The sequence below is a fragment of the Herpailurus yagouaroundi genome, unplaced genomic scaffold, assembly GCF_014898765.1.
Source record: "Herpailurus yagouaroundi ecotype Mexico unplaced genomic scaffold, PumYag 77, whole genome shotgun sequence".
In the NCBI taxonomy this organism is placed as follows: Eukaryota; Metazoa; Chordata; class Mammalia; order Carnivora; family Felidae; genus Herpailurus; species Herpailurus yagouaroundi.
In genome coordinates this window covers 43938373-44003766 of record NW_024412388.1, presented here as the reverse complement: position 1 = coordinate 44003766, position 65394 = coordinate 43938373, and the positions used below count along the sequence as shown (strand labels likewise).

The 65394-nt window shown below is 52.5% G+C and overlaps 3 protein-coding genes across 6 annotated transcripts in view; 2 read left to right on the top strand and 1 right to left on the bottom strand.

The window, feature by feature from the left end:
• Nucleotides 1-4794: 4794 nt before the first annotated feature.
• On the bottom strand, nt 4795-19274 carry MRPL37 (mitochondrial ribosomal protein L37). The gene is made up of 7 exons (XM_040470337.1): nt 18866-19274; nt 16014-16197; nt 15803-15918; nt 12674-12859; nt 9996-10153; nt 6808-7011; nt 4795-5019 (listed from the first exon to the last, which is right to left on the bottom strand). The coding sequence occupies exons 1-7, from the start codon at nt 19209-19211 to the stop codon at nt 4942-4944; spliced, it is 1272 nt and encodes a 423-aa protein (XP_040326271.1). The 5' UTR covers nt 19212-19274; the 3' UTR covers nt 4795-4941.
• A 110-nt stretch (nt 19275-19384) lies between these two features.
• On the top strand, nt 19385-42169 carry CYB5RL (cytochrome b5 reductase like). Of its 4 annotated transcripts, none has more exons than XM_040470338.1 (8): nt 19385-19475; nt 22379-22679; nt 23593-23741; nt 26381-26468; nt 30159-30263; nt 34015-34218; nt 37743-37897; nt 40990-42169. In XM_040470338.1, exons 2-8 carry the CDS (start codon nt 22479-22481, stop codon nt 41114-41116), a joined length of 1029 nt encoding a protein of 342 aa, XP_040326272.1. In that variant the 5' UTR covers nt 19385-19475; nt 22379-22478; the 3' UTR covers nt 41117-42169. The 4 variants fall into 4 exon arrangements, with proteins under 4 accessions (XP_040326272.1, XP_040326275.1, XP_040326273.1 ...); XM_040470339.1 differs by having other exon boundaries at nt 19430-19545; XM_040470340.1 differs by lacking the exon at nt 19385-19475 and adding an exon at nt 21245-21584.
• Nucleotides 42170-46520: 4351 nt separating this feature from the next.
• The window catches only part of CDCP2 (CUB domain containing protein 2), a 24077-nt gene continuing 5203 nt past the window's right edge, over nt 46521-65394 (top strand). The window contains exons 1-6 of the mRNA XM_040470348.1: nt 46521-46548; nt 47791-53770; nt 56701-57048; nt 60049-60384; nt 61270-61623; nt 64546-64724. Of these exons, the coding sequence (XP_040326282.1) occupies nt 53692-53770; nt 56701-57048; nt 60049-60384; nt 61270-61623; nt 64546-64724 (1296 nt within the window). The 5' untranslated portion in view covers nt 46521-46548; nt 47791-53691. The remainder of the gene's footprint in view (nt 46549-47790; nt 53771-56700; nt 57049-60048; nt 60385-61269; nt 61624-64545; nt 64725-65394) is intronic.

Sequence of the window (65394 nt, the reverse complement as noted above, 5' to 3'; positions counted from 1 at the left end):
AAAAAAAAAAAAAAAAAAGCCCTGCTGTCTGTCTGTACCCAAGCCCTTCCACCAGGAAAGCTAGTCTAGGTGTGAGATCTCACGCTGTCTTTGTAGCCATCTAAAAATAATAATAATAATAATAAACTGGGCAGTTTACAATCGGTGGTTTCTTTCAAAAGGCCTTTTTTGGAAAGAGACAAGAAAGTCCCCTTTCTCCACTTGGGGTTTTCGGTTTGTGCGGATGGGCAAGCAAGGGGTGGGAACCTGTTTTGTTTTCGCTTGGTTTCTCCCGGCGAGGTGGCCTCAGCAGCTGCACAACTGGGACCCCAGAACCACCCCCTCCCGTATGTGGCCCGAGGGGCCAGACCACCTGACCGCTTTCAGGACTCCGCCACAGCGGAGACTCGCTGTGACCCGGTGGCATGCACTGTGTTCCCAGGACTGCTTCCTCCTCTCTCTCTTCTGGACCTTCCCCTGCCCGGCCTCCCTGCCGCTCCAGCCCTCTTCTCAGCCCCCACCCCAGTCTTCCCAGTGAGAATCCTGCCAGCTGGGTGGTGGCCTGGACGGAGCACAGTGGGGGAGGCCGCCCCCAACAGGATGGCTATGACCTGGGACATGGCAACCGTGACCCCCGCGTTCTCGCCCCGTGGCCCTGGCTCGCATCGTCCTCGTCGTGTGTGCTCGTGTGTGCGGGCACTGTAGGGCTGGAGTTTGGGTTTCCTTTTGTTTTGGGTTTGTTTTATTTGTTTTTTTTTTTTTTTCTCTTGATTCTTGCTTCCTTTTCAAAGATGGGAATTGACCAGAATTGCTCTGTATACGCTTGGAACTGGATGGAAAGACTTTGGAATAGCTGTTGGGGGGGCGGGGGACACCAACAACCAAACAGACGTGCTGTTTCCGGTCCTGTTTTTATTTTCAAAAACCGACAAATGCGACAGTGGAGCCTGTCCCCTCCCAGGAGGGGTGACTCATGGCCTCCCTCACCTCACTACCCCCATCGAACCTCTGTGTCTTGCCCTGAAGACACCCGAATTCTTTGTACATTTACAGCCCCTCCTCCCTGCTCCCCTGTAGCTGCTGTTTGTTTTCCTCCCTCCCCTTCCTGATCCATGTATATCATACTATGTGAGATACCATCTGCCTGAAAAAAGACCTTGTGCGGATTATTGGGAACATTGTAGCTGTTTCTGTGTTTTTTCTTACCTTGTAGTCTGGTTCTGAATTAAGAGAGGAAAAAAAAAGTAATTATGATACATTGTAGTTTGTGTACGATATATGTTGATAACGTTTTATTAAAGGGACATCTTTTTTCCGCAGCCCTTCCTGACATGTTTGGGGGCAAACGTGGGTGGGAGTTTATTCTACTGATTACAAAATGCGAGGTGGACTGCTTGGGCACAGTTTCTGTTCCTGGTGCATGACGAGATTTTGTTTTGTGTTCAGGTTGTCCTCCCTGTTTTCCTGGGCATGTGAATGCTGCATTTTCTGTGCAGAGTTGCAGTGGCCTTTGGGGAAGGTGGGTTGGGAAGGGAGACATCAGTGTCACGTCAAATATTTGGGGGCACTGCCAGAATGTATTTTTCAGGGAGTAGAAAAGTTTCCTGGTGTTTTCCAAGGAGAATCAGCACTGGCCAGTGCCAGTTGTGGCCCTGAGGGTGGCAGCCACACCTGGCTTTCCCACTCAGGTGGAGTGATTCACTGGTCCTAGGCTGGGGACCCCACGGAGCTTCAGTCTTGTGTTTTCGTTGTTTTCCCTCCAAGGCAAGGGGGAGCCCTTGGAGGATTTTCACAATAGCCTTTCCCAAATGCTGCATCCTGGAAGGTGGTTGGGTGGGGCAAGGTAAGCAGCGGGACGGGCATTTGAACATTTGGAAAGTAGGACTTTCTGCTTCCCTTGAGCTCTGGGGACCTTGCTCCAGGCCCGCAGAAGGGGAGGGAAAGTGTCGTAGGCTCAGTACATCTCTACATGGTCTGACCCTTCCAGACACACATTGCCAATTTCCGATCCTGTCTTTACCGCTACTTACTGTGACCATGGGCGAGTTAGTTTCTACCTGTGCCCTGCTTACCTCATTTATAAACAGGGATAATGGTTTACCTACCTCATGGGGTTGTTGGGAGGATGAGGTGGCTCTTGTGAAGGGTTTAGACCATGCCTTGCACGTAGTACGAACAGCAGTGTTAGCTATTAGTGGTACTGTTCCTCCTATGGGGCAGGTGCAGAGTCCAAATGGGTGTGATGGGAGGATCTAGAAGCTTGCATTTTGCCCTTCCCTCAGCTTGGAATCAGGTTTCTAGGCTCTTCCTCAGCAGACACCTTTGAACAACTGGGCAGCCCTCACCGTTGGAAGAGGATACTCAGGCTGGGACTGACCTGCACTCAGACCTCTGAAGAAGTTTCTGTTCCACCAGCAGGGAGCCTCTGCCACGTGCCAACCCAGTGCTGGGCAAAGGAGGTGGTGATGAGCAAGCAGCCACCTGTTACCCTTGCCGTCACCTGGCATTCCCAGGCAGGACTCGGGCAGGTGGGAGCCACGGTATGGGGGTGCCAAGCTGGAAGCGAACCCAGGTCATGGGTGCCCCGGTAGGGAGGAAAGGGCCCAGCCTGCAGTGGGATCCTGCTTTGCACCTCCCTGCACACCTCTGCTTATAGGGTAAGAACACCAAGCACCTTCCCACACCACCCCTCAGCCTGTGGCCCCCAGCAGCTAGGCTCCTCAAAGCTGGAGCCAATATCCAAGTGTTCCGTGTCCCCAGAATCGCCAAGCAGGCACTCAGTTTCTCATGGAGTAACCGGATGTTTGTTGAGTAGTCACCCCTGCACCTTCCCCTGCATGCTGTCACCTATGGGCCCAGGTGGGTGGCCTTCACAACTTCCTCTTTCTGTGGATCCAGAGGCCAACTGCTGTCAGTGTCTGCCAGCAAACTGGGAGCTCCTGGAGAACAGAGACCAGGGCTCATTCTGTGTCTCTGGTTCCCAGCACGAGGCCAGGCACACAGCAGGTATTTATAAAATGGGCTGGACTGCCCCCGGAAGAGTTCTGTAGTGGGGAACCTTAGGGCTCAGTCCCCAGTCCTGACCTAGTCTTCCATGGTGGCCCGGCTGGGGATGAGGAAACCCATGGACGCACACGTGTGTTTCGGGGGGAGGGTGACAGCTAGAAGGGGCTGCGCTGCTGTTGACAGGCTGGCTCTTAACTCTGGGCAGCAAGCCCACCCTGGATGCAGGTGGTGAGGCCGAGGGAAGCAGGCATTTGAGATTTGGAGAAGTGGATACATCTCTGTGGAAAGGATAGCTGTCCTCACATAGGAGCTTTCCAGCTCCTCACACTATACATACTCTGAGCCTCAGTTTCCCCATTTGTAGAGGGAGGATAAAACCCACCAAGTCCCGCCTGCCTTACCTTGCACATGAGGTGCGTGGGACTTGAGAGCGCAGTGGGCGCCCAGGACTTAGCTCTGAGCTCCACGGGGGACACCAAGGCCAGCCGCTAGGACTGCTCACTCAAGGTGGGTTGTGAGGAGGGCCCGCCACCCAGCCCGGCCTGCAGCACCGGCTTCTCCCAGGGCAGTCCTTGAGCTGCAAGGTCATCTACTGGCAGCCTCGCCTCTGCTGACTCGCAGCCTCCTTCCCACGCCCGAGTTGGCTGGCTTTGCCCCCACCCCCGCCTCCCACCGGACTCCAGGGGCTTCGGCCCACCCAGCCTGGCTTCAAAGCAGTCGCCACCATCCCACCAAGCCGAGAAGGCAAGTTGCGAAGCAGACAGAGTACGAGCCTGGGGGCTAGACACACAGGGCTGGCGTCCCGCTTTGCCATTTACCAGCTCTGGTGGCGGTGACGCTGCTCCAGCTCGCTCCCCAGAGGCCCTCTGGCAGGCAGCAGGGAAGGCCCACCTGCTTCCGTGGCGAACGGCTCTCAGCCCAGTCCCTCTGGGAACTGCACTCTGCCCAAAGAGGCTACCCAACCCGTCTCTCCCACGCAGGGGAGCGGTGTATAGCCAGCCAACGATGGCGACAGACTGGTGGCGTCTGAAGAAAGGCTCACCTCCTTGCCACCCACGGAACTGGGAGCCGGCCGAGACCTCAGGTGCAGTCACCGGGCTCAGACCCCTCTGCACGGCGATGCCGCCACCACTCCCCAAAGGTGCTAGTCCTTGAGGCCCTCCCCAAACTCACCTGCAGATTGTCTCGATGAGTTTCCCGGTGACCTACACCACCAGCTGTGTGACCTAGGTGACCTTATACTATCTGAGGTCCCTTATTTTGAGGGCCCAGAACACTGCCCAGCACACGGTAGGCACCCAGCGTCTTTCGTGAATACAGAAACACTGACCTTGCAAGAGCTGTGTGAGGAGTAAATAGGATGCGGTGTGTAAGGTGCCGGGCCCAGAGCAGGACCTGGATGCTATGTGAATAGAGGCCAGCTGAACCACAGATGTATTCCATTAACCCGGATGCTAAGGAGAAACCTACAATGAATACTCTCTTCAGATTTCCCGCAGTCATTATGGAATGAGCCCACAATTCAAGGAGTCCCGTAAGATCGCCCAAGTGTCAGAGAGCACCTGTTACGTGGCAGATGCTAGGTGCACACCCTCTACGGTCTTCAGAAGAACAAGGAGGTCACGTTATCCTCAAGTTTCAGGTGAAGAAGGTGAAACTCAAAGAGACAAAGGCTCTTCTCTAAAGTCAAAATGGACCACGGCAGAGCTGAGCTTAAGGCCAGGCAGTCAGGCTGCCAGGACAGCACCTGCTCAGGACGCCACCTACACGCAGCCACAGGCGACCCTTCTGACAGCACCCCACACCGGGCACAGGCTCCAGTGCCTCTCAAGGGCTCTTTATTGGCATCCAGACCAGGGGACAAGGGAGCACTCAGGCTCCGGGCAGTCACTGCCCTGGATGCAGGATCTTCCACGGGAGGGGCAAGGGGGCTTCAGACTCAGAGCGGTCCTTGGCTCACACGGCACCATGCAAATACAGAGCTAAAAACTTCCTGAATGTCTCTGGCTGGAAACCAGTTGGCCCAACAGGTTCCTGAAAAAAACACAGCCCGTTAGGATCCTGCTACTAGGTTTAATGAAAACAAAGGTAGGTTTTATGTAAACCCTCAGACCTGGATAATCCCAGTCTCTTCCTCTCGTGGACCAAGAAGCGGCACCAGGGAGCTGGTACAGAGAGGACGGAGGGGCTGGGTTGGTGGACGTGATGCGCTCATAGTGCTTTCAGCCAGTTCGTCAGTGGGCACCGCCCTCACGCCTCATCCCTCTCACCTCAACCACGGTGAACAAATGGTCTGCTGACCCTTTCCGTTCTGGGGGACGATAATCCCTCACTAATCCACACACACAGATCAGGCCCCTTCTCCTGTACTGGGCCTATGCCAAGTGTTAGAAACCCAACGGAGGCTTGAATCTGGCTCTGCCCTCAAGGAGCTTGCGGCTGGGTGTTCGAACAGGGACAATAAACGGTGACAGGCCTCACAGCAGTAGGGAAATGATGCGCAGGAAGCAGGGGAGATGACTCACTGACTCCCATACATGGAAGAGACCAGGTATGAATGAGTATTAAAGGGCAAGGAGAGTGGGCCAGGAAGGCAGAACAAAAGGCAGGCGGCGTCACAGAGAGTACATGTGCCAGTGCAGAGGAGGGAAGAGAAGGGTGAGGCTGGAGCCCAGGGTCTGTGCTAGGGGGCGGGATTGGGTTAGGAGCTGAACTAGACAGGCACCGAGGAGCCATCTGAGCAACCAGGATGTGTCTGGCACTAAGTCAGTGTTCTAGAAGGGAGGACCCAGAGATGAGAAGGAGAGCAGGGTTAAGGGCAGAGAGTGCAAGGGTAGCGGGTGTGGCTGCAGGTGACAGATAACGGTGTCTGGGGCCGAAGAGAAGGGCCCGGACGGGGGAGGGGTTTACAGGGCAGAAGCAGCACCGACAGGTACAAGAGACGGACGTAACTATGCGGCTGCCGCACCGATGCTATTCGAGGGGCCGATACCAGCTCCGCACAGCACGTCTGCTCAGGCCCACGCGGGACCCCCCAGCCGCAGACCCAGCAGCACCCCTATACTCTGCTCTCTCGCAGCCCCCGATGCGCTCTTGTCTCTTCAGAGTGCTTATCACTGCCTGACATTACAGCATTAATTTTAGACACCGCCGCCGCCCACTGCACAGGAAGCAGGCCTACACTCTGCCAGTGGAGCACTGAGGTGCGGTAGTGATGAGCCACCGGAAGAATCCCGTGTCCTTGGAATGAAATGAAGGAATGAATGCCTCGTCCACAGGCCCTGCCTCCGAAGAGCTTAGAGCTCAGTTTGATGGAGGAGAAAAACCTACAAACAGCTGACTGCAGAACAGCAGCAGGACTGTGCTATGATGGGGGAAACACGGGGGCTATGGGACCCACACGAGACACTTAAGTGAGGCTGGCAGTGGGGTGCTGGGTCCTTATGCTAAACCTGGAAGGACAAGGAGGGGATGGCCAGATGAAAGAAATGGGGGCAGAGGGAGAAGCCTCCTTTACAAAAGCAGCAGCTCCTACTAAGACCCCAGGCTAGCAGCTGGGCACGCAGGGTGCCGTGAGGAGCCGGGTGTGGAGGGGGGCAGGGGGAAGCGGGAGGGGAGAGCCAGGGAGGGCCCAGGGTGGAAGGTGCCATTTTAGGTGACAGGCAGGGCTAAAGTAGCCCTCCAGGTAGAGATCCTGGGCAGGAAGTTCCTAAAGCCAGGGTCCCACTCGCAAGCATCCCTTCAACTCTACCCCTGGCTCACTCTGGGGAAACTGAGTCACAGCCCCGATCCAATCACAAGACTGGAGATGGCTGGACTTACCACCACCACCTTCTTTTTGATCACTGGGCGACACCAAAAATGCTGATAGAGGAGCTGGTCTGAGTCCACCCAGACCAGATTCTTGACGCCCTCGTTAGAGGCCAGGTCTGTGGTGTTCAGCTGTAACACCAGGAACTGGAAGACACGTCCATCGGTGCCCACGCTCTGCACAACTACCGGCTGCTCCAAAACTTTAGTGTCACTCTGAGAGGAAAAGGGGACAAGTAAATCAAACCAGAAACGCTGGGGTGTGAAGAACAGCACAGAACAGGCGGCTTCTAGTTCTGGCCTTTACAACAAACGTCTGCTCCCATTTAAGGGTTCCACCACGGGGCCATGAAAACAGAGTAAGTTGAGGGCACCATCCAGAACGAGGCCAGCCCTCCCTCCCCCAGCCTGGCTCTGCTGACGTGGCATCTCATGGTTAAGCACACGGAATAATCCCTGCCGCTGGGAGGTGATGACTGGGCAAGCGGCAAGAGTACAGGAAGGTGAGCTGGGAAGTTAACAAGAAATCCCTCAAACCCATGGTGTTATGTGATGGTAACGGCAGTGACATCAGTTCCATCGAACGTTAACCTGGAGGGTCAGTGAACATCTATAATAACCTCACTCAGTTCTCACTCTACTTGACAGATGAGGAAACCGAGACTCAGCAAGGCAAGTGACTTATCTGAAGTCACACAGACGTGTGGCGCCGAACGCAGACTGGCCCACGCTCCGGCATGCTCACTTTCCACTTCTGCCTTGCTCCTGAGGGCCTGGCACCCTGGAATGCTCTAAGCCTGCAGTTAGTTGCCTTACTTGGGCTTCGTGCTCCCGACGCAACTCCAGAACGTGTCAGATTCCTGGAGTGTCCACAGCACTGTGTCGGAACCAGGTTTTCCCCAGTCAACACATTTGCTAATGCTCCTCAATTAGTGCCCCTTGGTAATAATAAGAACAGCAGCAACCAGTTACTGAAAGCCTCTCGCGTGCCTGGCATTATATCAGTTTTACATAGAGTCACCTGTAATCTCATGATTCTAGCAGTCTATTCCCAGTTCACAGATGAGGGTCAGAGAGGTGGTATAATCTGTTCCAGGTTACCCACGAGACGTGAGCCAGGATCAGACCCCAAGCTACGAAATCACTTAAAACCCCATTGTGACTGACACCTAGCGCCCCACTGTATCTGACACTAGTACCTCTCTGCACCCCTGGTAGCGTCCCAGCATGGATGACAAATTCTATGTTCACACCACTGAGACTTTGCGCAGAGTCCAGTTTGGTGACGACTACCCATGGGACAGAGATCCAACGGGCAAGCCCCATGAAGCAGAGCATCCTGGATTCAAAAATGCTGCCTACGTTCACCCCTCCGGGCTGAATGCGACATTAGGAATAGCTAATGTCAGACCTCAGTGTGGGCCACACCGGGACTGCTGGCCTTAGAAATACCTGTTCTTCGCTGCACGAGAAATAAATAAAAAGAAAAGTACCTCTAAGTGTTAGCTGAGAATTCTGTATTGACTCTTATCTCCCTCTACAGATCAATAAAACTGCAGGTAGTACATAAATTTCTCAGCAATTTTACCCTTTACATGGAGGCTCTTCCCATAATTGCTCAACTTCACATCCCCAGGAATAATTTGTACCTGGAGGGGGTGGGGAGGTCCCCTCTCCTACCCAACTGGGTGGCAATTAGCATCAGCCTTGCTACCCGGGCTCTGCTGGCAACAGCTGGCACAGACGCTATGACGAGCTTGCAGACCTGGTACCTGGCATGTGACTGTCTGCTTCCTTCCCCGGCCCCAGAGTCGAGAGGCAGCATGTCCTTTGAAGCTGGAGGGATCAGGGCTCCAATGCCAGCTTCCTCACTCGACAGCTGTGGGATCTTGGGCAAGTCACCTAACCGTCCAGAGCCTTCATGAGTATGCAGTCAGAGAATGGGAATAAAGACAACAACCCTCAAGGATTGGAAAGTCACATGAAGATGTGACAGTGGCTAATCTCTTAGCTGTGTGACACTGGCAAAGTTACCTAGCCTCCCTGAGCTTCAGTTTCTTCATCTGTAACATGAAGCTGACGGCATCTGCTCAGGGGGTTGCTACAGGGATCTGACAATGCAGTGGTTTTCAACCTTGAGCTTAAACCAGCATCACCCAGAGGGCTTCTCACAGCACTGGTTACTTGGGTTCCATCCCCAGTTTCTGATGCAGTTTTGCATTTCCACCAAGTTCCCAGATGATGCTCATGCAGCTAATCCACGACCACACTTTGAGAAACACTGACACAAAGAATCCTAACTAAACATCTGGCACGTGGCAAATGTTCAATCTAGGCAAGGTCCATTCCACTCCCTATCTCATTTGGCTAACCACACCTCCACAAACCCACCTAGTTCCTAGACCAAGAAGGATGGGAAACAGAACACTGTGAGTTTCACTCCTCCGGGGGGGGCCTCAGACCTGGGAGCTGGCAGCAACTCTCAGCACTCCTCCTAATACGACTCCTCCCCGACTCCCCAGGATCCAGTGTCCTGGGCCTGCTCAGGGAATCCCCTACTGCCATTCCCTACTCCCTCCCGGGAGGCCTTTGCTCCCAGCCAGGCTCTCACCAATGTGGGGGCTAGCTCTGTGGGACAACTACTCAGCCTGCACGCTACACCATCCAGGTCTGAGACACTCTCTCAGAATCAAGGGGCTATCACCAAATGGCATCTGGGTCCCCAGAACCCACCCTCACTTGGCAGGCAGGTCTGCACCACCTCTACTGCTCTCCTTCCTCCTGCCCAAAGGAGCCTTGTGCTCCAGGTCTGGTATCAGAGAACCGAGGCGGCGTCCCAGAGCACAAGTAACTGAAGCTGTAGGCGCTGGGTGCACCTAGTTCTGGTCCTCTCTCCCCCACTCACTGTGTGTAATGCTGGACAAGCTGTATTTGGTGGCATCACTTGGGAAACGGGGATGACGAAGAAACCTCGTGGGCTATTTTGATCAACAAATGAGGTATCTTATGTAAAAACACAGGCACACCGTAGGCCCCCGACAGATGTCAGTTTATCCCTGTGGGGTGAGTGGAAGTGCCTCTCCCTGAAACTCCTCAGTCAAGCAAGGAATCCCCCCTGTGCCTCCCTTCTTTCCGTGAGCAGCGTAAGCAGGAGGCCAACAACACGTCAAGTACCTTGGAGGTCTTCTCCACATACATACCCCATAGAGGCGCCGGGCCTGAGCCAGGGCATTGCCAAAGGCAAACAGGATCATCTTGGCCCGCAGGTGATCTGGTTGAAGGCGGTGTGGTCGTAAACTGGCGGTCTCCAGGAAATATAAGGTGTGGGGATAGGGGTAAGGATAGCCCTCCTGGAATCCTGCAAGGTACATAATCATGTGGAGGGGTGGAAAGGATGATCAGCCTGTCCCAAAGCCTGAGGAATGTCACCCGATCTTAGCTCCATGCCAGGCACTACAGACTCAGTAAAGGCAGATGTTATCCCTACAGCTCGGGGGATGACAAACTACAGCCTGCCAGCCACATCTGGCCCCTCCCATTTGTGAAAATAAAGTTTATACTGGGACGTAGCCATGTCCAGTCATTTATACAGTGTCTACGGAGTAGCTGTCACAGAGACCATCTGTGGCCTGCTAAACCTGAACTATTTACTATCTCTTTACTGAAAATGTTGCCAACCTGTGCCAGGTGATTCCTGCATGCTAGCTCTAACAACACCCCTTTCTCGCTCATTCAAGCACATAGGTGACAATGATGTCAGTAGAAGGAAACCTGAAATCTACGCTAATTATATACATATATTTTTTCAACGTTTATTTATTTTTGGGACAGAGAGACACAGAGCATGAACGGGGGAGGGGCAGAGAGAGAGGGAGACACAGAATCGGAAACAGGCTCCAGGCTCCGAGCCATCAGCCCAGAGCCTGACGCGGGACTCGAACTCACAGACCGCGAGATCGTGACCTGGCTGAAGTCGGACGCTTAACCGACTGCGCCACCCAGGCGCCCCGCTAATTATATTTTTAAAAGCAAATCGTTTACGAAATTCCACACTTCATTATTAGCAATGAATAACTCACTTCACACCTCACAAGTGAGCTGCAAACACTGGCACTGAGAATCAAGGCTTAGCCCTTGTTATCCCAGCCATACAACCCTGCCAGGCCATCATTCTCATCCCCTGCACTGCTAGGAGTAAACCCTGGGTAGGCTGGCAGCTTCCGGAACAAGTAATCTGGCTCAGTGAAAGCAGGTGTGAAAAGGAGCAAGAAAGAGGCCGGGAAGACACTGGCTATGAAAATCCCAGAGGTGGGCGCCTGGGTGGCTCAGTAGGTTAAGCATCTTACTTTGGCTCATAGGTCATGATCTCAGGGTTCATAAGTTCGAGTCCTGCATCAGGTGAGCACAAGTCCTGCTTCGGGTGAGCCCTACTTCTCTCTCTCACCGTCCCCTCTTGCTCTCTGCCCCTCCTAGGATTCTCTCTCTGCCCCTTGCTCCCTTGTGCCCTCTCTGAAAAGAAAAGAAAAGAAAAAAGAAAGAAAGAAAGAAAGAAAGAAAGAAAGAAAGAAAGAAAGAAAAAGAAAGAAAGAAAGAAAAAAGAAAATCCCAGAGGCAAGCGCTGCTTCAGACAGACAAGACTTCCCGTGGGCACTTTGGTGGGCCCTCCCCGTGCGCCCAGACTGAGACATGCACCAGGAACAGCAGCCAAGTGCAGCCTGCCACTACTTTTGAGAGGCTCAGTCTAGAGGGGAAGCAGACGGAAAAAGTGACCATCTCCACACGGAGGACATGTGAAGATATGGGGTGAGCCAGGGGCAGGGGAAGGACAGATGAAAGGCCTCTGACGATGCTGGAAGACCTCACAGCATTTCTGGGAAGAAGAGATTCCGAAGATGAACTGTGACAGATGAACTACTGAGGTGAAGGCAAAAAGAGGTGGACGGTCACAAATCTCAGGGAGAGGACGTGCCGGAGCCTCTGGTGAGAAGGGCTCCGTGTGTTACACGTAGCTGGAATAACGGAGGGTCTGCGGGGTACGGGGGAGACACAAGTAAGGTTGGTGGCTGGAGAGAGGGGCCGAGGCCGGGCCTGGAGGCCCTCATGTGATAAGCTGAGGAGTTCCAACTTTACCCAACAGGCAACGGGGAGGTGGGCATGGAGGGAAGGACGGAATCTGCTTCAGAAGGGTGCCTCTGGAACCGGGAACCAGAGGGACTGACAGAAAACAGCCTAGGTCAGACCGGTCAGCTGGGAGGCTGTGGCAACAGGCTGGCCGAGAGTGGGCGGGGCTGCTGGAGGTTGTCACTGTGGAGATGACGGGAGGCTGGGAGGAAGACACTACACCTCACAGGGACGGACTGGATGGCATGAACAGCGGGCCTGCCCAGCCTGACACCCTCATTTCTGTCTTGGCTGCCTAGGGAGATGGTGGTGCCTTATTCGATGGAGCTTAGATGAACAGCCCTATTTGAGGCCTGTGGGGCTTCCTCAGTCCTAGCAGAATGTTGGCCAGAGTTTACAGGGTGCATAGAGAGAAGGGTGTCTCTCAAGGGACGTGTGAATAAAGGAAACACCTGGTGCCTGGCCAAAAGGCCCCCCAAAGATACCCATTCCAACTCTGATGCAACAGTTACCTCTCAGAGGTCAAAAGCAAAGTCAGCCTTTGAACTGAACCCCTTAACCTCCCTGAGTCTCGTTTCCTTGCCTACAAAATGGGGACAACAGTACCTGGCACAAAGGCTGCTACATGGCTCTTAGGAGAAAACGCGCATGAGGCACCCAGCGCAGACTTAGTAAGCATTCAATATATCCCTTCCCTTCAGAAAAAGCACGACCCTCATCTCCATGCTTCCTGGAAATGCAAGGCTTTGACATTTACCTGTGTTGTCTTTCACATCATAAACACTGCATTCCTGAAGATCAATAGTGGGTGATATGGGATAGAAAGTCTCAAGAACATGATTCTTAGTAGCTTCAACCTCCTCCTTGGAGGCGATGGCGGGCAGCGGATCCTTGGTATTCAGTCGGGCTCCGCTAGAACCACGGACCTGAAGGAGAAAAGACTCTAAAAGGGGAGAAAGACAATTAGTCTACCCTGGTCTAAAGCCTTACCTCAGCTCAGCCAAGTCTAGAGCCTTCACCCTGCCATGCTCAAGTCTTACCACTGTCCTAGCTGATCAGCCTAATTGCAGAAAACAAAACTTTGGTTAAGTGTTAACCCGGGGATTCTTGAGAAGGGGATCGACTGATGCACTCTTCTTCCTGTGTTCCCTGGCCAACGAGCCCTGAGGCCCGGCAGGCTCTCTAGGTTAGGGCTGCCCCACACAGATGTTCCCAAGCACCTGCTCTACACTGGAGACTCAGAAATGAATGACAGTTACCCTCTGCTCTCGAGAAGCTCACCAGGTAAGGTGCATACAAAAGTATGAGCCATATTCAGAGACAGTAGAGGTGGGGAAAGCCGGCCTCCTCTCATAGGTCTGAGAATCCTTCTGAAAGTGGTGTGCCTTCAAACTAGCTTCCGACGGATGGATAAGAGCAGAACTTCTCAACTGTGGCACTATTCTCATTTTGGACCGGATAATTCTTCGGTGAGGGAAACTGTCCTGTGCAGCATCCCTCACCCGTACCCCCTAGATGCCAGCAGACCTCCCCGCTCTTCAAGTCATGACAATCAAAAATGTCTCCAGACCTTGCCACATCTCCCTTAGAGGGCAAAACTGCCCTTGGTTAGTTAACAGTTGGCCCAGGCAAAGAAAGGGAAGGAAAAACATTTTGGTTAAGGAAGAATAACCTGTGCAAAGGCACAGAAGTGTGCTCCTCCACGGCAGAGTTTAAGGAGACAAATCCAGGTGACTAGAGCGTGCTGTGGCAGGGAGGGAGGGAGGGAGGGAGAGGGACTGAGACCAGAGGCTGAGGAGAAAGGCTTTATTAAACTCTGGAAAAGGGCCAAGTTGTCTTCAACAGCTGACAGTGAAAAAACTGTGCCAGTCAGAAAGCCTCACCTAGGTCGGATCAGCGTATTTGCTACATGGAGACACAAGTTTATGAGGAAACAAACTCGCATCGGACTAATCAGCAAACCTGCCACCGTGAACATGTGCGGATGCCCTTCACGGAGGTCCCCACGGGAAGCTGCGTTGCCACCAGGCAAAATGTGCCTGAATGCCTCCCTGAGAATGGCCTCCTGAAGATTCTCCACGGAGGCAAATCTCCCTCTGCTTTGGGTTTTTAGAAACAGTCAAATCATAATGTGATGGTAACAGATCAAGGGTAATGATCTTCTATGTCTAAAAGCTGGTTTGGCCAAGAGCGCTGTCATATAATTAGCGTGTGGTCTCCCTCACTGGGTATGTAAAACAGGGATACTACATCTGTGGATGGATAAACTCTGATCTGCTTGTTAAAGTACATCATACCCACACCTCAAGAAGAGTTTCCTAAAGTATTTCCTGTTTCCTCACATATAATCTGCAAGGAAGATAAATGTGCCCGGACCTCTCCTAACCTTGGGTTTTAGATTCTCCCCACAGACCACTCTAGTGTGGTTTCCAATTCAATTCCCTCCACATCCCTCCTCCAGTGACAGCTCCAAATGGGGCAGTTTAATTAGAGGTAATACTTGATGATGGGCCAACAAGTACTCCTCTATTAATGAGGATCACTAATTTCCTTAGTGGTGCCATTACCTCTGCAAAGCTGACTCCGTGCCAGAAAGTCCATACTCAAAGGGGCAAGCTGGAGAAACCTGACCAAGTAGATGTCCTGAAAATCCCAAAATCATTCCAGAGCTGGTTTCCCTGCTCCAGAATTCCACCAATCACAACACTGGTGTGCTTTGAACATCCCTGAAACCCCTCAGCGCGGTAATCATCTGCCCATCCCTTCAGTCAGCACCTATCATGTGCCATGAACTGTTAAGACACAGCAGACAAAAATGAGTAAGGCAAGGTCCCTGCCATCAGAAGTTCAGTCTAGTGGGACAGATATTAGATATTAGAGAATTCCAATACAGTGTAATACATGCTCTAATAAAAATAGGCATGATTGGCATAAGAAGCACAGAAGAGAACTAGCTAATCTCTGCATTCACATAGGAAGGGGGCTGGGGCCTTGCAGACAAGTAGAATTTAACCAAAGGAGGAAAGTAGAAAAGAACATTCCACACAGAATGTACAGCACAGTGCAAAAGCTGTCAAAGTTTCATGCCAAAAAGCTCCAGGTGGCTGAAGTGTAAATTTGGCCCGGGGATAGGGGTGCCTGGGTGGCTCAGTCGGTTAAGCGGCCGACTTCGGCTCAGGTCACGATCTCGCGGTCCGTGAGTTCGAGCCCCACATCGGGCTCTGTGCTGACAGCTCAGAGCCTGAGGCCTGTTTTAGATTCTGTGTCTCCCTCTCTCTGACCCTCCCCTGTTCATGCTCTGTCTCTCTGTCTCAAAAATAAATAAAAAACGTTAAAAAAAAAAAATTAAAAAAAAAATTTGGCCCGGGGATGGGGCTGAAGGTGGGGGTAGCAGAGAAGGAGGTAAGACTAGAAAGACTAGGTGGTGGCCACATCACAGCGGCTCTGGATCCTATGATAAATGGCTTAAGCTCCTGGGAGACACTTAAGGATCTGAAACAGGGGAGGGAAGTGCGCTTTAGAAAGATCACTCTGGCAGCTACGTGGCAAATGGATTTGGAAAAGGAAGAAAGCATGAATGGGGTAAGAAGGCTCTTGCAATCCAGTATGAGCTTTGTGAAGGCAGAGATAGACTGTGCTTCATCACTTCTTACCTTCAACATTTAGGCACTCATGGGCACTCAATAGATAGATATGGTTGAATTAAGTCTTGGGAAGAAGTGACTAAAACCAAAAAGACTGGCCTGTGGCTAACGATAGGAGGAGGTGTCTGAGCCTACAAATTGGTCTGTGAAGGATGGAAATGAGCACAGGTATGGAGGCGGTGGTGGTGAGCTGGTAGTCAGGCTAAAAGTAGAAAGATAAAATACAGACCAAGATGACTAACCTCGATTCCAGGTGGTGGATAACGTGTAGTTTTTGGCACAGATCCGCCTGGCCAGAGAGGGATGCTTGAGAATCTGGGATTTACACAGCTGTATCAGACTGTCCACAATGACTGGGCTTGGAGGAAAGAACAAACATTTGGAGATGTAAAGCAACAGGTTGACTCCCAAGATCCATTGACTGGAAATCTTATTGACTTGGGGGAAACTCACCAGTAGGTCTCTCTCTTGGGGGTGTCTTCAGTGGAGTGCCAAAGACGGGCGTGAAAGATCACATTCAGAATGCGTTCATCTTGGTTCTCTATGTGGTTCTTTGGATCGTCAACAAGGCTAAGCACTTTCTTGGGAAGGCCTTCTATTAATTTGGCCTTGGTTAGCCACAGGGCCTGCTTTACACCTTTGGGGTAATCAGTTACAAAAACCAAAAAAACAAAAAAGGTGATTCAATAAGAATTGCTTAAGTCTGCCAATAGCATCTTAGGGAAACGTCTGTCTTGAGAGAGACAGGATTTGTACTGTGACATCTGAGGAGTCAGAACTAAAATAAGAGTGAACGCCAGGACCACCAAATTTCAACTCAACTTCAGGAATGACTGCCTATCTAAGGATGGTCAACAGTTGACTGAGGCAGTCGATGCCTGCACAGGAGGAATTCAAACAGCAGCTAAGATGGCTGGGGTCATAAGGCTAAATCTTGCAGGAAAGTGTCTGTCTGTTGCCTGCAAGATTCAGACTCTAGACTCTGGGACTAGATCGACGGATGCCAACATTTCAAATCCTAGATCCCTTCTATTAACCCACACCAAAATCCCTGATTGGAAAAGCCCTGACAGTGGGCTGGTGACTGCTTTGGGTAGCAGGCTACTCATCCCAGATGGGAAAACACCACTGTTTCAGAGATAGATCTTCATTTAAAAGCTATGTCTGGGATTAAATGGAGCCTAGGGTACTTTGGGGGAGACACCTTCAGGCAATTTCCTTTGTGCTAATAAATGAAATGCTATAAGGGCAATGGGACTTTTCACTTTCAGCCTTGCAGGCCTTGAGAAATACAAACATTTAAAAATACAACTTCTGGATTTTGTGGTGCACCAGAAAAAGCCCTGAGTGGGAGTCAGGTAACCTGAATTTTAGTTCTGACACTGCCACTGTTTCTTAAACTTGAAAAAATTTTAAAAAAAGATTTTTTTTAATTAAAAAAATTGAGATTTGGGGGCACCTGGGTGGCTCAGTTGATTGAACATCCAGCTCTTGTCAGGTCATGATCTTAAGGTCATGATATCAAGTCCCAGGATGGGCTCGCTGCACTCTCCAGTGGGCATGGAGGCTGCTTAAGATTCTCTCTCCTCTCTGCCTCTGTCCCTTCCCCGCTCGCTCTCTCAAAAAAAAAAAAAAAAAATAGAGATTTTTATGGCTCACTAGAATACGAATAATATGTAATAATTACAGATGCCATTTACTGAGCATCACCGTTTACCTGTGCCAGGTACTTTATCTACAAGTTGGATGTGATTTGATGGAATGGAGGAGATCCATCTGGAATCCATTATAGGATGGATTTTATGAAACTCAGAGACTAAGGAATTTACTTCAAGTTACACACCCCGAAAGTGATGGTGGGGAGGACAACGTGAGTCTGTCTACCCTAAAGCCTGGTAATGTTCCCGGGGTCACTCAAGGGTACCAAGTCTTGTGAGGTCCATCATAACACCTTGGTAGGGCAGTGGAAGTGTTTAGATGCTGTAAAGTCAGTTTTCAGGAATGGGTCTGATGGGCTTAAGAGACTGGCTGGTTGACTTAAGTTTTTGTCAAATCAAGGATTTATTCTCTGGCTTAGTCCGAAAATCCTGCCAGGTCTTTGTTTCTTAACTACTCCTTGAAAAATACTGCTCCCACTGAACCTGACCATTTTGTGTTTTTAGAACCAGAATCTGCACAGTAATTTGGGGACTAAGGAAGAATAGGCAAGAATACAGGCAAGAATACAGAAAGGGGGGACACATGGGTGGCTCAGTCAGTTAAGCATCCAACTCTTGATATCAGCTCAGGTTGTGATCTCCCAGTTCGTGAATTCAAGCCCTGAGTCTGGCTCTGCGCGGACAGTGAGAAGACTGGTTGGGATATTCTCTCTTTCTCTCTCTCTCTCTCTCTGCTGCCCACCCCCCTGCCCACCGCTTCTCCACCTCCCCCCACCACGAGCTGGCACTATGTCTCTCTCAAAATAAACTTAAAAAAACAAACATATATATATATATATATATATATATATATATATATATATATATGGAAAGTGACTCAATAAAAGAAGCCCTCCCATCCCCCACGGACCCTGTAAAAGAATTTCTGGTACTGCTCTAGACACACAGACTGGTTTCATTCAGCTCAGTCATTCTGACCTGCTCTGAGTGAGAATGAGGTGGGGAGGTGGGGGAAATAGGCTAGATGGCTTTTAGGTCCAAATCCCTTCCTTGAGAACACCTCAGCTCTGACCTTTGACAAAGGACACTGATCTAGGAAACCAGATACGTAGCCCTGGCTTCACTATTAACCCACAGGGCATCTCTGGGCAAATCACATCCCTCTCTGTTACATTCACCAAGCCTGGGAAATGAGGCCATAGGCCAGGCGATTAAGCACGCTTTCAGCTACGACTTTCCACTATAAACTCCCTCCACCATTTCTTCAATGTAGTTATGTGTCCAGGGTGTTAAGAGCTGCAAGGGTCAGTGTGGTCCAACTAGTCAAAACCACTCAGTTCACAGAAAAGAGAGGCTCTGGAAGGTTCAGCCACTTGCCCCAAATGACTGAGATTTAGATAGAGGCACGGCTAGGGCAGAAACCAGGTCTTTTCACCTCGCCACTCAACCTAATATTCGCTCACACAAGCACAGCGCTTCACATCCCACTTAACCCTGAAACCCTCAGAAGACGTAATCACTACCGGCCCCATTTCGCAAAAGAAACCGAGCCCCACAAAGTTTCAAGGTCTTGACTAAGGCCACAGAGGGTCGGGGTCGGTGCTGGGCGGAGGAACAAGGTCCCTCCTGCTGGTCCTAGGGTCTCACCCTCGAGGAGGCGGCAACGGTGGTGGAAGACGTAGCAGGCCCGATCCTTGTACAGCGGCTGCTCGTGAATCGGGGTTGGGCGGCGGAACTTTGGGTGCGTCCAACCAGGGTCCCAGGGTGGGAAGACCGGCCGCGCCAGCCCGGGCATGAAGTGCATCTTCCCAGCGTAGGTGATGGGCTCCAGTCCAGGGATCTCGTACACCCTGTCCAGGGGAGGAGGCTCGGGCTTCCGCGTGGAGCGCACGCCCCACTCGTACGCCCCGCGTGTCGGGGTCCCGCAGCCCCCAAGACCGAGCGGCCCAGGGCGAGCCAGTGCACGCCTCGCGGACCCCGACGCCAACGCCATCCCGACTTAGTTTCCTCAAGACCTCCACCTGGACGCCGCCATATTCCCGCGCGCAAAGCCTGCTGGAAGCGAAAGGGGCGAGATGCCAAGGCCCGTTTTATGATTGGCATCCACTTCAACCAATAATGTTCAAGATGTCCCTGCCTTGCCCCACCCCTCAGACCACTTTTATTTTCTCATAGGTGAGACCCGCTAGGCACTTCCCGCCTCCCGGGAGAGGGCGGAACCTGGAGTAACCTCTCGAGGAGAGGCGCGGGTGTGTAGGTGAGTGGTTTTGGTAGAGGCTGGCATAGGACTAGGGGTAGAACACCAGTATTTCAAACCTGAATTTAAGGTAACCTTGACTGCTTACGGGCAGCTGACGCTTGGCAGGGCACTTTCCTCTGAGCCCCAATGTCCCTTACTGTAAAAATAGGGATCGAAATGCTTAAGGGCGCCCGCACAGCTCCCGCCCCTAGTGGGTGCGCTGGAAGTTTCCTTGCCTCACCACCCACTTCTCACTGCTGCTGCGCCTTCACCGGCGCCACTCGCTGAGCCTGAGAGTGGCCCTGTCCACTACACCAGCGCCGCATCCGACTGCACGTCCCTTCCCCGGCGTCAAGAGGGAGTTAGTTTCCTCCCGTTTCCTTGGGTCTGCCTCCTAGAAGCTAGCCCAGAGCTATGGAGATGTTCTTTGCTCCTTGCACCGACACCAGTTTATCAAATGCTTGCGGTGTTGGTCAAGCACTGTGGTGAGCGTTGGGTTTGCGTTGGTGAATAAAACAGCTATGGAATGAAGAGTTTATGGGCAGAAAGCAAGTAAAGTAAATAAGCGATTGCAACACGCATGTATATTTCCTATTTCTTTTCCCCAGTTATTTTTCTTTTTAGCATTTAACACTAAATACCGTGTTTTCCATTTGGGTCTTGTCTGATGACCTTCTCTTCCACTAGAATGTAAACTCCATGAGTGCAGCGGGTTTTGTTTCCTCACTGCTCTATCCCGTGCACCTAGAACAGCAGTAAATATGTGGTAAATGAATCAATACATAGTGGAAACAAATAGGTTATGTGACAGGCATGAGAAAGGGGAGGTTCAGGATGGGCCTCTGAGAGGAGGTGACCTTTAAGGAAGACCCAAAGGTCATCTCGCCAGAGGCAACAACAGGTGTCAAGGCCTGGCTTAAAGTTAATGCTTCTTAGAGTGGAAAGGTAGAGGCTAGGAGCAGGGAGGAACCAGATCTTTAAAGTTCACGGTGGACTTGGCCAACTTCTCTGCCGATTTCCAAAACATCAAAGAAGGTAGGGTAATTAAGACGCAGAGAAGGTAAGTTTAAGGCAAATACTGATAGGAATAACCCTCGTGCTGTATTGCAGTTTACAGTTAACAGAGCTTTTACTTATCTCAGTTATCTTGCAAAAACTTCGGGAGTTAAAAAAAAAAAAAAAAGCATAAAGAGGGCTCCAGACTTCATTCACTCACAATACATACCTGGTCCATAGCACAAAATAAAAATGAGTTGAATTGATGTAACACCATGCTAGACTGCAAGCTTTATCTCTTTATGTAGAGAGCCCATGTCCTATTTATATCTGTTGTATCTCAGCACCTAGCACTGTGCCTGGCTCCCAGACCTTATTTATAAACTGAATGAGCACTCACCATTCACTGGAGCCTTGCATATGCCAGGCTTGTGCTTGGTGGCAGAATACAGGAAGAATAAGACACCATCCGTGCCCTCAAGGGGGTTGCAGCCTGCTCAACCCTCCTGAAATCATAGAGCTCACGAACAGTAGAACCAAATTTTCTGAAACCAAAATTTCAGAGAAATTAGGAGAAAGATGTATTGCACACAGAGGGACTGCCATTCTAAAACCAAGCGGTAAGAGAATGTGGACAAGTTCTGATCAGAAGAAGCATGGGGCACCAGGCAAGAAGATTGGATTCGAGCCAGTAGGCAATGGGGAGCCATTAAAGCGTGCTTAAGTGGGAGACTGGTGTGATAAGAGCTAGTGGCAGGTGTGAGGATGGGTGGTGTAGGGAGAGGCTGGAAGCACATCCTCTGGGACCATGGGAAGCCCCTGTGTAAATGGACATGGGAAGCAGGAAAAGTAGAAAAGGTTTTAAAGGTTAGGAATTGTGGGAGGCGATTGGTAACCAAGAAACGGACGTCCCTGTCTTTTAGGAGCTATGTGACCTTGGTAAGTTATTAAACAAAACCCGCCCCCCACCTCGCCTCCAGTTTTTCCGCCTATAAAATGACATCTCTAGTACTAGCCTCATTATAAAGATGAAATGAAACGCAGCAATTTGGTGGGTGACTTGCCTGAGTGAAGACAGAAACTGAGTGAAGACAGAAAAGGATATGTTGGTATAATTCCGTTTACGTAAAGGTAAAAACCGGGCAAAGCTGAACTGCAGTGGTTAAGTTTGCACACAAAAGTGGCAAAACTACTTTTGAAAAGCAAGGGAATGATTATGCCAAAAGTCAGGATGATGGTTACCTTGTGGGGGATGGGAGGTCACCAGGAAGGGACACATGATTGGCTTCTGGGTTGCTAGCACGGCTCTTTGTACTTGAACATGTTGTAGTTACACAGGTGTTCTTTTCTAAACATTTTAATTTCCTTTTTAATAATTTCTATAATTACTAAATTATACATAAGTACTGTGTTTTAGCATTTGAATATCATTTACTTATTTATTTTAATGTTTATTTTTGAGAGAGAGAGAGAGAGAGAGAGAGGGAGACAGGGTGCGAGTGGGGAGGGGCAAAGAGAGAGAGGGAGACACAGAATTCGAAGCAGGCTCCAGGCTCGGAGCTGTCACCACAGAGCCTGATGCGGGGCTTCAACCCACAAACCATGAAATCATGACCTGAGCTAAAGTCGGAAGCTTAACTGACTGAGCCACCCAGACACCCTATCACTTAAAATATTTTTTAAATTCAATGAGGTTTTCTGTGTAAAGTGCTTAATCCAGCACTGAAAGCACAGGAAGAGTCAGGAAACCTTGGTTGCCAGTTCTGATTGTTGTGTCCCGTCTGCCTCCCCTGCCAGGCAGCAGATCTCAGGGTTGATTCATCCCTGTCCCGATGCTCACACAGAGTTTGGCACTTGCAGGCCTCAGGGAGAATAGGAAGAATAGAGATGACCAGAGTATAACCCATATGTTTTCCCTCTCTCAGGCTGACGGAGGAGCAGGGCCTGGGCCTCTGGCCTCACAAAGTCAAACCTGCTCTGGGAAGAGCACCCAGTTGTCCCTCCCAGGCCACCCAAGCCCCACGGATGATGGACGAGACGGGGGAGGAGGAGGAGGAGGAGGAGGAAGCCTGGCTGCAGCTTCGGCCCGTGGAGCCCTTGCCCTCCCAGTGCTGTGGCAGTGGCTGCTCACCTTGTGTGTTTGATCTCTATCACCGAGAGCTGGCGAGGTGGGAGGCAGCGCGAGCCAGCAAAGACAGGAGCCTGCTGAGTGGAGAGGAGTCACAGGTGAGGGAGGGCTGCTCCTCAGATAAGAGGGTCAGAGTGGCAGCGTCTGCCTGGCCTCTGCCCTGCACGGTGGACCTGTGTGGAGATGCTTTCCCTGACTCTGCACAGCAGAGAGAAAAGAGTGTGCTCACTGGAAGCAGACAGATCCAAGTTCAAAGCCTGACCCTGAGGTGGGGCATGGGGTAGCCCCAGGAGTGAATGGGGCTTGGGCATTTTACAGGCGAGAGATCTGTGAGTCATGGCATTCATAGAAAGCTTCTGAGAGGAGGTACAGGTAGATGGAGTGTTAAAGGCAGGGGACTGAAACGTAAGACGTGAATTTGAATTCCTGCTCAGGGTGTGACCTTGGACAAGTAAGCCACTACCATTCGGGCCTCAGTTTCCCCACATGGATAATAACGATATTGGATTGAATCATCTTAAGATCCCATCAGTTTCTAAATTCTGCAAACCTGAATTTTAGCAGGTTTGAAGGATGAGTAGGTATTTCATACATTGGAGATGAGTGTTCTGGATAAAGGGCACAGCTTGAGCAAATGAAGACTCCCAGATAGGAAGCAGCAGGGTATTCTTGGGAGAATAGAGAAAGGTTTGCCATTTGATGCAGGGGAGAGAAAATGAGGCTTGACGTTCATCCACAGGGCCCTGGAGTGCCCAGCTGAGGAGGCTGCGCTTTATATCCTGGGGCTGAAGGAGCCATGGAAGGCTTCAGAGCAGGGTGAGCTCAGTGTGAAATGTTCGGGCCTTCTTAGATCAGAGCATGAAAGGGCAGTGAGGTGGGACTACTCTCTATTGTACAGAAAACTTACCGGCAGAAATAGCCTGTCCTTGCGGAGAGTGAGGAGGGTGCTTGTGGATGCTTGTGTGTCTGTTGAGTCCCAGGTCCTAGCTGTTGGATATTTTCCTGTTGCAGAGCTGCCCTTCCAAGCTGAACCCAGAGACCTTCCTGGCCTTCCGCATCAGTGCCGTGGACAGACTCACCAAGGACACTTACCGTATTCGGTTTGCACTACCCAGGAACAGCCAGCTCGGCCTGCGGCCTGGACAGCACCTCATCCTACGGTACACTCAGATGGTGGGAGGGCCAAAGCTTTGAGGCCCTGCTTTGCCATTTGCTAGCTGTGTGTCCTAGAGCAACTTGCTTAACCTCCCTCATGCCTCCATTTATCCCTTTTAAAATAAACATAGTGGTACCTGACTCAAAGGGTTCTGGGATTGTGTTTTCATATTAACTAGTAGCAACAACAGCAACAGTGAACACCTTCCTAGTATTTACTCTCCAAGGTGCAATTCTGTGTGCTCATACCTAGGGAACTCATTTAATCTTCACAAAACCCTGTGCAGTAGGTACCATTGTCATTCTCAGGAGGAAACTGAAGTCAGAGAGGTTCAGTAACTTGCCCAAGGTCACACAGTTAGGAAGTGTTGGGGCCAGGATTTTGAAGGCGAGCAGTCTGGCTCTAGAGCCTGTGTTATTAACCTAACATTAGTGCCAGTTGATAGAAAGGACACTTGTCCTTGAGAATAAGGGACTTGCCCAGGATCACACAGCTGGGATTCAAATCCAGACATCCTGGCTCCCCAGCTACACTCTACCACTCCTCTGAAGTTCCTTCCTCCTCCCAGCCTACTTCTGCCCTCTCCCCTCATCTTGATCCCCACCCCATGCTCCACCTGACCTGACCTGCCCAGGGACAAGGCCCTTTTGGGACCTCCAGGTGGAGGCATTTGCTAGACAGTTGACTATATGGGTCTGAGGCTCAGCAGAGAGATCTGAGCTATGGATGTGGGTGTGGGAATCATCGGCCTGCACCTGGATGACATTTGGGAGTGTGTGTGACATGGAAAGACAGAAGGACAGAGGACCAAACCCTGGCAATTCCAGCACCCGTGGTATTGGCAGGAGGGGAAGGAGCCAACAAAGCAGATGGAAGGTATAGCCAGGAGACAAGGAGAGCATGTCTTACTGCTGGTCACACTCCAGCCACTTGCCTCATGCTGACCCCTGGTGTTTGTGTCCAGTGCATCTGGCCTGTGCCCTGGCTGCCTGTGGTTAAAGCTCACTGTCCCAGTGGTTCTGGGGCAAGTCACAGCCCCGTGCAGCCCTCCATCCATAAATAGGGATGCCCAGAACTCCTGTCCCTAGCTTGGCCCCTCTCCTCCACTCTCTCTGCCGCTCCAGTGACATTCCTAACACGTGTAGCTGACCTTGTCACTCCCATTCAGATACCTGCTGGGTTCCAGGGAAGCTCCCTGAAGCTCCAGCTTCTTTCCCCACCAAGTTCTCCCCACTCCTCCATCACACTTGTGCCTTGCCCCAGCCTCATGATCCACTCACCACTTCCTGGCTTGCTCTGCATTTCCTACCTCTGAGCTTTTGCCCAGGCTATTCCTTCTGCCTGGAATTACTTCCTTCCTATTCCCACTTTCACCTCTCAGTGGCCTGTTCCTCTTTCATACCCAGGAGGGTATCAAAAGCTCCAGGAGGCCTCCTGAGTTCCCCGGATGAGAGTGGTCCCTTCATCTGTAGCATGTCAGTGTGTACCTCTGTGGTAGCAGATGTCACAGTGCTCTCTGTGTCCATGCCATGCCGTATGTTCTGTTTATTATTTCCTTGTTTGTTCCCTAAGCACTTATTGAATATTTCTATCTATCTTCCTGCTTTTGATGCAGTTCAGTGGGGCCTTTTTAATCCATGCATATCTCTGAGAAGAGAGTTTTGCATGCAGTAGGACTCAAAAGAGGAGTGCTTGGGTGCTTCTGGGAAGCTCTGAGGTGTCATGTGAGGAACCCAGCTCTGGAGTCAGGCAGAGCTAAGGATGAATTCTAGCTGTGTGACCTCAGGCAAGTGACATCCTTAGCCTTGGTTTCCTCCTGTGGGTTATTGTTTGTTAAATGAGATAATGCATACTATATGGCTGGTGCACAGTTGGCATTTAATGCAGTATGGCTGCTATTATTACTCATGATATCATCCCAGCACCCTTTTTGATAACATCATAGGTCGGGCCTTGGACTAGGGCACCTTCGAGCATCCTTCTGATTCTGATGCTCCTGGTACATGGTAGTAAGCATTCCATAAGTGTTAGCCTTTATCTTTCTCATTCTATGGTCAAGAAGAGGTCAGGAAGGGGTGCCTGGGTGGCTCAGTCAGTTAAGCGTCCAACTCTTGATTTTGGCCCAGGTCATGATCTCCTGGGTTGTGAGTTCAAGCGCCATGTGAGGCTCTGCGCTGACAGTGTGGAACCTGTTTGGCATTCTCTGTCTCCCTCTCTCTCTCTTTGCCCCTCCCCCACTCGCTTTCTCTCTCATAGGTAAATAAATAAACATTAAATTAATTTAATTGAATTAAAAAAGAAGAGGTCAGGAAAAAGCACAGTGATGTCCTCAAAGCAGTTCACATCATTAGTGGACTATTTGAAGACTTTCCCATCTGTAGTCCTGGTAGAACCACACAACAGGGACACAAATGGTTGTCTCCACCTTACGGAAGGGACCACTAAGGGATCAGGGACCTGATCCTGGCTGGGTCTCACAGCCAGGATGGGGGAGCCCAGTGTTCCTTTTTTCTGCTCCATCTTCAGTGAGGACCACTGGGGATGACTGGACCCTGGCTTTCACCAGCCGGACACAGAGTGGGTACCTACAAGGGTTTGTTGAATGACGGCCTGACTGTCTGACCATATACTTCTCTTTCTCAGAGGGAAAGTGGATGACTTAGAAATTCAGAGAGCCTATACGCCCATCAGCCCTGCCAACGCGGAAGGATACTTTGAAGTTTTAATCAAGGTGAGTTGACCCACACAGATGTTCTTAAGATGGTATGGACTAGATCTCCATTTGGCAGCTTGGTTGGGATGGGACAGATCCAACCCATGTGGGAAAAGCCAGTGTTCACATGGGAGGAGGCTGGCTTGAGGAAAGGGCAGGGACAGTGAAGGAAGCCTTCTCCTATCTTCTTTTCTGGGGAAGAGGGGCTGCTGGACCACCAACAGAGACAGATTTTATGAAAAGGACATTCAGACTGAAAAAGGGAACACTGAATGAGCACTGAACCCAGGGGAAGGGGGAACCAAGTCATTTGGTACTGACTGTGTGCTTGTAGCTGGGATCCAAAGATGAGTCAGATACTATGCCCACCTTTGACAAGGGACCAGGACACTATGATATGATAGATGGCATGACAGAAGGCCCCAATCCAATTCAGGGCAGCTGGGGCTGCAGGGAAGGGAGCTGGGCTTCCTAGCAGAAGCTGTGAGTTTGAGCTGTATGTTGAAGTTAAGGAGGGGAGGACTGAGAGGGATATGTGGAAAGGAAACTCAGTGCTGGGAACAACACATACAATGGCAAAGGAGGCACAGTTTGGGGAACTGTCAGTCACTTGTCCTGGAATTGCAGGAGGCAAGCAGGAGAAAGTGGGACATGGAGCACCTTGTGAACTGAACTAACCTGAGACCACCTGTCAGGGAGGTAGACAGGGGCTGGGGCATTTGAGTTGGGCCTTGAAGACCAAATACATATTGGCGGTGGTAGGGAGTGGCATTCCAGGCTGAGGGGACAGCTAACCGAAGGCAGGGAGGTGTGAAACAGAGCATGGTCTTGTGGGAACTGTACCCAGTCTGATTGGCAGGAGGAGGGGTGCTCGTGGGAGCAGCCAAGGTGGGTGGGGCACTTGGCAGAGATGAGCTGAACAAAATGGGCTGGGTACAAATCCCCCCTTCCCCGCAAGACCCAAGGCCTGGGTGCCAGATGTATATGAGAGGGCTTGAAGGTCCAATTATGTGGAAAAAATAATTAGGTTGAACTGTGTGAAATTGCTGATACTCTAACATTTTTGACTTAACAGAAGTGGTAGTTTTATACAAGTCAACCTGATCATCTACATCGTCATTTCCCAAACAGAGTCCCAGGGAACACTGATATTTAAGAATTGCTTTCACATCCTTTATCTCCCTGGTAGGGCGGGAATTATTATTTCCCTTTCATTGACAAGCACACTGAGACCCCAGGGGGACCCAAGCCTCCACAGGTAGTAAGCAGTGTGGCTGGTGAGTGAGCCTCCTGACTTCAGGACCCCAGCACTGTCTTGGCTCCTGTCTTCCCTGACTTCAGTCAAAGCCCGAGTGTTTATTCCCTCACACATAAGCTTGGATGGGATCCCTTCTCCACGCAACTGTTTGTCTGGGAGATTCCACAAATCCTCTCCAAATGGCCTGCTTCCCCAAGCTGCTTGTCTGGGTGTGTTTCTGTTGAAAGGATAAGCCTGGAGACCGTTCTTCAGGGCAGCTGGATCTGTCCCAGCTCTAAGGCTGATTTTCTCCTTCGTTTACCAGAAAGCCTCTCTTTAGAGAGATGCTTAATTATCCCTAAGCCGCTGGCTGGGAAGAGCTGAAAATGTCTTTGCAAATTGGGAAGGCAGGCGGGTTTTTTAGGTTTACCTCCCATGTGGATGGGAAGGAGGAACTCTCATTTCTCAGGCACCTTCTGGGCACCAGGCACTGCTTCTAGCTCTTTATATTCCTCATCTCCTTTCAACCTCATAACCATCCTGCAGAGCAGATCTTATTATCCCACTTTACGGATAAAGAAACGGATGCTCAGAGTGATGATGTCACTGTCCCAAGGCCCCTTGGGTAATAGGATCCCAAGTGGAAGAACAGAAGTTCAGTGTCAGTTCTGTTTAACAGGTATGTATCGAGCAGGCTTTGGGTGGGTGCTGGAGACACAGAAGAATCCTTCCTTTCTCCTTGAGTGCTGTCTGTGCGGTAGGGCTGTGAAAGCCCCAGCTGGGGCTGTGCCTCCGCCAAGACCGGGGCCAGAAAACAGGTGTGCTGGAGGCAGGTCTCCAGCAAGTTAGGTGGAGAACTGTAGCCTCCCTCCCAGGCCTCTTGCAGGAGAGCTGAAGACTTTGCTTGCTTTATGTGTATGGTGCCCGAGGAAGTCAGGGATGCTCCCATGGGTAGTTGTGGGCTCTTCAAAGCGTGTCTGGTGACCAAGGTTCCATCTCCTTCCAGCTTGGTTATAATCTCACTCGAGACACCCTTTCAGTCCTGTCTACCAGAGCTTCCCCCTCCTCCTCACACTTGTGTCTTGGACTGTCCTTCCCTTGACCACACCACACCTGATGCCCAGAATCCTCTCTGCCTTCCTGCTTCTATCCCCAGGGAATGCAGTCTTGCCTAGCCTGCAAGCTTCAGGTCAAATGCCTCCTCCTCCAGGAAGCCATTCCTGATCCTACTCCATTGGAAGTGACTGCACCTCCTCAGGGCTCTCTCAGCACTCTGTCCTTTTCATGGGGTTTTATTTATTTATTTATTTATTTATTTATTTATTTGTTTGTTTATTTATTTTTCAACGTTTATTTATTTTTTGGGGGACAGAGAGAGACAGAGCATGAACGGGGGAGGGGCAGAGAGAGAGGGAGACACAGAATCGGAAACAGGCTCCAGGCTCTGAGCCATCAGCCCAGAGCCCGACGCGGGGCTCGAACTCATGGACCGCGAGATCGTGACCTGGCTGAAGTCGGACGCTTAACCGACTGCGCCACCCAGGCGCCCCATTAGGTAGTCTCTATCTTGTGTATGTGTGAGACTTCGGTCCCTCCTAGTTTGTGAGCTCCTTAAGGGGTGGGCCTGGATCTGGATTGATTAATTCATTCATTGAGATATTTATTAAGTCTTTCCCATGGTTCAGACTCTGGCTGCCTTCATGGAACTTACGGTCTAGCTGCCTTCCCTGCAGCCCCAGCATGGTGCCAGACCCAGAGTGGGCATGCCCCCAGGAAATGTGGGCTGCCCACCCCCGTGAAGGAGTCCCCTCTACAACCTTCACTTTTCTCATCCAGCCAGGACACAGTAACAGGCAATGAAGAGGTTGCAAATGAGCTGCCTACAAACTGGCACATAATTATCTTTGGTTTGGGCCTGCACAGTGTTTAAAAAATTAGAATTGATTTCTGACATTTCAAAACAAGGTGGTTTTACATAAAAATTTGTATCTCCTGCCCCTCTTGGAAAATCAGAAGATGTGACAAGCTGTATCCTGGAGTCTGCAAAGTATCTTCCTCCTTTAGAAGGAGCATTCTTTCACTCACCAGTTTACTACAGTCCCCACCTCCCTGTGTTGTCTCCCTGATACTGAGAGTGAGTGTCAGTCGCCATTAATCATCTCATACCTAGTTCTTTACTCAGTGATGCTACGTATACGGTCCCTGTAGTCGTGTGGGTTTGAGACCTCTGAAGGTAAGGCTGTCGGTCCTGTGGTTCTTATCCCAGCCTCACTGTTTCCCTTCTGGATAAGCTTCTGGGCCTCATCTGAAAATACGGAATGACTACCAACCCTGGGGTGACGAGGAGGATTAAATGAGATAACACACATATGGCACTTGGCCTGCTGGAAGGGCCGCACATTAGTGACTGATGTGGTTTATATTGGGCGTATGTGCCTGTCTCAGTGAGGTCTCCATGTGTTTGCTCCCAGTGCTACCAGACTGGGCTGATGTCCCGGTACGTCGAGTCCTGGAGCGCAGGAGACACCGCTTTCTGGCGAGGTCCATTTGGAGACTTCTTCTATAAACCAAACCAGGTTGGTGCCAGCACACTGAGTCTTCAGGAGACCCCTCCTTAGCCCCAGGACCACGGTTTTCCTGTTTCAGGCTGCAGAATTGCACCGTGCCATTCTTCCTGAGCCCAAATTCAACTCCAAGAGTATCTTTGGGGTTGGACATGGGAAGAGATGGAATAGGCACTAAGAAACAAAATTGCCTGCATATGCTCTAGAACTGTCCATGGCTGCCCATTGCTTGGAAAATCCACACTCACATACTTGGTACTCAGGACTCCTAACCGTCAGATCTTCAGGTATCTTTCCACTCTCACATTCCAGCTACAAAACTATGGAGACTACTCCTTTTACACCCCATGGTTCTCCACTTGGGAGCCCACTGCTTCCCAGCCTGAAGGCTCTTCCCCTCATCTTCCTGGCATATTTATATCCTTCCCTGATGTGCCCAGGACGAATTAATAATTTCTCATCAGTTGGTGCATATCTGGAAAGCAGCTGGGCAGTGTGTACCACATCTTAAGAATCTTCAAATCCTTAGACCCAGCAATTCCACTTCTGGAAGCCTGTCCTATGGAAAGAATCCAAACGTTGTCTGTTGCGCACATGTACACGAAGCTTTATTATAGCACGAAATTGAAGGAAACAGAATATCCAACAATGGGGCAACTGTTAGGTACACTGGGTTACAGGGACTTGATAAACTATTATCCTGGATTTTTAAATTATGTTTATAAATGATGGTCTGTGCTTACGCTGTAAGATCTGGTGACAAACACTGTGTATAAAACCAAATGTACAACAGGTTGGGCAACTAAGTTTAAATGCACAGAAAAAATATAAAAAAATGCAATGAAATGTTAGTGGCTCTGGGTGGTAGAATTATGGGTGATTTTTGTTTTCTTCATTATACCTTCCAAGTTATCCACAGTGAGCATCTATTACCTTTATGATCAGGAAACAAAGCAAAACAAAAACAAGTGAAAAGAATGAATCCTTTCTTTCTCTCCATTATTTTTGTTTAATATAAAAATAGCTTTTTATTGTGTATTAGAAATATGGTCCCATGGGGCGCCTGGGTGGCGCAGTCGGTTAAGCGTCCGACTTCAGCCAGGTCACAATCTCGCAGTCCGTGAGTTCGAGCCCCGCATCGGGCTCTGGGCTGATGGCTCAGAGCCTGGAGCCTGTTTCGGATTCTGTGTCTCCCTCTCTCTCTGCCCCTCCCCCGTTCATGCTCTGTCTCTCTCTGTCCCAAAAATAAATAAACGTTGAAAAAAAAATTAAAAAAAAAAAAAAAGAAATATGGTCCTTGTACATTACCAAAAACCAACCAACCAACCAACCATTTAGCAAAGCAAAAAGAAGAAAGTAAAGAACCCCTGTAGGCCATCTACCGAGACACACCAGCCTTACTATCTTGGCAGATGACCTTCTAATTCCTTTTCCACACACAGGTGTGTACACAAGTACACATGCACACACGTATTGGTGTATAATGATACTGTGAAACACCTGTGTGGCACTGCGTGTGTGTCAGGCTCCGATTTTAGCCCTTGCCGTGCTAAAATTTTACTTTATCCTCACAACAGCTCTTAGGTACTGCTACCCCTACTTTATGGATGCGTGGTGTATATGTGGTAATGCTGTTGTGTAGTGCACTTCTAGTACAAACCATGCTCAGCCTTGTATTTTAGCTGAGGGTGTCTCTGTGTCCCCCAAGGTCTTGAGAGCAGAGACCAGGATTGCCCCTGTTTCCTCCTGACCTCGAGGGGACCCCTGATGAACATTGTCTTTTTTTGTTTAAGTTTCTTTAGGAGCTCCTGGGTGGCTCAGTTGGTTAAGCATCTGACTTCAGCTCAGGTCATGATCTCATGGTTCATGGCTTTGAGCCCCGCGTCGGTCTCCATGCTGACAGTGCGGAGTCTGCTTGGGATTCTCTAGAGAGAGAGAAAGCATGTGTGCATGCAAATCGGGGAGGGGTAGACAGAGAGGGAGACAAAGAGAATCCCAGGCAGGCTCTGCACTGTCAGCACAGAGCCTGATGCGGTGCTTACACCCACAAATTGTGAGATCATGACCTGAGCAGAAATCAACAACCGGATGCTTAACCAACTGAGCCACCCAGGTGCCCTGCAATGAACATTTTCTTGCCCACCATTTCTGGGTGGAGCCTCTCAGGCACCCCTGCAAAGCCCCTGCACTTCCTGTCCAGGGAGGTTGTAGAGCCAGGCAGTGAGGAAGACGAGTTGTCATCTCACACAAACACTTCGCTGCTGAAACTGGCTAAGGCTTGGTTCTGCTCCCCTGGGGGACGTGGGGCTGTTCTGGCCCTCCTCCTGGCCCTGCTGTGCTGCTCTGCAGGGGTCTTCATGGTAGACGGCGACCACAGCAGCCGTGACACTGGTATGTGAGCATCTGCCTGTGTGTTCCTTGCAGACATTTGCAGGTCTCCACCCTGGGCCACAGGTGGGTCAGGCAAGGCCCTGTCTTCCAGAAGCTCACAGTGTGATGGGGGGGGGGGGGGCAGACACACACAAATGGCGACAATACAGTGTGACCAGTGTCATGAGGAGGGTGCACAGAGAGTTGTGGGGATGCAAAGAAAGGATCCCTCATACGCTACTGGCTTGGGGACAGCTTTCCAGAAGAGACCCTGAGCAGTGATGGGAGAAAGAGGGGGAACACGGCAGGCCCAGGACCGGGGGGGGGCTGAACAGGGTGGGGCAGCCGGCAGCAGGGCTCAGTGAGAGACAGGATGGAACTGTGTTGAGTGCCAGGGTCCACACCAGGCACCTGATGACATCTTGTCTAATCCTCACAACCATCCTGAGACACGTGCTACTGTGGGGAGGTGCTGTTATTTTATTTACTTATTTATTCATTCATTCATTCATTCATTCATTCATTTATTTCACTGGTGAAGAAACCAGGGCCCAGAGAACTGAAAGCATTTGTCCAGATCATATGGCTGGAGATTTATACCCAGGTCTGCATGACTGATACTCGAGGAGGTGTGATAATGCATTGGCTGTCAATAAAGCTAGTGAAAACCTGGACTGCATTCTCAGAGGCCTGATCTCTAGAATGAAGGAGACAAACCACCTTGCTGTATAGGTCAGGCACTAACCTTTAAAGCCCTGATCTTAAAGAAGATCACCCTTACTTCAGAGATCTAGAGCCAGGAGATGGAGTCAGTGATTGGGTCAATGAAACTGAGGCCTCTTGGAGAAGAAACTCACATGTTGCATGGGACTTCTGTGCCAGCACTATGCTGGGTGCTTATGTATAGTCAGTATCTCAGTCTAGACAAGAGGAGGCATCCATGCCGGGGCCCTCAGATCTCTACAGGGTTGCCCTGGGGCAGGGAAGGCAGCCCAGAGAGCAGAGCTGGGATAGGGGTGGTAGACAAGGCTTTGGTGGGAGCAGGTTTCTGTTCAGGGTGAGGCGGAAAGACCTCACCAGCAAGGGGAGTCACCCTATAATAGAACAGACTGCTTTGGGAGGTAGTGGGCTACCTATCAAGAGAAATGTACAAACAAAGTCCTGTGGAGTTGGCTTAGGAAAGCAACAAAGCTGCTTAGAGCCTCCCGATTGCATGATTTCTCTTCCACAGACCTCGCAAGCAAGGATGGCTTCTTGGAGGATATTGAGAGGGGAGCTCAGATGGGTGGGACCCCCAGGAAGGGCAGGGCTGTGCAGTTGAAGCAAGCCCAAGAAAAGTCCCTAGAGCAGGTGGGTGGGCTGACGTCTGTCATATACCCATTCTGTCCCCCAGTACGGTGAGCTCCTCATGCTGGCTTCGGGCACTGGCCTGGCCCCCATGGTGCCTGTCCTGCAAAGCATAACAGACAATGCAGAGGATGAGACCTTTGTCACCCTGGTCGGCTGCTTCAAGACGTTTGAGGGCATCTACCTGAAAACCTTCCTCCAGGAGCAAGCTCGTTTCTGGAATGTCCGTACCTTCTTTGTACTCAGCCAGGTGAGCCCAGCGTGGTGACTTCCTTCCCTGATGGGCACTGTGGTTTCCCCTTGCAGCTGTCCTGAGGATCCCCTGGGGCCTCCCTGCCCCCTGCCACCAGTGGGAATCCCCACCTGCCTGGCAAGGAAGGTTATGTTTGTTGAGTAGATGAGGAAACTGATCCTCAGAGATGTGAAGGTGTTAGTGCATCCATGCTGCTGGATGGGCGAAGTCAGGGCTGAGCTCCAGCCCTCCCCGCCATGCTTTGCTGCCTACTATCTGCCCCCTGGCATCACCAGGTTTATGTGCTGAGGGCCTGATTATGGAGTCAGTGGGCCAGACCACAGATGTCCCCTAGGCAGTGATAAGCTCCTTTGGGTAAGGCTCATGTGTCTGGATCACCGTGCTCTCCTCCGTGCCTAGCAGAGTGCCAGGCACGCACTCCATCAACAGTTGGTGGAGTAAGTTGGATCTGGGTTTACCGCATTTATTAGGGCCCCTACCACACCACTTTGCCCTGCATGGCGGGAAAGCTGCTTCCAAACTCTCCAAGCTTCAGATACTTGAACTGGAAGCAACTCCGCCTCCTGACCTCTTCTTCTCTGATTCCTTCTCCCCTCCATGGCCACCCTGCCCCGGCCCTCCCCTCTCGCCCATTGTGGGAGGGGGCCATCTTGTTCCTTATTCCAAGCCAGGCCCTGAGTTGTTCTGGTCATCTGCCTTCGGTCACCTGCCTTCCCCTGGGTCTATAGCTTTATTTCTCTTTCTCACACCAGGGTTGGGGTTCCCTGCTGGGGCCTCCCCTCTGTTCTGTGTTGCTCAGGGTCAGCCTTACTGCCCAGTAGTTTGGAGCACCCTTCCCGTCAGTTTCCTACTTGAGGCAGTTTTGGAGCGTTCCTAAAGACTGAGCCAATCTTCAGCATCATGATTGAGTGGCGGCGGTGGTGTCAGGAAATTGGGTTTCCCTTCCCAATACCAGGAGTCCTGGGATCCTCAGTGGCCAGGCTCTGTGGGCCTGTCCATGGGACAGAATGCTCAGTGGCATGAACATCAAGAGTGTGGTACTTGGTGAACGTTAGCAGCCGCAGGAGGTGCTGGAGGCAGGAGAATGAAGCAAAGGCTGGCGTGCAACCCTGCTCAAGTGCCAGGTCAAGGAAGCGGGCAGGAGCAGCAGGAAGGCAGGCACCTGGCAGAGTCACTGGCTGTTGCCCAGCCTTCTGTTCCCCCGACCACAGAATTTAGAAATGAAGACAGCCTGCCCCCTGCCCTCCAGGCGCTCACCTGTATATGGGGAGACAGCCACAGGGATAGCTTCACTGAGTGTTTTCTCTGTGCCTGACACTGTGCTGAGCTCTCTATATGTGTTATGTCATTTAATCCCAGCATAATCTTGGGAGGCTTGCACTGCTATTGTGCCCATTTTATAGATGTGGAAACTAAGGCACAGAGATTAAGAACCTTGATCAAAGTAACACAGTGAATTGATGGAGAATTAAGTGTGAGCTGGCAGCAAGCAGGGAGGGCTTCACAGAGGAGCTGGCATTGAGCCTGGGCTTGAGGACAGAATTAAAGTTGACCAGCAATAAAGGGTCTTTAGCCCTGGGCCAGGGCTTTGATGATACCACTGGCCTGGGCCTGGGCAGGCAAGGGGGCTGGCTGTCAATGGCAGGGACTGGTGAGGGGCAGTGGAGTGGGAGGTGCTGCCTACCCTTCCATGCCTCCTTGACCTAGGCTGCTCCCTGTCCTGCCCAGGCTGCAGCCACAGCTTCCTCAACAGTCTCCCTCTCCAGCCATGCCCTGCCAGTGTGTCCTTCATCGTGCAGCCAGGAGGGCGGCACAGACCACACCACCACCATGCTTTCAGCCCTTCTGTGGCTCCCCACTGCTCCCCGGATGACAGCCAAGCCCACGTGGTTGCACCAGCCTCCGTGACCTCGTTTCCTGGCTCACCTGCCCTGTGTGTCCTGGCGTCACTGGTCTGCACGTGGCTGTGAGTGCACCGTGCTTCTCTGGCTGCCAGGTCTGCCTTTGCTGGCGCTGTTCCCCCTTCTAGGAGCACTTTTCCCTTCTTCCTCGCCTAACACCTACTCCCCGCTCACATCTCCCTGCTGCGGTGTGACTCCATCCCGGAAGCCTTTCTAGAGTCCCAAGACTGGCGTGGGCGTTTCTGCTGTCATAGCCTGGGCTCTCTTCCTTGACGGTACCTACCCTGCTCACCATCATTGATTACAGGCCCCGCAGCCCACCTGAGCAACAACCAGACCCACCACATCTTTGGGTGTGCGGTTGGAGGAAGGATGTTGTGCCGAACCTAACTAGCCGGGGGGGATTGGGCAGTGGCAGGGAGGTGTGAGGCCGGTGGGCCCTGTTGGTCTCTACCCTCAAGGGCTCTTTGGGTGGGTCAGAGCATGGAGGGGGCACGGGAAGGTCCAGATCATCAGAGAGGATCCCCCGTGAGCACCGCAGTGCTGTCCTAGGAAAGGCCCATGGGGTCACGTGAGCTCTGTGGCGCCGGGCTCCAGGGCCCTGTGAGTACCTCTGAGAGCAGAGGCCTGTGCTCATCACGGTAGCTCACAGAGGTCATAGTCACTCGGCTAGAACATGGTGGCAGAGCTTGGACTCCAACCCCCTCTCTCCATGCTGTCTCTTTGCTTTCCCCAGAAACTAGAAGCTCACCTTAATAGGGTCTGCAGAGGTGATGGTCCTGTTCTGTTTTTGGGTGTTTCGCTTCTGGTTACATGGTTTCTTCCCTCCGTTAGAGTTCTTCAGACTACATACACTTACTGATTTGTGCGCTTTTCTGTAGGTATGGTGTATCTCGACAAAATGTTCATTTAGAAAAGAGAAGTTCCTCCACGTAAGCTGAGGGTGGAGCTTTTCTTTTGTGATCCTGAAGATGTAAGCCACAGGTGGAGCTAGAGGGGAAGAAAGAGCAGCCTGGGTCACTCGGGCACGCTACACCCCGGAATACTCCTTCTGGCCTTTCTGTGTGAGAAGTAGCCCCCTCTGGGTTAAGGCCCTGCTGCCTTGGATCCCTCATTCACACAGCCAGAGTGAGGCCGGGAAGCTTGTCTGTTTAGAGCAGCTGCCACATCCCAGGGCCTACCACAGTGCCAGGCGCAGAGTGACCGCCCAGTTAAGTGTTTGCTCGCTCAGTAAGGTCACTGAAACTTCATGAGACAGGTGAACACGTGTTGTACTCCCTGGGTGATGGTGGCGGACAACCTTAAAAAGACCCACAATCTTGGGGAGACGACGTCCCCCTGGAGTGACAGGTGCAGTGGCCCCTGGGAAGCAGTGAGAATTGGTGGGGCCTGCCTCGTGTGCCCTGGGTGTGCCTCCTCCCTGTGTCTCACCTGTGAGGAGAGGATAACCATCCCCCCCCCCCCCACGCTTGTTATGAGGGTGATCAGAGTGCCAGTGCCAGCAAGTGCCTGGCCTGTGATAGGGCCTCTGCCTCAGTTTCCTGGTTTGGTAGACCATACTGGCTGCGTGAACTCTGAAGACCTCCCAGTAGTCGCCTGCACTGTTTCTCATTGTCTCAGGAGAACTCTCCGGAGCAGCTTCCCTGGAGTTACCGGGAGAAGACCCGCTTTGGCCGCCTGGCCCAGGACCTGATTGAAGAGCTGGTTGGCTCCTGTCGGAGAAAGCCGTTTGCATTGGTCTGTGGCTCAGCAGAGTTTACCAAGGACATGGCCAGGTACCTGCTGTGCGCAGGCCTGGGCGAGGACTCCTGCTTCCTCTTCTAGCCCTCGCCAGGGTCCTGCCACTGGGACACTGGAGGAAGCACGGACTTGAGTCAGAAAACATGAAGAGCAGGCCTGGCCCTGCCGCTAACTGGCCAGGTGACCTAGGTGAAGGTCTTTGCCTCTGCGCACCTCCGCCTCCCATCTACCCCACGGGGTGGCCAACTCCCTCGGGCAGACATATTGCTGTGTAGAAGGAGGATGGGGCCGCAGGAGCTCTTAGGAGGAGAGCCACCAGCCTGGGAGTCAAGGGCTCCCTGGAGAAAGTCAGGTCCATGCTAAGCCGTGGGATGGATAGGAGTTGGCAGGAGAAGGTGCAGGAGGAGCTTCCCAGGTTCCTTAGATTAGGGGGCTTGGGGACCCCCATCTGCCCCTGCCCTATAAAAGTCTGTTCAAAAGTCTGCTTTCCCTGGAAGATGTGTCTCCCTGCTGTGGCCTCAGGGCTGGCTCGGATATGTTGCTTGCAAATGCCTAGGGAATGAGCGTAGGGGTAGCTAAGAGCTCTTTGGAGGAGGAACCTGCCTTATGTACCTCCAGTGCCTCAAGCCTGACACAGCGGTCTCAGCTTCTGTGACCTGATCACATTCTCCGAGCAAGGTGGGCCCTGGATTACTTTTATTTCGTATCGGGCCCAGGCCTTTCCTGCTGCAAACGGCTTCACTCTCCGTCTCCCTTTCCCTTTCTCAAGAGCAAGAGTCCTTTCCTGAGCAAAAGAGATACGGAAACAAACACCCCTCCCTCCCGCAGGCAGCCAGCTCAGCCCGCCTTCAGCTCCTCCGGAGTCCTGGTGACGGTTGCTATGGAGATCTAAAGATAGAGCAGGAGTCAGGAGACCTGGGTCCTTCTCTCTGCTCTGCCCACTGAGCAGCTGCTGATTCCGCTCCACCCCCGCTGCCCTCCCCACCCCGCCCCCCTCCCCACCCCACCCTTCCATCCTGCATGGGGCAAGCCCTCCCCAGGTACCCGGCACTCCCGGGCAGCACCCTGCAGGTCATGAATTCTGGTTTCCACAGCCTGGGCTCCACTGTGCCGAAGCAGCCCTGGCTGGCTGGGGGCACTTCCAGAATCGGAATATTAAGCCATGAAATCTCAGAATCCGAGAAGCGTGGAATCATAGAATTAGAACTTTATAGTCACGGAATCACAGTCCTCCTCACACCAGAGATTAAAGTTCAGGACTCCAGAAAGCATCCCGTCCGATAGACTCATTGTGTAAATGGGGAAACCAAGGCCCAGTGAGGCTAAGAGATTTGCCCAGGGTAAAACAGTTCATGGCAGAGTTGGCACTAGAAGCCAGGTCTCCCGATGTCACCTGTACTGAGAGCTGTGTAACCAGTGATTTTCAAACTGGGCTCTGAAGGACCCTAGGGTTCTTGGCATGGCAGCAGAGAAGGGACAGCCAGGTGGGATCTCCAGGCCCCCTTCAACCTTCAACCCGAGCAGTTCTGTTTTCGTCCCATTTATATATTGGGGTTTGCAGTTATTTCCATTTGTGAGATCGGGTTTTCCTGCGTTGCCCAGAAAGTCGCAGCAAATCTCCGTGCTGTGCCATGTTCACTAAACAACCATGGCGAGCAGATGGGGGATGGTGCCAAAGGTCTCAAACTACATTTCCCAGGCACAATTCCTCGGTCACTTAGATGCGGCAACACTGCCTGTGACCTTCGCCAAGACTCCCATGCACATTAGCATATCAAAGGCTCTGAAAAGTCCAATGGCAAAGAAAAATTTTTTTTCATTTTGTTTAACTCAGTTTGCCACGCTTATTTAACTACAGAGCAGTTTGATCCACTAGAATCTTTTGAGACCAGCATTCCATGGACTGTCTTTGGGGCATGCCGGTCTGTCGCGCAGCCTCTTTTCGGCTCGGTGTAGTGAGTGGGAAGACCTGCACTGAGCCTCAGAGGTCCCGAGTGGGAGCCTTGACCTCTTACCGCCTCTCCTGTGACCTGGGCAAGACACTTCTCCTGTCTCCAGGCCTCTGAAATCTGAGCGTCTTCCATCTGCTTCCCCTCCCCCAGTGCATCCTATTGACGCTACTCACAGATAGTCCTGGAGGGCCTGTTTTGAGTCAGACTGTGTCCTTGCACTAGGGAAACTACAGTGAACAAGGCAGATGCGGTTCTGGTCGCTCTGTCCCAGAGCTTAGAGCCCAACAAGGAGTACGAAAACTAAACTTGTAAATCTAAAAGGGAGGAGTGTGCTAGAAAGGGAAGGACTGATGCTAGGAGAGCGGATGGCAAGGGCTTTTAGCCTAGCTCTTGGGCAACCGGGGACAATGCCACTGCCCGGAGGGTAGAGGCTTCCAAGGCAGTACTGTCATTCAGAGTTAGGGTTGGTAGGGAGTCCCCCCTTAAGAGATGGTGGTCTGGGGCAGTTCTTTTGTGTCTTTGTCCCATTTTATATATTACATGTCTAAATGTTAGACACGGCCATGCAGTGTTAACCAGCGGCCCCTCTTGTCCTCCCCTTCCCGTCACCCCACATGGCATCCATGCCGTCTGGATACTGGCCCCCATCATGGGACAATGGTGAGGACCCTTGGCCATGCCTTTGGTACCGAGATGCCAAAAGGGCTTCTGTCATCCAGAGACTTGAGAGCTCGTGCCTTGCAAGATGATAAGTGACCCCAAGAAGGGGACTGGTTGGGGTGTATGAGGACACGCTGTTTGAATTGGAGGTGAGGCTCTGTCAGCTGGCCGGTCCTATCTGTCCCTCCTGATGAAGCCCCCTGCTGCGTGTCGTCAGTGGAGGGGGGGCACACAGTCGGGGTGATGGCCTCAGAAGGACCACTGCCTGCGGTCACCGGCACCGTGTCTCGCCTGCACGGCTTCCCAGCGCCCCCTCACTGGTCTCCCAGCCCCTCCCCTCATGCCCTCCATGCTACAGCCAGACCTGGTCTTTCAGTTGTGGTAAGAACACTTAACATGAGAGCTACCCCCCTAACAAATTTTGGTGCACGGTACACTATTGTTGACTGAAAGTATGGTGTTGAATGGCAGATCTCCAGAGCTTATTCAGACCGCTTTTTTTTTTTAACATGCAGATCTGAGCCTGTCACTCCCTTGCTTCAAATCCTTCAGCTGCTCCCTGTTGACCTAGGATGCGGCATCTCAGCTCTGCCTGCCTCTCCAGACTCTGTCCTGTCCTCACCCCTCGCCCCCACCTCGTAGGTTGTGCGCGGATACACTTGCTCTCGCGCCAGCGCATCCCTTCACGTTTGCTGCTCTCTGCGTCTGGGCCATCCTTCCACCCTTCCCACTTCTGCTTGCCTTTGCCTCCTGGTCCCTTGAGGACTTAGCTCGGTACCCCTCCCTCTCTGAAGCTGTGCCTGCTCCCACCACTCTGGGCTCCGTTAATGAGTAGATTCTATGTGTCCTGCTCCTGCTGCACCTCTCAGACCGTCCAGTCTGCACGTGAGCACACCATGGGCCTGTGCACGGTGTCCCAGCGTGGGAGGGCGTGCACTACATCCTGAGTGCCAAATATCTGCATAGCAAACCACGGATATTCATGGGTACCTCACGGGATGCAAAATGCATCTCATCTCTGCCAAAGCACCTAATGGTCACCAAAATGCATACTATTTTATTACCCCAACCTACTGATGAGGAAAACCAAGCTTCCACGACATTAAGCAATTCTACAAGGTCACGTAGGGGTGCATAAATTCCAACACGCTGCAGTTGTTATAAAGGTTATATGTGACACATGAGTACACCAGGAGATGTGTGTAAAGGGTTTCATTGCTGCACTGTATGAAACAGCAAAGAATCAAAACTACCCATGTGTCCATCAATAAGAGACTAGAAAAATAAACTTCTATATTCACACAGTAAAATAACATATAGCAACTAAAATGAATGAACTAGACCTACATGTGTCAGCATAGACTCAAAAAATAAAAACCCATAATAACGGAGTGGAAGTCAAGTTGTAGAAGGAAGGGTACAGTGAGATACCAACACTCTGAAAGTTAAAAAACGCAAAACAATGCCAAATGCTCAGGAAGGGGGTAACCAACTTTAAGGATGCTGGTGACCTCTGGGGATAGCGTGGGGTGAGGGCTTTTCTTTTGATGTCTGCATCACTTCAATATAAAACCATTTGAACTGAGTATGGCAAAATATGAACATCCGGTGAATCTGGGTGATGGGGTCACTGATGTCTGCTTTTTCTGTGTTTGAAATGGTTCCATAATTAAAGCTTTAAAAAGGAAGACTAAATATGCCTGGTCAGTGTGCTTCAGAAACTAGAGGCTTAAAGACATTCATTCCCACCCCCCTCAGGATTGGCTGTGCCCTTTTATGCCTCCAGGCCTGTCTTTCATTTGAAACTGTTACGAGCACCTGCTGTGTGCCCTGGTCCGGGGCCACCCCTTAGATAGGAAGAGCAGCATTGGCAGTCCTTGCTGTCGTCCTGCTTCTCCTTCCTTTTTTCCTTCCTCTTTCTTGTTTTTGGTTTTTGGGTTTTGTTTTGTTTTCCTTTTTAAATGAGGCAGATCTTGTCTCAACATAACTTGGCAGAGCAAATAACTTGGCCTCTCGGGGCCTCAGTTTACTCATCTACAACATGGGGGGCAGTTGTGCTGTTTCCAGGGTTGTGTAAAGATGAAGGAAGCGTGGGTGGTGCCCCAGCACAGCACCGAGCACAGAGCCGTGCGAGAACCCGGTCCCTTCCTTCTTTCCCGTGTCTCCCTGGTGGCCCCGGCCGTGCCTGCCTCATGGCTGGCCTCTGAGAACAGCACTCGTTCTGAAACTTTCGCTATCAGGAACTCCCCTTTTTATTATTTTCCCCATGCTTTGGAAGATTTTGATCCCAAATTGCATGTATTAAGTCATTATTAATTTATCTCCCATTTTTTATTAATCAAAGACATAGATAGCTGCCCCTCAGAGCTTCTGATCTGTACAGCCAGCTGGGAGCTGCACGTGGCTGATATAACTCCAGCCAGAGGCACAGGAACGCAACAGCATGTGTGGTCTGGGTGGCCTGAGGAGGGGTAGTGTAGACCCATCCTATTCATTTTCTTGTTTTCATGGACGGTGGGTTGTGGGGACTGCTGCCTCGCCTGGGTGGGTACTGTTTGCACAGGTCACTGACTGGTGAGCCAAGGGCAGAGTTTTCCATGCCAGGATCCAGCACAGGGCCCCACACGGGTTCGGGACCCCTCATGCCGCACTGTAAACAGATGGCGTAGGCCAGTGCCACACAGAAGAGCGTGGGATTCACATAGTGTTACGTGGCAAAGCTGTCTCCATGTGGATCCCACAGGCTCCGGCTGGAGACCACTATGTCATCCTGCCCCTTGCTCCGGATGCTTGACGGAGCATGCTAGCTTGTGGCGGGGCGGGGCGACAGCCTTAACCAGGTCCTGGGTCTCAGCACTCAGCTCGGCGGCCAGCCGGGCACACGGGGCTGGGCGGTAGGCCATCCCAGCCAGCTGCTGGGGCAAGTGAGCCTGCATCAGGAACTCTACCCGGACGCGGGGAAACTTCGCCCCTGGCCTGGCCGACCACAGAGGCACCTGGGAGGAAGAGGGGAGTGAGGTGTTGGGTGCTTGCAACAAGAACATGGAATTTGGGCTTGAAGCCGATTATGTTAAACATAGAACCCCACGTTGGAGCATATACTTTGGAACAGTGGAATGAAAACTAGAATGTAGAATCAGGAACACAGAAAATAACTTTATAACTGGAAGGTGCAGATTCACCAGGCTTCTAAGTGGCTCAGCCTACAGGGAATGCTCCAGGGCCCTTGACCCCTACCCTCCTCCCTGTCCTTGCGCCCCCAGGCCACTGGTCCACACCTGCTCCTGGATGATGCTGATGGGCCAGAGGTGGTTGGGCTGGAGCCACGACCGTGTTCTCGAAGACGTCTGATTCTGTAAAAGTGAAAATGAGCGTGGAGGCAAACAGCATTTGCTGAACATCTACTGGATGCCAGGTTTTAGTCATCTGTTCCAGGCTGGCCGTGCCCCAGAGCAGGCTCTGAGCAAGGATTTGAGTGCAAGTTTACTGTGGAGGTGATTCGAGGGAGTGGGGGAGGAAAGCCAGTAAAGAGTGTGTTGATGGGCAGGTGACCCTGGGGGGCAGCTGGAGCTCGTCCGCTAGGGTCCACCCATAAGACTGTAGAGTGCACCTCAGAACTGTCACAGCAGGGTGACACCTGTTGTCCAACAGGAAAGGGAGGGGTGAGGCTTGCTCCGCCTCCCAGGGCTGGGCTCAGTGTCTGGCAGCCTGAGGAGCCTTCAGGCAGAGAGACACAGGAGCCCGGTGCTTGTAGGGACTTTCTGCAGGTTCCTCCAGCCGGGAGGGTGGTACAGGTGGCACATGAACAGTGTCCCCGAAGGCATCTCACTTAATTCTCACAGTCGTTAGAGAGAAGTAGCTTCCCTGTTTTGTAGGCAAAGAACCAGACAGATGCTCAAGAGGTAAAGCACCTGGTGGAGAGTGTGGTGTTCTCGCATGAGGGCAGGAGCCCATAGCTTGCCTGCTCCCTCCCCAACCACCCCGTCTAGCACTATGTGCAGTGAATGTTGATGCGGCATCTGTCGAATGCATAAATGAGCTGGTGGGAGTCGCATGACCGCGGGTTGGGGTTGAGGCTGTGTAAGAAAAGTGCTCGGCGCTGTGCCTGGCCCACCCTGGGGTCTCAGTGAGCAGTGATTCTCCTTCTCTGCCCCCTGTAAGGGCAGCAGGGCTCTCTGCCAAGAAGTGAACCTCCATGCCCAGCTCAATGACCACCTTCAGAAAACTGCCCCCGAACCTGCAGATAGAGAGCCCCAGGGAGTCTCCAGCACGTCTCTACTGGCCCCATCCAATGAGCCCTGAAGCCTATCCAGGTTTCCCCCAGGTTAACTCAACAAAGGAGAGCAATAGCTTGCCTGACTCCCTGTTACTCCAGGGCAGAGTGCCCTCTCTCAGTCTCTCTATCTCCCTGCACTCACTCTCTCTCCCGTATTTTCATCCTCTCCTTGAAGGACTGCCTGCAACTTGCACGGCTTCCTTTCTCACCTGCCTTCACTCCTCAACCCGCTGCCATCTGGTGCCCACCCCACATGTGTCCCTGGTGTCCAGAGATCATTTTCCAGCGGCATGTGATGCTGTTGTCAGTTCCCTCCTTTCTGAGCATGTTTCCGCAATGGCATAATAATTCCCACCTCACCAGATTATTCTGGGGACTAAATAAATCCTCCTCCGTGCATGTATTCAGCAAACATTTCTGAACACCTGCTGGTATGCAGGCTTTCTGCTGCGTTCATGAAGACCCTGACTTTGAAGGGCTCTGCAATCTCCCAGGGTCACAGAAGCGATTATGATAAATGTGAAAAAGCCTGGCACTCTGCCTGTACACGGTGGGCACTTGTGAAGGTGGGCTCTGTCTTATCTTTCTGCCTTCCCTGGGCCTCAGTTTCTACAGCCAGAAAATAGGTTGGAAGAGGGGGTTGGACTTGCTCTCCGAAGTCTCCTTCCCCCACAGAAGGCCCAAGGCCCTGGCCCACCCTCCTCAGGCTGCCCCACCCCTCCTCCACTCTGCCTCTTCCCTCTCACCTTGAGCTCCTGGGTAAGGCTCTGAGCAGTGATGAGGCCCCCTGGAGGCTGTGTGTGGCAACTTCTGCATTTGGAATTTCTGAAGCTTTGGCTGGCCTCCCTTCTTGATGGGGGACCTAATGAGGGAGTGCTGCTTCCCGAACCAGGATGGCCAGTGTGGCCTGAGGGGAAAGCCAGGTGGGCAGGTTGGAGACAGGAGGGACCAGGGCTCTCAATGAAAAAGGATAGAGGGGTCCTGGCCCCCATCTGTACCACTCCAGGCATCTACAGTCCTGTGCCCCAAGTCTGCACCCCAGCTCAGACCTTGTCTTGCCTCCATGTGGGTAGAATTGCTGTCATGGTAAGAACATGAGCTTTTGAGCTGGTCATACTTAGGTTCAAGTCCCAACTCTGCCACTGATCATTTGTGTGATCTTGGGCAAATCACTTCATTTCTCTGAACTTCACTTTGCTCATCTATAAAGTAGGGGTACTTTTATTCCATCTCTTAACAGGTATTTATTGAGCACTTACTCTGTGCCATGACAAAATACAGTTCTCTGCCCTCCCTGTGATCAGGTGCTGGGCGCAGACAGACAAGAAGCAGCCAGGAGTCTCAACCAGGGTGGTCCTGCCTCCCAGGGGGTGTTTGGACACCTTGGGGGTTACTAACACCTCCTCACAGAGCTGTGAGGGCTAAGTGGGATCAAGTGCCCAAAATATTGAGCATTGGCCTGGCACACAGTAGGTGCTCAATAAATGCTTGTTGAATAGACAAACTAATAAAAGCAGTCCTGCCTGAGCTCTGATTGCCAAACTATAAAATGGAGCTCGGCAATCTTTGCCTTGCAAAGTTGCTGTAAAGATTTTTAAATGTGTTTAAATTAATGAGTTTACAGTAATAAATAGAATGTGCTATGTGCCAGGTACTCTTCTTCTAAACCCTTTGCAAATATTAACTCCTTCTTCTCATTTCACAGATAAGGAAGCTGAGGCACAGAAGGGGAAGTTAAGGAACCTGCCCAAGGTGGCATAGCTTGGTTGTGGCTGGATATGCTTGTGCCTGGCAAACAGTGAGTTCAACAGTTGCTTTCCAGTGGGGCAGGAAGGTTTTAGGCTTGGTATCCGGTGCAAGGCAGGAGGCTCTGGAAGGCTCCCATGTGCCCGAGCTCTGGGCAAGGAGGGGCAGCTGAGGGAGCTGGTAAGAGGTGGACTGTGGTGTGAGAGTGAGAAGGGGAAAGGACAGGAGGGCCCAGAGGAGTAAGAGGAGGCAGTCAGACACTCCGGACACCTCTCTGGAGGCTGTAATCCTGGGACAGCCATTCCAGCAGCCTCTCCTGAGGCAGGGAAGCTCACCAGGGCAGTTTCCCCTTATGTAAGTAACCATGAACTTCCTGGACCGTGCCTTGGTGTGTTAAAGGTCCTGCCCACCAAAGCAGCAGGACTAATTGGCTATCAAAGGGAGGTGACAGGAGAAGCTGAGCCAGTAGGAGCTCCCTTCCAGAGCCTCCCCGACCCCTCTGCTCCAGGCCCTGCCTCTTCAAGGACCCCCAGTGGTCAGACTTCCCTGGAACCTACCCAGTACTCAGCACCAGCCCTGCAGCTCTGCAGTCCTGGGCTAGAATCCCAGTCCTGCCATTTACGGAAGACAGTGATCCTGGGTATTTATTGTGCCCCGGCCTGTGCACTGGGCGATGGTGGGGCCTCCTCGGAGGGGACGTGTGGATTACAGGGGGCGACCTACACAAAGGGCTTAGCACAACGCCCAGCTCACTATAGTGGTTACTCCAGTTGTTGCTGTAGCCCCCTCCAGACACCAACCGTGCACAGCTCTTCATGGTTCGCAAAGCCCTTTTGCTCTCAGATCTTGCATTTGGTCCTCACGGCAGCCCAGGGAGCCCAGATAGAGAGCTGCATTAGTAACCCCCTTCACACATGAGGAAACTGAGGCTCCGGGGCAAGTGAGTGACTTGCCCGAAGTTACACAGCCTGTCAGATGGGGAACACGGGTCCAAACCCAGGAAGATTTGAACCCAGACCCGACACCCTTTCCACTAAACTGTGGGCTACTGGCAGTGCCCTCACATAGCTGATGGTGAGCAGGTCCCATGAGGGGCCCATTCTCTGCTGGCCCCTGGTTCTCGCTCGGCCCCAGGACCAAGTGCACCCACCCTGGCTGTGCTATAGGGGCGGTAGCCCCTCCTTGCATGGTTGGAAGGTTCGGTGAGATCCGATGTGGAAGGACCCCGAGCCGGGCAGGCCCCACAAAAGGTGGCGATCCTGGCCCCCTCCTCACTTTCTTCTCATTGGCCCAGGAGCCGGAGGCTGTGAAGGTCACGCCCTTGTCCAGGGCCTCTCAGGGAAACCTGGTCCTTGGCCCATCTGTTCTTCTGGGACATCATTCCAGGTGTGTGGCCTTTGCAATGTAGCCTTGGGAAAGGACAGGGTAGGGCGACTGAAAGAAAAACAAGAGACTTAGAGAGAGGAGAGACAGGGGAGGGAGGCGGTGTCCTCCTCTCCACAGAGTTCCAGCCCTGGAGCCAGGTTGTGGCTCCTAGAGCTGTGAGGGACAGCCCCCTCCTCCTGTCCCCTGGGACTCTACCCCAACCCACCAACAGCCTTGTCTTGGTCAAGACCTGCCTCCCCTGCTTTTGGCTTTCCCCCTTGCTCTTTGACCCTTCCCTTCACTGGCTTTCCTGGTTGCTGGCTGTCTGTATTCCCTCCATCACACACTCGCCCCCTCACCCTGTGCCACCCGTGGCTTTCTATCAGGCCCTGGCAGAGAAAGTCTGGGATATGATGTGCCCATCTCGCACCCTGCTGATATTAAGTGGGTGCTCCCCGGGTGCTCCTGGCCTCTGCCACTGGGCCCATACTCATGGGAAGCCCCCCTAAGTCCCCAGGGCCCTGGTTAATGGAGAGATGTGGCTCCCTGGGGCACAGCCAAGGAATCCCCTGGGTTGGCATGGCATCCCTGCTCCCAGCCCTCTGTCACACCCCCTTTTGTCAGCTCAGACCTCTGTGGGGAAGGGACGCTTTAGGCAGCACCCTTGCTGTCCCATGGGCACCAAACCCTGTCCCCAGGTGGAGTGACAGAATGCAGATAGGAAAAGAAGGGGAGAGGGGCCCCAGGCACAGATGTATATCCACAGAGGTGATACAGCTGTGCACCCGTGGAAATAGACATGAGCTTATAAAGATAAATGTATGTGTGGAGAGGTACATAGCCCCTGACACGGTCATGCATGCACACAGCTTGACATTTGCACTCAGACACAGATACACAGCCAGGGAGGGACATTCCCTCAGAAGTGTTTGTACAGATCCAGAGAGAAAGCTGGGCACATGCAGGCGTAGCTGCATATCCGTGTAGGTAGAGACACGTGGATACACAGAGGCAGAAGTAGGTGTGGTCCATGTGCATGCACAGAGATGGGCGTGTGTGCAAAGAAACGGATATGAATGCACAGTGTTGGGTGCAGCAGCAAAGGGCATATTCACACTCAGAAGTGGACAGTCACCCACAGAGAGATTAATGTACCTGGCGCCTGATGCACAGACACTAAGATGAGCTCGTGTGCCCGGGGAAACGGCATGACCAGATGATGACGCAGGGGCACCCAGAGACGGACAGTCTGTACGGTGTCTGTACAGTGGCTGAAACAGACAGGTACGGCAGCAGGCCCTCCACCCCGGACATACTCACAGTGCCTCTCAGAGACAGCTCTTGTGTCCGCTAGGCGTCTGAGATGCAGCAGAGCCGGTCATGGAGAGGGGAGGCATCTCTATGCCAAGACACCCCCTGGAAGTTTGAAAGTGTGTCCTCAGGGCTCGGCTGTGGGAGTCTGCACAGCCAGGCTCTGGCAGGGCCCCAGGAGCCTGGGGTTGACTGTCCCGTGGGCGGCTCAGGCACTAATGACCCTCGTGGGCAGGCAGCGGGCAGCCTTTGTTCCTTCTCCACCACCCCCCCTGGGGACCGGCAGAGAGCTGGAGGCCAGGCTGCTGATTGGAGGGAGGGCAGCCGGGCAGGGGAGGCCCCACCCACTGGAGACTTCCAGGAGAGGTGAAAAGTACTAGCAGACCTGAGGTCTGTGTAGCCTTTGGGGTCCGCGCAAACGGAAGGCAGGATAAGGGAGAGCATGTACCCGAGCTTAGTGGGACTGGCACTCTTCCTCACACTCCACATGCCTTAGCCATCTAGTTCTCACAATGCCTGACAGGTAGCCACTCTCATCTCACAGCTGAGGAAACGGAGGCCTGGAGAGGCGAAGTGACTTGCCCAAGATCACACAGCTAGTAGCTGCCAGAGTTGCCATCTGAACCCACATGGTCTTGGTTCTGGGAGTTGCCAGGCAAAACCACATCGGACCCTTGCCATTCCCCCTGGGGCAGAGGGGGGATTTAAAAGGACACGCTTTGGGCACAGATGAACATGGGCTCAAATTGATAGGGATGCTTCCTAGCTGTGTGTTCCTGAGCAGTTCAATCCGTCAATGACTGCTGAGCACTTAGGATGTGCTAGGGGCAGGTGTGCAGTGGGGACGGAGACAATGAGATGATGTGCCCTGGGCCAAGCCCCGTGGGAGGCACTGGAGCGAGAAGCCCAAAAAGACAGAGGATGTTCGTAGAAGAGTCAGGTGGCCCTCGCTGTGCTAGGGGAGCACCCAGAGAGGGAGCATTTTCCCAGCTTGGGGTGGGGACAGGGCAACTCCCTGGAGGAGATGACAACATCCATCAAGGGACGATGGAGCAGAAGGAGGGGCAGTTCAGGCTCAAGGAACAGAGCATGAAGAGTGGGAGAGATTCTGGTGGCTGGGGTGTGGAACTCAAGACGGGAAGCAAGTCTGACATGTCCTGAAGAAGCATGAATGCCAAGCAGAGGACTTGGGATTTTATCCTGAGCAGAGGGGTGATGCAGTCAGACCTGCATTTTGGAGAGATCGGGGCAGAGCGCAGTTTGGAGGGGAAGAGAGCAGACAAGAGCAGAGGCACGCAGACCAGGGAGGAGTTTGCCGTCATCAGGCAGGGGCGAGGTGGTAAGCGTGGCCAGCGGTGGCTTCAGAAGTTGCCTCAGAGCCTAAAGTGGTCACCAAGCTCGAGCACGGACCGTGTACGTGGGGATGAGGGGCAGGGAATACGAGGCAGCCGCTACATTTCTGGCTCGTGGGTTGGTGGTGCCACCACCTTGAATAGGAAATCCCAGGGGAGAAGCAAGTTTGGGGGCAGCAGGGGTGGAGGGTGACAATGAGTCCACTGTGGATTCTGAGGGGCACTCTGGTGGTTACTACCGGTTGCCAACACAACAGCCTTCTGTGCCTTGCTCTTTGCTAACCGAATCCTGGTTTTGTTGTGGTAGCACTATGCCGGCAGTCCTGTAGACCCTAGAGGAGGGAGGGGAGGGGAGAAAGTGAAGATAAGAAGTGTAGACATTGCTCTCAAGAAGCCTGGCTCTGACAGCCAGCAGATGGGTAGGGTGGGAGCTGGAGGGAAACACAGGTTTGTGAAAAGTGTTTGTATCCCCACCCACCCCCATGATGGGGAGGCGTCCGTGTGCCTAAATGTGGATGACAGAAGGAAAGCCAGGCAGGAGAGCCTGGGGACCCAGAGAGAGGGGAGCTAATGGAAGGTTAGGTCCCAGAGTCAGTGAGAGGGGCAGGCGCTGGGCATAGGAGGTGGAATTGGCCTTGGACAGGATGTGGAACCATCCTGCAGCTGGAGGGAAGGGACAGATGAGCACTTGGAGACAGGGTGGGAGATGACGGGGTGTCTGCTTTCCATCTCTTTGTTTCTGCTGGAGGGGCTGGGGTTGTCTGGAAGGGGAGACTAGTGACCATCGGGATGATGTCCGTGGAGGGTCAGAGAGAGAGCCACCTAGGGAAACACAGAGAGGCTAAGGGTGGAACTGAGACCCGAGAAGAGGCTGGAGACGCTGACCAGGCACAAGTGCTGACCGCACGGTGACGGAGCGCTGCCCAGCAGTGCTCGGGGGTCCAGGGCAGGTGAGAATACAGCCAGCTGGGCTTGTCCCGCAGATGTCACACCCTGGAATCTAAGCCCAAGATGAGGCAAAGGGTATGCCAGGTGTGGGACAAGCACAGGGAAAAGAGACTAGAGGTTGCATGGAGTGTGGAAAGAGACGGCTGTTTCAAGGGTAGGATGAACATTTCAGAGGTGAGTGATCCTAGGGATAGCAGGTCGAGGGTGTAGTCGTGATGACGGTGACAGTCTTCCATTCTCCGTGGCTCAGCCGATGCCATCACAGCCCTGCCTGCATCTTGGTTTTCACCGTTCCAGGCATGCAGACAGCTTCTGCCTGCAACCCCTGTGCTTTGGAGCCATTCCTTGCCCCTCACTGGTACAACTTGAGGCCATAGTCTACACCATCTGCCGGAAGTGTGCATGCGGGTTGCCCACCATGGTAGCTGCTCATCAACATACCCTCAACTGGCTTCTTCTCAACCCTGTCTCACTTCCCCACGCCCCTGCCTGTGCTTCCTGGATCACCTCCCAAATAAGCTGCTTGCCCTTGAACCCTTGTCACAGAGACCTCCTGCAGAGCAACTCAACCCAAGACAGCAGGCTCAAACCCTCTGGGTATTAGTTACCTCCTCTGTAAGACAGGGAGTCTAATGTGTGCCTGTGAAATTAGAAGGGCGCAAGCACACGGACGTGAGGCTTCTGGCACCAGGCCCAGCACCCAGCAGGCACTAGGTCAGCGCTCTCTCTCATACACACAGTGGGTGTTTAATAAAAGCTCCTGTCCCCTCAGATGGCCCAGGACAGCGGAACCTTTCTGTCGCTGCCAATCAAGTCCCACAGGTAAGCCAGTCTCTGAGGCCTGACCAATCCCGATGCTCTCTGCTGAACACCTTCCAGGTGGCTTCTCATGCTGCCAGCAAAGGGCTCCCTGGGGACCTCCTGACACAAGGATGGGCCAGAGGCAACATGTGGTCTGGCAGATGGCCGTCTGAGTTCCTCTGAGGTAAATAAAAATCGTGCTTCCTCCCATGCGCGGAGCCAGGCGCCAGCTAAGACTTCCCGTGCACCATCTCATTGTATCCTCTCAGCAAGTGACAAGCTACTATCTTTTCCTCTTCACGCTCCGGAGGCTGGGCCTCAGAGAGATTGGGCGACTTTTCCAGGCTGCTCCCACCCTGCAGGAGAGGCAGAGTCAGGATTCAGATCTCGTCAGCAGAGCCCAGCCTCCTCACTGGGAGGCGGGAACATGCCGTGTTACCCTCAGATGCCCTGTCCTGGTGTATGCTCTGCACAGAGAAAGAGCTTCACGAACGAGCCCTGGGCTGAACTGAACCAAATGGGGCTCCTAGAGGAAGTAGAAAGATCCTGTTTCCTGTCGGACGCAGAGCCCTTGAGGGCATTTCTGCAGCCTGACTCCTAGCACACAGCCTGGCGCAGAGTGATGTTCAGGCAGGGTTTGTGGATCAGATGAGGGAATATGTAAGATTCTTGGCCAGAATTTCCACCGCAGCCAGATCTGTGATCGCATTAGGAGGTGCGCACTACTATCTTCCCATTCTGTTATTCCAGCTGCCTTCTTCCGTGAAAAAGACTTTTCCCTCATCAGCTGTCCACTACCACCTCCTTCACTCTCCCTCTGGGCTAATCTGAGCATGTCCGAGGGATGCTCATCCCACCGGTCCCACTAATCAGAGCCTCCCGTCAGCAACCCCCACGCGCGGGGATGGGAAAGCCCGTAGCAAACACCCACGACCTGCTGCAAGACACGTCACCCCGTCCCATTTCCGTGACAGCCCCGTAGGCAGGGCTGAATGGCCCCACTGGACAGATGAGTAAGACTGAGACCCAGAGGAGTTAGATGACTTGTTCAAGGCCACCTGGCCACCTGGCAAGCTAGAGGCTGAGCTGGAGCGGACGCCAGATCTGCCAAGCCCCCAAACTCATGCCCTTTCTCCACCACCAAATTCCGTTCCCTCCCGAAGTTGCTTCCCTTCCTGATGTGGTGTGGCCAGTGCAGATCTCAGAATGTGTAAACCTGGTGACACTAGATCCGTCACCTTAGAGTGGAATGAAGGAAGCACCTGGGGATCGGCTTACTAATTCGAGGGGCTGATGAATTATTCAGGTTGCCATTAACTTAGAGGCCTTTTCAGCCTCACCTGTCTTTCCCCTGCTCCAGACCCTCAGATCCTGGCCTGCCCCAAGCTCTACAGACCTGTGGGGGCCCCGGCGAGGAGATGCTGGCAGAGCTGGGGTCCTGTCTGCTGCTGGCAGTGGCTCTGCTGGGCTCAGGCCCCGGGGCCCAAGCCATGACAGGTAGGAGCTCCTGAGGACAGGTGGGCTCTGGGAGGGGGTAGACGAGTGGCCAGGTGGCTGCCAGGGCCTCAGGAGGCTTCCATGTGGGAGGACAGAAAGCAGGAGGCCATATGGAGGGAGTTGGCTGAGTTGAGGATGTATTTGTTTCTGAGATGGTGGAAGACGGTATTTACGGGGTGCCTGCCATGTGCTGGGTGCTTCACAAATATGACTGCATTTCATCTTCATGGCAAACTTCAAGGTGGGCATGAGTTCTCCATTTCACAGGTGAAGAAACTGAGGCAGAGAGAGAGGTTAAGTAACCTGTCCAAGGAGGCATAGTTACCAAGGGCTAAGGGAATGGCTCAGAGAACAACTGAAGGTTTAATGCCGGAGGGAGCCTTTACTCTCCTCCTGACAGCCTGCTGTACTTCCCCACTGCCAGTGGGTGAAATCACAGTCCCTCCTAATGGCATTCAGTGTCTCTCAGGTTTGGCCCTAATCTCCGTAATATCCAGCCTCGGTTCCCTGTGTCCCTTGGGCATCCCATGTCCTGGCAGAGGATATACCCCCCTTCTGGAAATGCTTCCCCCTCAGAGCTTTCACCCCACTGTGCCCTCTGTCTGGAAGGCCCCTTTTCTCTTTTTCCATCTGAGAACCTCTGGGTCATCTATCAAACTCAGGTCAAACACCACCTCCTCCAGGAAGACTTCCACACGCTTTCGTCCGCCTCAGATGCTCCCTTCTTGGAGCTCGCAGAGCCCTCTGCCTGCACCCCGGTCCCGGGTGGCTTTGTGCTGCTCCAGCCCTGTAAGCGTTGTGTGTCTGTGAAGCCAGGGGCGGGGGTGGGGTGGGGTATCACCTCACTGGTCTTCAAGGGGCGTGCATGTTACAGGGGCTCAGCAAACAGCCCTCAGTGCCGGGTTTTCCTGCAGGTTCGGGTGGGCCTCCAAGAAGGAAAGGTGACGGTGCCACTCACCTAGTTGGTGGCAGAGGTGGGCTGGGTATGCAGGCGTCTCACTCCTTCCTGTAGGGGGAGAAGCTAGCTGTTCCCATTTTCCAGCCTTTGGGGCTTCAGTGGCCCTGGGGTGACCCTGGGGTGACCCTGGGGTCCTGGGTGGCTGGCTGATTGCTGGAGGACACGGCCTCCCCTTGTGCTGGCGCCTGAGGCCTCCTTGGCCACAGGAATTCTGCTCCAACGCTCCCAGGGCTTTTCCTGTCCCGTGGGCAGGGCCGGGGGAAGTACAAGGACAGGCACTGGACAGAATGTCCCTCTGTCTTCCTACCATAAAGGATGAATCAGACACGGTTCCTGCCCCAGCCTGCTGCGGGGGCCAGCAGAGAGCTGACAACCTGAGCCGGGTGTGCTTCTGCAGCCCTTTCTCCCCGGTGCTCGCAGCCACCCCATTTCCCAGATGCGTGACTGAGGCTGGGGGAGGCTAAGTGACCGTGAGAGCTTTGTTCACGTCATTTCCTCCCTCCGAATTGTCCCCAACTAACAACCTTCTTGTTCCTCCTGGCCAGACTCAAGTATCACCTTCCCTGTGAATCTTGTCCCTCCCCTAACAGTGCTGGCCCAGCAAGATTGGCCTCCCTCCCTGCGGCCCCCAGAGCCCCTGTGTGGCCGCAGTCACGCTGCTTGGCTTTGTCTCATTTGCCTAACTCCCAGCCCCTGACCAACTCCCCCCTCCTCCCCGTTCCACAGTACTCTCCCCAGGGAGACACCCATTCTGAGTCAGCACAGGCCTGGCTACATGCTTTTTGACCTTTTCAGTGAACAGAGCTAGGAAACTAATTTTTTTAGAAATAAAAATAAATCTTAATTTCAATTCAAATCGAGGACCACAAGTGTTCTATTTCATTTTTTAACTTTATCGTTGTATTGCTCTCCTCTTACACTGAACGTCTTAGCTTCTATTGACATTAACATACATGCTTTATTCCGATTTATAAAATACTATAAAATAGCACTACTGACTGTTAGTCAAATAGTAAGTCTACTGAGTAATATTTCAGATTTCTTCGTGGTTCATTTTGTGCTGGGGATATATCCCTCTAGGAACATACAGTCAAAAAAAAGTGTATTTCCACGTCATTTGGAATCTTTTTTCCCCATGTGAATGTGCCTCCAACCTGATACATGGCTAAGTTTATTTGTTTCAGCTTGGAATATTTAGGGATTACTTAAAAATGTCTTCTTTTTTTTTTTTTTTTTTGCCAAGTTAAAAATTATATTAAAAGTTATTCATGATTATAAAGTCAAAATCATAAAACAAGTCGCACTGAAAGAGGTCTAGACGGCATGCCTTTTCTTCCCCCCTGTTGACTCCATCCCCTGACAGAGAATCACTTTTATTAGTTTCCTTCCATTGTTTTCTTTTTTTAAATATAAGCAAATATGTGCATATGAGAATGTACTTTTAACCGCAACAAGCTGTGCGCATTTTCACTCAGGGCGGGGGTATTATCATTTGTAATGTTTAAATTCCTCCCTGCACACGTGTAGGGTCTGGCACATAGTTCTATTTTATCTAAAATTATAGGTCCACCCTGACATTTCCTATCTCCTTTCCCTGCTTTATTTTTCTCCACAGCACTAATCACTATTCAATACGCTCTATATTTTACTTACTGTGTTTATCATCCACGTTCCCCACCAGAATGTAAATTCCACGAAGGCGAGAATTTTTGTCTGTTCTGCTCCTGCTGTAACCGCAGCACCTAGAACATTGCCTGGCACTCAGATGATGTTTGTTGAATAAATAAAAGAATGCTTGATAAGTATTTGAGGAATAAGCAAATGAATGAGCACACATAGGCATAAATGAATTGATTTAGGGTCGTGGCCTCATGCTCCCTCAGCCCAGCCCATCCCAAAGACCCAGCTTTGTAGCTGGGCCCATCCCCCAGGACCTCAGCACTGACTGAGCCATTCTTCCCTCTTGCCCCAGGTGTTAAATGTGGGGGTGTGCTCTCAGCACCTTCCGGAAACTTCTCCAGCCCCAACTTCCCCAGGCTCTACCCCTACAACACAGAGTGCAGCTGGCTGATTGTGGTGGCCGAGGGTTCCTCTGTGCTGCTCACCTTCCACGCCTTCGACCTGGAGTACCATGATGCCTGTGGCTTCGACTACCTGGAGGTCTACAACGGCGCCTCAGGAGACAAGGGCAACCTGCTGGGGAGGTTCTGCGGCCGGGTGCCCCCGCCGCCCTTCACCTCCTCCTGGCATGTCATGTCCGTCGTCTTCCACTCAGACAAGCACGTGGCCAGCCGCGGCTTTTCTGCTGGCTACCAGAAAGGCAAGGGGGTCCTGGCAGGGGAGAGGGTGGCCCTGCAGGGGCAGGGGGGAGGAAGAGAAGTGGGCTAAGGCGAGACTTGCAGGCTGCTCCAGAGCCTGGGTGACCCTGCTGTCGCAGTTCCGGGGCAAAGGCAGCCTCTGGCTGTGGTCGTGGTGGTTGTGGGTTCCCACCTTCACGGCAGTAGTCCTGGGAGTCCCCAGGAGGGTCTCGCTGTACTCTTACATTTGCCATCATCCTTCTGATCCCATGCCATGGCATCAGGACAAAGGAGAGGACGCCATGCTCTGGGGATGGGCAAGAGACCCCTCCCATCCCAACCCAAGTCCTCCGGAGTATAAGATATGCATGGGTCTGTGTGGGGCTGGTGACACTCTCCCTCCCTAAGTCTTTCCTAATGCCTCTTATATTGCAGGTCCCTAACCCTCCCTCCCTCAACCAGGCTGGAAACCTGCACCATAGTCTAGTGAGGGGGGCAGAGGCCTTCTCCTTGCCTTCCTCCTTGACTTATTCCTCCTGTCTCCAGGCCTCTCTGCATACGCTCAAACCTCCTCCCTTCTCCCAAGGCCCAAACCAAGGGCCTAAATCATGTTAGTTCAAGCAATAGACAACCACAGAGACTCCTGGTACACAGGGTCTACCAACAGCAATTAGGGGGCTCAGGTGGGACTGCTCCCCAAGCTGGCTTTAGAGGCACAGAATTGTGGAATGAGAAAGCACAAGAATCACACACTGATCTCATCATAGTTTTGGATGCTTAGGTTTAAAAAAAAATTTTTTTTTAATGTTTATTTATTCTTGAGAGAGAGAGAGAGAGAGAGAGAGAGAGAGAGACAGAGCCCGAGCAGGGGTGAGGCAGAGAGAGGCAGAGAATTGGAAGCAGGCTCCAGGCTCTGAGCTGTCAACACAGAGCCCAGTGTGACTGTGAGATCATGACCTGAACCAAAGTCAGACACCTTACCGACTGAGCCACCCAGGTGCCCCTAGACCCTTAGGTTTTTGTTTTGTTTTTTTTTTTAATTTTTTATTTTATTTTTTAAAAATTTATTTATTTTAAGACAGAGAGAGACAGAGCATGAATGGGGGAGGGTCAGAGAGAGAGGGAGACACAGAATCCGAAACAGGCTCCAGGCTCTGAGCGGTCAGCATAGAGCCCGACGCAGGGCTCGAACTCACGGACCGCGAGATCATGACCTGAGCTGAAGTCGGACGCTTAACCAGCTGAGCCACCCAGGCGCCCCGACCCTTAGGTTTTTTAAATGTTAGGATATCAAAATCATAATACCATGAGCGATGTTTTCCAACATTTTTAAAACCAGGAGTACCTGTATAGCAAATGGAACCTTATGTTAATCCCCTATACGTAAAAGAGAGGAAAGCAATATTTTATTGGTATGCCTTTACTGTATTTTGTAAGTTCATGTCTTTAGCATTTACTTATTATATGTCAATCACTGAAACCATAAGTCAATATTGATGGCCTCCAACGAGTGAAGTGTTTATATATGACCTGTGACTGTGGACACTGTCTTTCAGTGCATTAAAGATAGTTTGAATACAGCATAAGAGTGAAACTTGCCCCACATGCCAGCAGACAGATGCCCCAGGTGGCTCCTGTGAACCCCCAGAGCATGGTTTGAAAGCCTCAGCTAAGGGTGTTAGTGTTGAAAAGGGTCTCGCGACTGTCAAAACCTGCTCTCTCATTTCACAAACAATAAATTTGAGAGCAGAGAGGGAGTGTGGCTTCCCAAGGTTACACGGCTGTGGGAGGGGGAAATGCTGAGACAAGAAGTCAAGCCCTTAGCCGCCCAGCCCAGTGTAGTTAGTGCCCGGTTCACAAAGCCGTGCCCTGGGGCGAGATTCTGGAGTCTTGGGACATACCAGCGTGCCCCTCCCTGCCGGTGGCCTCCAGCTGGTCGGGTCATTCGTCATCACCCACCTCCTAATTGTACTGGCTGCTCTGGCTTCCAGAGGGCTTTTGCCAGCATCTTAGACTCTTGCATGAGCCCGAGCCTGGTGGATCGGGCCGGGCAGGTCTTCTGACCTCTCCTACTCCCACGAGGCTCAGGGGTCACTTGCCCGGGGCCACACCCCCAAGAGAAGACAGAGCTGAGAGGACATCTCAAGTCTCAGACCACAAGCCCATTTCAAGTCCACCTCTACTTCATCAGATCCTCTCTCCAAGCCTCAGCTTGCGCATCTGTCACAGAGGTCTGAGAACACTCCTGAACTCACAAACCTCAGGCTCTGTGCCCCACGGGCCTCACAGGAGGGGACAGTGAGAATCAGCAGGTCAAGGGCCCGGGCTCTGCAATCAGGCAATTCCAGGTCTCCCTGTTACCAGCTGGGTGACCCGTTGTCAGAGCCCTGCCCGTGTTCCTGGGGCCTCGCCACGTCAGCGGCTCCTGCCAACCTCCGTGTCTCTATTTGAAGGCTTCCTCTGAAGTCTCAGTTGGTCACCTGTATCCCCAGCAGCCTCGGCCTGGACTCTCAGGGGTTGGTGTACAAACGCCCCAGCTCCTTTCTCTCGGGTGACAGAACTCTGAGGCGTGTGCCTGACACCCTTCCCCAGAGTTCCCCAGCAGGGCTCAGCAGCTGGCCTAAGAATACCCTTTAGTGACCCTGGCTCCCTCATTCCTCACATGGGGCCCCCCGTGTCTCCCAAATAAACTCCTTGTGCTCAGACCCTCGTCTCAGGGGCTATCTGGGTGAACTCAAACTCCCCCAGGTAAGTTACCTTCTCTGTGCCTCCATTTTCTCAACCATAAAGTGGGGAGAACCACTGAGCATTCCTCTAGGGTGATGGTAATGGTGTCAGAAGACTGTGTAGGTGCTAAGGGCCAGGCCCGTGCCTGATGCTTAGCAACTGCACGGGGGATGGTGACGAGGTTCCCATGACATACCTGTGGGAGCGGCACGTTGGGGGGGGTCCGGTTCCCAAGGGAAGGGGTCCAGGGGATCACGGGGAGGAAGAAAGGTCAGTTAAGAAGGGCTTCCTTGCAGATGTGTGTGGCGGCGTCCTGACGGGCCTTTCGGGGGTCCTCACCAGCCCCGAGTACCCCGACAGCTATCCCAACAACGTGGAGTGCCGCTGGGTGATCCGGGCCGCCGGCCCCGCCACTGTCAAGCTGGTGTTCGCGGACTTCCAGATGGAAGGCAATGAGGAGTGCACCTATGACTACGTGGTCGTCCTTGGGGGGCCCGGCCCTGCCCACGGGCATCACTACTGTGGCAGCACCAGGCCCCCCACCCTCGTGTCGCTGGGCCACGAGCTACAGGTGGTTTTCAAGTCCGACTTTAACATTGGAGGTCGGGGCTTCAAGGCCTACTACTTCTCAGGTAGAAGGGGCTGGGGCTACACCTTGAGTCCCCCGTGCATGCTGTGTCTGTCCCTGCCCGGCCAGTACCAAGGCATAAGCATGTCTCGGCCTCTCTGAAGTCTTCCTGATTGAGTCAGAGTTACTCCCTTCTTTCAACTCCTTTAGCAATGATCTAACACTCTCATTTATGTTTGTGCTCTGCACATTGATCTCCCCTGACTGTGAGTTCCTACGGGTTTGTCTTTGTACCTGCCGCATAGAAGGGATTCAATTAATGTTTGTACAAATGAATGAATGAACTCTTGACAGTGAAGTGAACTAGACAGTGGAGGAGACGGAGAAGGAAATAGACAATGAAAACCCACTGGGATCGGTGCTAACAGTAAGGATCATGGATGACTTCCTGGAGGAGAAGAGAATCCGGTAGTGTTTTGAAGGAGGCTGAAGGAAGGGAAGGGTATTCCAGGTAGAGAGGTCAGCATGTGCAAAAGCACAGAGGACAGAGAGGGCTTAGTGTGCTTGTATGCTGGATGTTTGGTGAGGCTGGGAGGTAGGGCTGGGTGAGGGGCAGTGAGAAAATGAGCAAGGTCAGGCCATGAGCCACCTTGTCTGTCAAGTCCAAGTTTGGACTCCACTCTGAGGACACGTATTAGGTCCTGTTACTGAATTCCTGACGGGGCCAGCCCTCGTGGACTGCCAACTGGAATGAGAGTCCCAGCTCCCAGCCAGTTTCAGTGTGAAGCAGGCTTTGGGATCAATTGTCTGGTTTACTGGCCATGGTGCCCATCCCCTGCCAGGGTGGTTTTAGGACCTTTATGGCGCCCATTGCCCCAGCTGTACTGCAGAGGGTGACAGTCTCCACCCTTCTCATCATTGCTCCTCTGTCCCTCTCTCCCCAATCCAGGAGAATGCCAGGAAGTGTACACGGCTGTGCGAGGCAACTTCTCCAGTCCACAGTACCCCAGCTCCTACCCTAACAACATCCACTGCCACTGGACCATCCGCCTGCCTCCTGGCTACCGGGTCAAGGTGTTCTTTCTGGACCTAGATCTGGAGGGTCCCAGCAGCCTGACCAGGACCTGCGACTTTGACCATCTGGCAGCCTTTGATGGGGCCAGTGAGGAGGCGCCCCTCCTGGGGAATTGGTGTGGCCACCACCTGCCAGCACCAGTCACCTCAAGTCACAACCAGCTTCTGCTTCTGCTGCACACAGACCGCAGCACCACCCAAAGGGGCTTCTCTGTGGCCTACATTGGAGGTCAGCTGGGGTCGAGGGTGTGGGTGTGCTGATGGGGGAGGGCAAGGCTGGGGTCCCAGGTCTTTGTAGCTTCCTCTCTCCAACCCACCAGCTGGTGTCCTCAGCCTCTTCCCGTGTGGCTACAGCATGGCCATCTGCTGCCCTGGGACCTCTGAGGCCTGCCAGTGTGGCCCTTGCTTATTTCTACTACCACAGGGCCCTGCCTTTCCAGTTTCCAACTCCACGATCCCTAATCGCCCTGACCCCATCTGTCTCTTTCCCCCTGGGGCCCCTGGCCTCTCTTGAGCTGTGGCTTATCCTATGTATCCAGGGGCAGTCCACAAAATATGGCCACGTTACTCATGATAAACAATTGGCATAACCATGGAGATGCCAACAAGCTTTGCTTGTGTCGGTCATAAATCCTGACTGACAGTGGCTTGCACAAATGGCCTTTTTTCCCCCTCACATAACAAGAAGTCTCCAGCTAGGCAGCTGCTTTGTTGGTTCAGGGACTTTAACACCGTCTCAGCTGGTATCTCTGGGATTCTCTTGGCCTTCTGACTGCAAGATGGCTGCTACGACTCCAGACATCATGTCCGTGTTCCAGGCTGGAAGAGGGTAGGGGAGACGCCAGCTACAAGTGTCCCATTATCAGGAAAGCAAAAGCATTTTCAGAAGCCCTGAAAAGACTTCTTGGTCTCATTAGTTTGAACTTGGTCAGATAGTCATGCCTAGCTTCAGAGGCAGCTGAGGAAGCTGGTACTGGGCTTTTCCAGCTTCCATCGTGCCCGTTAGAGTTGCCAGCCAGCAGCGTCCACCATCTCTGCTGTCTTCTCATCCCCTTCCCTGGGCCATGGGCCCAGAAATGCCTGTGCTCTGGACCCATTTTTTCCCTCTGTCTGAGCAGAGTGAAGCTCCTCATTGTGCAGATGTGGGAAAGGAGGTCCAGAGAGAGGAAAGACCACCACAGTCACACAGGCAGTGGGGACACAGCCAGGACCAGAACTCATGCCTGCCTCCTTTGTGGCTGAGCGGGGCCCGAGGGGAGGGAGTCAGGGCTGAGCTCAGACAGACCAGGGCCACATCCAAATGCTGCCATTTACCAGCCATCCAATGGCCTCATCTGTACAAGGGGTTGGTAAGTGCCCTAGGTAGGTGGTCATTCAGATGAAATGAGGCAGACAGGTCCCAGTGCCTGACTCTGAGCACATGCTTGCTGAGGGTGGATTTTTTTCCCCTCCTGTGTCTCAGGCCTGGTCTGCATTCAAAACATCTCCCCTCCATCCTTACCCCCAACACAAGTGGTGATGGGGAGGGAGACAGCAGAGCCTCAGCGACCTAGTGGCAGCAAAGTGACCTGGGCAGACCCACCCTCCAGGGCCTCAGTTGTTTCCATCCATAAACTGGGGGAGGAGAGCTGTCCCTTTTTAGAGCAACCCCTTCTCGAGTTTCACTCTAGAGAGCCAGGTGCCATGGGATCTGCCACAGCCAGCTGGTAAGTTGTCTTTTCTCTGCGGGTCTCAGTTTTTCCATCTGTAAAATGAGGACACTGGCTGAAGGATCTTTAAAATCCCCTTTGGCTCTAATAGTCTTGTTTCTGGGCATGGGTCCTCTCCCAGCTCTGTGGGATCTTGGACAAGCCCCTTTTCCTTTTGGTTCCTCCAGAGACTGAGGGTGGGGCAGCTCAAATCCTGGCTCTGTTCCAGGGCCAGGAGCCCCACTCCCACCCACCCCACCACCCTCCCCAGATCCCCATGGGAGCCCAGGGTCAGACAGGGGCACTCACGCTGGGCCAGGCTCCAGATGTGGCCCAGGCTGCAGGCGGCCTCCCGGCTGGAGGACAAGCTCGGCATCAATCAGGGGTGACACACAGTTCAGCGCCACCGAGATCATCGTGGGAGACGGCGGGCCCATAAATCCCCGACTGCCCAGACACCAGAGGCTGAAATATGTCTGAGGCATTTCCCGGAGAGGGGCTGAGAGTTCCAGGCCTCTGCCTGCCAGCTCCTCCCTTTCCCTCCCACCAGCCACCCCTTCCTCCCTTTCCACCGCCCCCGCCCCCCCCAGCATGGCGGCCCCCCCCCCCCCCCCAATACACATGCTCAAATACAAAATACACCCAGACACAAAACATCACACCATCTTGTGTGTATAGGGTGGGAGATACCCAAAGACTCGATCCTATAGACTCAATAATGGTTAAAATCCTAACTCAACCACCGCAAACAGCCTCACCTCTCAGAGCTTCAGTTTCCGAAACTGTAAAATGGGTTTAGTTGTGTCCACCTCATGGAGTCATCGTGGGGAGAGAGTGAGGCTTCCTTCACCACCCTCTGCAAAACTGTTCTGCTCCCCCCACCTCCCCACATATCCCCTGCTTTCCCTGTTTCTTTTTTGCTTGATTTTCTTTCAGCCCACTCTGACATGTATTTTATTTTACGTATGTATTGCCGCCTCGCCCAACTAGAATGTAAGCTCCAAGAAGGCAGGGAGTTTGGGCTCTTTTCTTCCGTTTCTGTTTCCATGGTGCCTGTTAGAATTGTGCCTGCACATAGCGGGCCATCAATAAATATGTGTTAAATGATTGAATGAATTGCCTGGCACATCGCAAAGAGATCAGCAAATAGTAGCTCTTCTTATGGTTAAGAATATTCACTTATTCATTCATTCATTCATTCATTCAGCACCCCACGGCACCTGCCAAGTTCTGTGCCAGGCTGCACGGACACGAGGGGGCCTGGTGCCTGCCCTGGGGAGCTCATAGTCTGATGGAGCTAAGTGGAGTAACACATGTAAAACATCCCCATAGGGCTGCATAGGAGTCTCCCCTCTCCGAGCCTTGATTTTCCCACACACCACCCTTTGGGTGGGGTCTGGGGGTGCTGGGGGCAGACCACCTGCCCCTTAAGGCCTCCAGCCCCTCCTTCCCTCCATCCCCAGTCGTGCCCGTGAACGTGAGCTGCTCCCGCACGGATTTCCAGATCCTGATCTCCGCACAGGCACTGGCACCGCTGGAGCGGACCAAGGTCTACCTGGGCAGCCGGAGCTGTGCCGCCCAGGAAGTCGGCAGCACCTTCCGGATCCAGGCCCGCTTCGACACCTGCGGCACCGAGTCTCAGGTAGGAGCAGGGGCGGGTGGGGGGGGGGGGAGGAGGGCAGGCGTGAGGGAGAGGGTCTGACCCCTGCTGAGAGGCACCTGTGATTCCTGAGAATTCTGGCTCCAGTGACCCCACAAGCCTGGGTGCAGAACTCAGCCCCTCTTGGCTTTACCCCAACAAACTTGCTCAGTGTAGACATGACAAAATACTCAAACAGGGAAGACAGAGCAGGGGTCCCCGCTGCACAACGCAGTGACGGCCAAAAGCCCCTACTGAAGGCTCCTCCTGCAAGGCCCTGACCCTGACCATCCTCGGAGGCCTTCCTGCCGTTCCTTGCCTTCTCCTGGGCACTCCTCGCCACCCAGTCCCCACCCCTTTAACATGCAGCCCTTGCTGCCCCCTGCTACCCCTTCCCCAACCCGTGATCCAAATCGTCCCTGGGCTCCACACAACAAAAGGGCCTTTCAAGTAACAGGAACCACTTCCCTCCAAAGGCAGTGAGGCTTACAAATAAATGAGTTTTTTCTACTATCCTTATATTTTTGAGGCTTTGACTCCGGGTTTGGGGCCCTCAGAGTCACTGGCAGCAGCCCAAGCACCTGGGATGTTTGTATTCTTAGGACAGATTGGAGGGGAAAGGAGAAACATCCCCCCCCCCCACCCACCCCCAGAAGGAGCTCCCATCCCCAGC

What these genes read in the sequence shown, in the direction of transcription:
- MRPL37 (XM_040470337.1), bottom strand. Translation starts at nt 19,211, where the DNA reads ATGGCGTTGGCGTCGGGGTCCGCGAGGCGTGCACTGGCTCGCCCTGGG. An exon ending in ATCCACCACCTGGAATCGAG is followed by an intron (nt 12,860 to 15,802) that starts GTTAGTCATCTT and finishes CTCCCCTTTTAG; the next exon opens with AGTCTTTTCTCCTTCAGGTC. An exon ending in TGATGTGAAAGACAACACAG is followed by an intron (nt 10,154 to 12,673) that starts GTAAATGTCAAA and finishes TGTACCTTGCAG; the next exon opens with GATTCCAGGAGGGCTATCCT.
- CYB5RL (XM_040470338.1), top strand. Translation starts at nt 22,479, where the DNA reads ATGATGGACGAGACGGGGGAGGAGGAGGAGGAGGAGGAGGAAGCCTGG. An exon ending in TGAGTGGAGAGGAGTCACAG is followed by an intron (nt 22,680 to 23,592) that starts GTGAGGGAGGGC and finishes TTCCTGTTGCAG; the next exon opens with AGCTGCCCTTCCAAGCTGAA. An exon ending in ACTTTGAAGTTTTAATCAAG is followed by an intron (nt 26,469 to 30,158) that starts GTGAGTTGACCC and finishes GTTTGCTCCCAG; the next exon opens with TGCTACCAGACTGGGCTGAT.